General features: G+C 42.7%; 8 protein-coding genes across 8 annotated transcripts in view; 1 reads left to right on the top strand and 7 right to left on the bottom strand.

Moving 5' to 3' along the window:
- Positions 1-6,106: 6,106 nt before the first annotated feature.
- Osi11 (Osiris 11) lies at positions 6,107-7,300 on the top strand. The gene has a single exon (XM_017082634.4). It carries the CDS (start codon positions 6,218-6,220, stop codon positions 7,124-7,126), a length of 909 nt encoding a protein of 302 aa, XP_016938123.1. The 5' UTR covers positions 6,107-6,217; the 3' UTR covers positions 7,127-7,300.
- A 328-nt stretch (positions 7,301-7,628) lies between these two features.
- On the bottom strand, positions 7,629-8,819 carry Osi10b (DUF1676 domain-containing protein Osi10b). Its single transcript, XM_017082631.3, has 3 exons — positions 8,367-8,819; positions 7,981-8,132; positions 7,629-7,916 (listed from the first exon to the last, which is right to left on the bottom strand). Exons 1-3 carry the CDS (start codon positions 8,782-8,784, stop codon positions 7,629-7,631), a joined length of 858 nt encoding a protein of 285 aa, XP_016938120.3. The 5' UTR covers positions 8,785-8,819.
- A 667-nt stretch (positions 8,820-9,486) lies between these two features.
- Positions 9,487-10,990, bottom strand: Osi10a (Osiris 10a). Its single transcript, XM_036818929.3, has 2 exons — positions 10,520-10,990; positions 9,487-10,131 (listed from the first exon to the last, which is right to left on the bottom strand). The coding sequence occupies exons 1-2, from the start codon at positions 10,977-10,979 to the stop codon at positions 9,509-9,511; spliced, it is 1,083 nt and encodes a 360-aa protein (XP_036674824.2). The 5' UTR covers positions 10,980-10,990; the 3' UTR covers positions 9,487-9,508.
- Positions 10,991-13,849: 2,859 nt separating this feature from the next.
- On the bottom strand, positions 13,850-15,781 carry Osi9 (DUF1676 domain-containing protein Osi9). Its single transcript, XM_017082635.4, has 3 exons — positions 15,465-15,781; positions 15,140-15,395; positions 13,850-14,615 (listed from the first exon to the last, which is right to left on the bottom strand). The coding sequence occupies exons 1-3, from the start codon at positions 15,597-15,599 to the stop codon at positions 14,305-14,307; spliced, it is 702 nt and encodes a 233-aa protein (XP_016938124.1). The 5' UTR covers positions 15,600-15,781; the 3' UTR covers positions 13,850-14,304.
- A 3,898-nt stretch (positions 15,782-19,679) lies between these two features.
- Osi8 (Osiris 8) lies at positions 19,680-21,190 on the bottom strand. The gene is made up of 2 exons (XM_017082640.4): positions 20,599-21,190; positions 19,680-20,270 (listed from the first exon to the last, which is right to left on the bottom strand). The coding sequence occupies exons 1-2, from the start codon at positions 21,064-21,066 to the stop codon at positions 19,914-19,916; spliced, it is 825 nt and encodes a 274-aa protein (XP_016938129.3). The 5' UTR covers positions 21,067-21,190; the 3' UTR covers positions 19,680-19,913.
- A 4,033-nt stretch (positions 21,191-25,223) lies between these two features.
- Positions 25,224-27,923, bottom strand: Osi7 (Osiris 7). The gene has a single exon (XM_036818931.3). It carries the CDS (start codon positions 27,702-27,704, stop codon positions 26,838-26,840), a length of 867 nt encoding a protein of 288 aa, XP_036674826.1. The 5' UTR covers positions 27,705-27,923; the 3' UTR covers positions 25,224-26,837.
- Positions 27,924-41,819: 13,896 nt separating this feature from the next.
- Positions 41,820-44,015, bottom strand: Osi6 (DUF1676 domain-containing protein Osi6). The gene is made up of 2 exons (XM_017082587.4): positions 43,760-44,015; positions 41,820-43,140 (listed from the first exon to the last, which is right to left on the bottom strand). Exons 1-2 carry the CDS (start codon positions 43,976-43,978, stop codon positions 42,421-42,423), a joined length of 939 nt encoding a protein of 312 aa, XP_016938076.3. The 5' UTR covers positions 43,979-44,015; the 3' UTR covers positions 41,820-42,420.
- Positions 44,016-51,080: 7,065 nt separating this feature from the next.
- Positions 51,081-52,787, bottom strand: part of Osi5 (Osiris 5) — a 3,232-nt gene continuing 1,525 nt past the window's right edge. Inside the window, exons 2-3 of the mRNA XM_017082638.4 lie at positions 52,515-52,787; positions 51,081-51,736 (exon numbers count right to left, since the gene is read on the bottom strand). The exon at positions 52,515-52,787 is cut by the window's right edge and continues 206 nt beyond it. Of these exons, the coding sequence (XP_016938127.3) occupies positions 51,441-51,736; positions 52,515-52,787 (569 nt within the window). The 3' untranslated portion in view covers positions 51,081-51,440. The remainder of the gene's footprint in view (positions 51,737-52,514) is intronic.

The raw sequence follows: 52,787 nt of genomic DNA, 5'->3' as shown, positions 1-52,787 counted from the left end.
GATACAAGCGGCGGGCATACATATATCTCGATCTCACCCGACATGTTTACATGCACCGCCAAACTGTGCGGTGAACTCTGGTGTAAAGGTTGCTGGAAAACCCCAGCCAAGGCCCGAGCCTGAGCCATCCGTTCCTTGGCCAGCATTTTCACCGTCCCAGCTTCCGAGGCTTTCACTTTTTTGGCCGTTGTCACGTTCGCCTGCCTCTCAATTTATCATCATCCATGGGCCACGGTCATTCAGGCCATTGAACCGAAACTGGAAAAATGTTTCTGAGACAAAAGGTACGGAATACCGAATGCCGAGGCAAGGGTTTAAGCCTGGTCATTTGTTAGGCGACCGCAGAGGAGAGGCAAGCAAAAATATAAAACACAAAACGCATTCGGCCATCCCTTTTTGACCCACCCCAAGCCAATATTCAAATGGTGATTTATTTGCGCAAATTCCTCAAGTGAGATTTGCACCGAGGATTAAGTATCCGCCCCGGGCGCCGTTTGTCTGAGGCCAGAAATTATAATAATGCGCACAATGAAATGGAATTTTGTTTTGGCCAACCACCGACTGACATGGCTCAAAGTCGTTGCCTGTGGCCCGGTTTCCGTCGACGGCAATGAAAATGACACTGCCGGGGCAGTAAATTCAGCTAAAATGTGGCCAAACTAAACGAAAATGCGCAAGTGCTTAATGTGATGCGGCTGCTTTTGGGGATGTCTGGAAAATCACTTGGCTCGCCAGGCACAGCACTTTCTTCACCGACCACGTCAGAGTGGTTATTGTGGCCTGTTACCTGTTGCCAGGTTGATTGATGAGCAGATGCCGACTTCTCCAGCGGCAGATCGACGTTTGCCTCGATGGCCGGCCATCTTGATTGGCATTTAACATTGCTGTGAACTTTGCTTTGCCATTCATATGGGACTCCTCGGTCGGCCTCGAATTTCACCGCAAGTATGCACTGCCGAATTCCCGAAACGCTGCACAGTATTCTCGAGGTGTAGCCATAATTGAGTGCCACGCGGCATATCAAATTACGCGGGAGATGTATTTATAAACCTCCGGATTCAGGGCCACATGTAAGCATTCATGAGTGTAGCAGGATGTAATTGATAGGAGGGTGGGAGCTATTTATAAACTAGCAATTTGGGGACAGCACTGGACAAATTACCAGTAAATTCGTTTAAAATTTAAATTTGTTATGCGGTGCTGGGCGGAAGATAAAATTACAAGGCGGATGTATTTAATAGCTGACAGATTCAGGAACAAAGTGGGGGTCCTTGATTGATAGGGAAGAGCTATTTATAAGCTAGCAACCTTGGAGTCACACTGGAAAAATGTTATCTTGGATATGAAAAATATGGAAATTATAAAAAGTCATATAAAGTAGAGTTTGGGTAAAAGTATAGCTTATGAATTCAGTTCGTATTTTGCAATTTCAAGTGATTAGATACAATTGCTTTTTATAAAATCTCTATTAGTCTAAGATAAAATATTACCATGAATTTATAAGAAAAACTTACGGTCAACCAAAGTTCCCTTAAAAATATTCAAATCCTATTGCCCAGAACAGGATACATTTTTTTCGGTACCCAAAACATGCTATACCATGACAGCCCACGCCTAGGCATTTTGGGGTTTAATTTGACAGGCTAACAAATGCAAAGCGGCGTTTTCCAAAACAAAAATAAATGCGGCACGTCAAGTCAGTTCCTTGTCAATGGCCGCCGGGCGAATGAAATTGAAATTCGCCACAGAACATTTTTTGCCGCCTGCTAAACAGATTTGGCCGCGAAATATTAGACATAAAATTGAATTGACTCCAAGTTCTCTCCCGCTGGGGGCAAGTGAAAATGGCTTTGTGTAGGGCTAAAACAAACAAACAGACGTATAATTTGAGGAAAGAGCTCGGGACAAGCGTATAATAAATTCATCAAGACAGCAGGCAGGCAGTCGGTCCGATCGGATCCGATAGTCACGGTCCGGCTTTCCACGCTGCGGTGCAGTTCATCAGTTGTCGAGGGGTCAGAGTGAAACGTAATTGGCCCGCGGCACTTAATTTGATTGAGGAGAGGAGGTGGGGGCCAGAGTGGGAGTGGGAGTTTCTGCTGCCCTCCAGCCGGCACAACCTGTGCCCACATCTCCGACTTGGTCGGTTTTCTTGGCGGGGGCGAACTTCGATGTCAACACAGAGTACAGAGTGAAAGTGAAAAACTCGCCGGCGCAGGAAAAACCAAGGCAGGCCGCAGAGCTTTTCTTTTATGCAATTGTTCGGTGGCGAAAAGGTTCCCAGCCAAATGGCCACAGAATTGTGTATTCTGCCTTATTGAGTTTGAGTCGAACGCGGAGACAAAGGCCAAATAAATCGCCCGGCTTGGGGAAAAGTTTCGTGACGATCTTGGCCAAGTTCGTTGCTAGAGTTGTTCGTCTCTGCACGGAGAGAAAAGTCCTTGTTTAGTCTAGTTAAAAATGGTGTAGTTTTCGAACACCCGTTGCTTTGTTTTGACATGTTTTGATATTTCATTCCAAAGGTTTAAGGATTTCAATGAATCATAAGAGATCATCATTTTAAAGCCTTAAAAATATTGGGACTATGCTTATTTACGGTCTTAAATAAAGTAAGCATATTGCATAGCTTTGGCAAATATATTGATGAACCACTGAAAAAATTAAAATAAACCCTTAGAAATATTAATAACAGTTTTATATTATCAGCAAAAACACCTCTTAACTATGTTAAAAACAGTGACGATCGCACCTTTAACATAAAAAAGGTCTGATATCAACTTTTGTGACGAAATATAATTTTAAATTGAGTATATGAATAAGTTACCTAAAATTTACTCAATCAGCCAACTTTATTAAAGTGCTTAAGCTTTTTACCCACACGGCCTTTTTAATTGTATCTATTGTATCGTACCGAACTAAGAACTATGAAAAATTTCCATATTTCGTTAAGGAATATGACAAATTTAAAAAGTCGATTTATTTTGCAGCATCGGTTTCCCTAGATGAAATGAAAAATAACTCACTTCCACCGTAATTCTCCTAAACCAATCGAATAACTAAAGGTCTTAGAATCTTAAATTAAGGAAAATTACACAACCTTTCGACCTCTGTAGTACTTGTTTCGATCGGACTATCGTAGCAGGTTTTTAATATTCCGGCTATATACAGTGGTATCCACGCGCACACTTCCGGTGCGATTCGTCACTACGTGGGCTGTCGTCTACGGTGAAAGCCTTAAAAAAAGAGGGTAAAATACTTATTTACCGGCTTAAATTTAGCAAAATATGTGTGTATGTCTTAAGAAAATGATTATTAAATTTATAAATTTGTAGCGTATAGCATCGATAAATAAAAACTTCAAACACTGGGAAAAATCCAAGTCCAATCATAAATGGTACATTTTTTATATCTATATCCAACCCAAGTCTTACCCAATTTTTTGTCTAGGTTGCTACGATTTTTTGTTATCGTTTGCAAGAACTTGCTCTTGATATTAGAACCATTTTTCTCGGTGTAGGCACCGCAATTGGCTTCGATCACTAAGCGTTCGGTTGTTTGCTCGCTGTTAACACAAAATGCCAATTACTGCAAATTGTGGGCTGCTGCAGTTGGCCCGGTGATTTTGGCCTATTAGCAGTGGATAGTCGAAAGTCGGATTGCGTGTGAGCCAAACGTGAATTATCATAAATTATCGCCGGCGGATTATGCAGCGGCAAGTGCTTTTGCATTTTTGAATTCCCATTCGCAGAATGCGGTGTTTGTCCTCCGGCTGGCTATGTAGAACGAGCCGAAACTTATGCAGAGGTATGCACTTTCCCGCTAGAAAAGAAAAACACTTTTCGTGTCCGACTATCCGCGGCGTGTTCCGTAGCGATAAAATTGCAAATCCCATCATTAGATGTTCGTCAGCGAGGCTTTTTTAATTAATATTTCATAAATGAGAAGCGCCGAGCATAAATTATGCATAAGCCACCGTGGAGGTGTTGCCCCGCTTGTTGTTTCAGGTGCTACACTTGGCGAAATGTAGGTGCCACACTTTCTCCTTTCTCCGGGCAGCCCGAAAGTATGCATTAATTTGGCTGAGTTACCTGGAAGAAAAGCTACCTTTTTCTCAATGAAATACAATTAAACTTTAAGCTGGCATTCTGCTTGCGTTCATGTTTATACAATCAGCCTAGTCCATAATCCCTCCTCATATGTAATTGCAAAAATTGACTACGTGTCAAGCAAATAGGATTAAACTCTTAACACACAAGGCGGTAAATAAACAAAGCGTATTTTTATGGGCATGTAAATTGATATAAAAATCGAATTAAGCCTTTTTTCGCGTTTGGACCAAAAATCGAAGACAACGGTATAAAATCCTTTATGACTAACTTGGCTTGCTAAATTGGATTACAATTGTGGTGTTCAGAGCCCAAGAGGCTTAATCACTATTTCATGTCAATATAACTAGTATTAACTCAGGTCAAGTTTGAAGAAATAAACCCTTCTACACAATTTTAAATAATTTTGTTTAAGATAAAAATTGTAGTTTATAAGATTTTTGAAACTTAAACACAATGTTAAACATTTATATTATTTTACTTCTGCAAAGCTTTTTATAGTTTCTCAGCTTTATATCTATCGGTATAAAAAATCAAAAAGTATTCTTTAAAATACAGTTCTACATTCCATATTATTTGGAAGGAACGGAAAAATAAGGGAATACTCTGCTACGAAACTCCGAAATGAATGTTTTTTTAATCGGACAGCTAGATATATAAATTAACATTCATTTTTGATCATATTATCTCTTATTCTAAGGTGTAGCATTTTTTTTAGATTTTAGAATGTTTAATTTAATATTATAAAAATTTGACGATTGTATCATTCAGTTCTCATAGGAACTAATGGTAGTTTCTGTAATAAATCTATACTTTGAATAGCATGATATCTGAAAGGTAATATAGACAAAAGCTTGCCAGATGTAGCTTTATAACTTGGTTAAAATTTAATGATTATTATACTATAACTGTAAAATGTTAATACAAGCTTATGAATATGTATTAAAACAAATTCGACTCGTTGGGAAATTATACCATTCAACATCCTTCACGACACGCTAATTTCATGCTTTCTTCCCGCAATTCGCAAGTCAGGGTACGGTGTGCCTAATGCAGCTCGTACCAGGATAATTCGTGGCTGCCACTTTCATTAACTTTCCTGCTGCCGGCGACACATCTGGCTGGGATTCTATAATTTTCCAGCCAATCAGCATTCATTTCGGTTTCGATGCGCTTGCCTAATAAATATGTATGCCCAAATCTTTGCGTGTGCAATCGAAAGCCCAGGCTGGGAGAAGATCTCGGATCTCGCCTCGGTTTCACAGCTTACCGATGAAAGTGGGCGTCGAAGGTGGTGCAAAAAATCATTAAGGCGGGCCACCGATACAAAGACTGGAATAATTGCCGAGATCTGCTAATTACGGCAATGAGCAATGAAATTGGCCTCCTACAGCCAGCCTGCCGGTTGCACTAAATCTGCAGCGAAGCTTTGCTTTAGTGCCTGGCTTAGAGCCAGTTTCCAGCTGCCAACTGCACTCATCATGCATACTACGCTCTGAATAGCCACGAGCTATTGTTGCACTTAGAAAAATGTACCGGAAACGTGAAATTTGGGTGATCATAGTGCAAAAAAGTTCCTTCAGAAAATTGACCTTTTTATTAAAATATCCTAAGTTCCTACGGATTTACTTACAAATGTAATGAAAGCACAGGTAGATGTGTACTATTTTAACAACCTTTGGTCCCTTGGCTTAATTCTTCTCAATGTATTTAAATTAGAACTTAAGATTTTTTATTTAAATTTATTTAAATTTTGGTATGTTTATTTTAGTTTATTTTAAAATATTAATAAGCTTACATGTTAGAAAAAAATGTGTAAAGTTTAGGCAACTCTTTCAGAAAGTTTCGAATTTTTTTAAGCCATTTACCAGTATTACAAGTCTTAGGAGCTACTACTTTTCACACCTTTTTTCCAGTGCACTGGTGCTTGGAAGAAAAGCAAAACCAGCGGCAACGGCTGCCTGGCTAATTGTGGCAAGGTGAAGTGTATAAATTCGGCGGACAAACTGGCGCACAAGATCAGTTGGCCAAGAGATTTCCCAGCAGCTGCAGCTGGACGGCATTGAGAGAACAACGAGAGTGATATCACAAGGATTGGGGATACGCACAGAATGGATTCGCGTCTGGGTCTGCTCATCGCCCTGCTGCTGGCGGCCTTTCAGGCCTGGGCCCTGGAAGCCTCGGCGCACTCGAATTCGAGCTCCACGGAGAGCGGCATTCTGCGGACAGTGCGTCATGTCTACGGGCAGTGTGCGGATAGCGAGGACATCTTCTGGTGCTGCAAGATCCAGGGGGTTCGCCTCCTGGGCCGCGCCCTGAAGGTCCAACAGCTGGGGATCGTGGATGGCGTGAGCTTGGTGCGGCGGGAGTCCTTTAGCCAGGATACGCGTAGTGGGCGCTCCAGCCTGGCCGAGAGCCAGCTAAGCAATCGCGACCTGGAGCACATGTCTGGGAAGAGTCTAGACGCCCTGCTGCTGGAGCGGTTCCTCAACTTTGTCCACAGCCACCAGCTGCAGGTGAACCTGCCTCGTTTGCTGAGGTTCGGCGAGCGAAATGGCCAGGACTGGCTGCAGCACCTGCTCGGCTACTTTCTGCCAGCCAGCGAAAGTGAGGGTCGCAAGAAGAAGGATGACAAGAAGTATCTGGGACCCTTCATCGCCGCCGTTCTGCTGAAGACAGCCATTCTGAAAATGGCCTACCACTCGATCGCCATTGTGGCGGGAAAGGCGCTGATTGTGGGCAAGATAGCCCTGATCATTAGTGCAATAATTGGCCTGAAGAAACTCGTCGGTCACGACGGCGGCGAGAAGACCACCTACGAGATCGTCAAGCACCCGCAGGTGCAGCAGAGCCACACCTACTCCTCCAGCCACCAGGGCGAGTACGACACGGGCGGCCACGACGGAGGATCCTACCACCGCAGCATCGACGACGAGATGATGATGCAGGACAAGGCCTACCAGGCCTGGATGCCCCACGTGGGTGCCTCTGCCACGCCCGCCGCCAAGGGGTCCCGATAAGGCTATCGGGGAGGTCCTTCCGGGGTCGGAAGCTCTACAACCAAAGATCCCAAGAACCCCGCTTAGTCCAATCTATTTGAATTTGTATTTACACTCGACAGCCCTCCAGTTTAAGTTTAGTTATCGTAGTTATTATGTTACCAAAATGCGAGCATTAAAAAGAATAGAATTTCAGGTGCAATTGGTTTTTGTGGTCGGTTTTGGGGTCTGCGAGCAGAAAATATGTTTCTAGTTTTAGAAGGAAGCGCTTCTGACTCCATGAAGTATAAAATATATACTGTTGCATTCAATTTAAAAAAAAATTGATGCACTCCCGCGGACTGAACTTTTACGCAACCTTTTCTTCGAGGACTTTTTTAACCCGGTTCGCAATTTATTCGTAAACCAGACGGTTTTAACAAAGCAACAAAGTGACTCTTTTGAGATTGCAACTATATTTGGTATTCTTTATCATGAGATATATCATATCATATTTACAGAACTAGCAGCTTTACCTTAATATCTAAAGGAAACCCCTCGTGGGTTTGGTGGCCTCCGGGCGTGGCTGTTGTGGGTCAGTCACCGCCTGATGCAGGCGGCGCTTCAGTGGCTCCATTTGATAGGCCTGGTAGAACTCCATCTGGTGCTCCACTGGAGGTTCTTCGACCTGCTCCAGCTGCGAGGATGCGTAGTCGTGGGTGGGCATGCTGCGGTGCCATCCGCTCTCGTGACTGGAGTGAACCACCACGTGCTCCGTCCCTCCGCCGCCACCACTACCACTGTGTCCAGTCGAACCCTTTTTTAGACTGCCCTGCGGAGAGAAGCGTAGCGCCAACAATTTGGACGGAACTGTTCTAGAGACAGATTCTACTCACCAGCAAGGATATGACCAAGGCGATCTTGGCCATGATGAAGGCCGAGCCGGCGATGAGGATGACCTTGCCTAGGAACATTTGGGCCAGGGTGGCCAACATGATCATGCCGCCCATCATGGCCATGTGCTTGTCTTTGTCCTTCTTTTTGCGACCTGTTTTTTTGGAGCAGTTTTTATTTTTATTTTTATACTTGTCTTTCTTCTTCTTTTTTTTCTTAGATTTTTTCTTTTTTTTAGACTTTTTCTTAGGTTTTTTCTTTTTAGACTTCTTCTTTTTCTTCTGCTTATCCTTATCTTTATCTTTATCGTAGGTGGTTGCATGCACTTCGAAACTACTAAATCCTCCTATAAACTTATCCACTTTATCATCTACGTTCCAATAAGTACCTTGATCGAAGCCCAGTTCGCTCCCGAAATCATCTATGGCATTGGAAATGGTCAACTGCCGTGGTAGCTGAAGTCGAAGAGCTCTTCCCCGGAACAACTCCATTAGCTTTCCGGGTATGCCAGTATCCATGCGCCTCCTCTCCTGCTCGGTATATCCAGTCTGAGGCTCAATGCTCAGGTACTCGCTGATCTGCCAGGTGCTGTTATCCCTGGTGGCTCCATCCAGCAATCGCTCGCTTTCGGAACCCAGACACTCCCAAACCTCCAAGCCGCCCAGGCATTGGGCTATAATCCTGCCCAGACTTCGGGGACTCCATTGGGAGGAGGGCGTTTCGTCAGCAGTTTCATTTCCTTTATGACTTAAAGCCAGGACCGAATTGCCCAGCATTACGCACTGTAGCAAAAGCACACGCCACATATTCCCTTACTGCGTATAATGAAACCTCTTTAAGCGCTTCTTGAACCACAAATAACCCAAAAAGTGGTTCTGCCCTGTTATTTATAGTGCCTTGATCTTTTTTGGGGGTAGCAATTAACGCGCTTGTCAAAGCACGACACTGCTCTCTTGATAGGAATCAAATAGAAATGTTTTAAGAAGTTTGCTCGCTGAACCCTGACCCAACGAAAACTGAAACCGAATTATTCGGTTAAGTTAACTTTCATTTTTGGAAAGCACCCACTATGTTTGGCTAATTACAGCTTATGTGCACGCTGAGAAATTTATCAAAAAACGTAATGTTGCAAAAAAACATACATACAACCTTTTTAATTAAATTTAAGGTCAATTAACAGCTGTTATTTTTGAACCTAATTTATTTTAAATTCTACCAACAAAACAATAGCTATAAGAAAATGGTTAGATACAAATTAAAAGTTCATAATGTTGCAATGCATATATATATACATATTTATTTTTTTATTTATAAATATTTAGTTTCTTGTACTAGGAAATTAAAGTAATTTGTTCTAGTATTGACTTTTGCTTTGTGTATCAAATTAATGGGATATAGTCTTATATGGAAAAAGAAAAAGTATCTTATTCTTATTCACTAAAGTATTTAAGCTAATATTAAATACCCGTTATAACGAATTTTGTACATTTTTATACAAAAAGAGGGTTTTCTTTGAGTGTAAAATATGCTCTACAGCGATCTCACGTCCACCGCCTGCCAGCCCGCCATTCCATGGGGATCCTGAAAGTTTCTCATCAGAAGTTCGCCATCCTGCTCCACACTGGCTGCCAATAGTTTGTTACTTGGCCTGCGCTGGTTCTCAAAGTCGTAGAAACGGTCTGGGGTGGTTGGTTTAGGGTTGGTTGGTGGGGCAGCGACAGGCGTTTCTGCCCCTCGAGGTTGCTCGAACCTCACCTTCCGCTCAGTGCGACGATATGGTGACGTCTCGTGCACATCGTACTGGTGGTGGAGCTCATCTTGGCCCTGGCCAAATACAGTAGTTTTTCCAGGAAAATGGCCAATTGGTCGGTGTCCTTGAAAGCCGCCGAAACCGAAGTTCGAGCCGCCAAAGCTGCCGAAGTTAGCGCCTCCAAAACCACCGCCCAAACCTCCAAGGCCACCCAATCCACCCAGCGAACCCATGATTCCACCCAATCCCAAAAAGCTGCTCACGTAAATCGCCAACTTGACCAGAAACAATGATTTCTTAAGCAGTAGACATATGCCGGCAAAAAGCAGGGGAACCAGAGCTACTAGATTGAACTTCAGGCCTAAAAGAAAAGGCAGTAAATACTGCTTGGCCAACACGCGACCTAAAAATATACCAAATATTATTAAAAAGTTATTAAAATTAAATATATTATGCAAAATTAATGTTAATGTTCTTAATTTACCGTCTTGTATTTTTTTATTCTGTATCGTTGATGTATGACATTTTTAGTCGATGCAATGCAAAACTTTAAGTGTTAACCATTGAACCCATTTCGGAAAAATTTGGTTCAATGATGAAATATTTCAAAATCCGATATTTTAATAATAAATCTTTCAACGTAAAATAATAACATAATATCTTGATAATTAAGCCACAAATTTTGAATTCAAACTGTGCTTAGAGTACTTTATTTTAACAAATTTCGGTTATTTTCTGTTCGTGTGTTTTTTCCCTGAGTGGCTAAAAATATAAGTATACTAAGAACCTACCGGTTGAGGGATCCTCGTATCCAAATTGTCGCTCTCCCTGTCCCGCTCCGTCAAGGACGAACTCCGCCACACTGTTCGCATCCGCAGTGGGTCCAATTTTGAACATAAGACCCGGATACAACCCATCCATGTGCCATTCGAGACTTCGTTGGCCCATGACGGCGCCCGCGTTCTCTAGAATGCCGCGAAAGTCCACGGGATCTGTGTCGAGCACATTTGCCAGAGATCTGACTGCGGGCGATTCACTTTTCACAGTCACAAAATCTTCCACGAATCTGATGTTGTCGCTCTCATCCAGTCTCTGGATGAAGTTCAGGGCAGACCGTCCCAGACATTCACTTAGCTTCGGTTTCTGAGATCCACGAACACACTGCTTGAACTCCGAACTCATTGCGGAAAAGTCACTGCCAACAACTTGGTGGAAACTGACCAGGAGCAACACAATATCCAGTGGCGACATGTTGGTCAGGTGTTTGGATCTTAACTGAGCCCGCTGGCCAACTGACCCCTGGGTTTTATATCCCCCACATCTTGTTATACAATAATCAACTGGTCTTTTGGCCAAATCTGCTCCCATTCAGTAAACGCGCTGCCTTTTTGCACATGGCCCAATAACGGAAATTGTTTTACATCAACGCCAAGTGGCGGCTCATCGTCTTCGTCTGCTTCTTATTTAAGCCGGCATGGTCATGGTCAGTGCACACGACCCAAAGCAAAAGCTGCGTCGACTGGTGGCCAATTTTTCGCACATCTCGGTTATTATGCAAGGGTTATTGTTATCCCACTGAAATTATGAAATACTCGAAGGCGCCACCGCTCGGACCCTCTGGAAAATCTACAATTACCATTACTAATGCCAGTCCATTAAATAAACGGAGGCGCTTAGAGAATTACCAGAAATGTTCCATCGTTTACACAGAAAAACTCGACAATTGCCGCAAGTCAATTAAGAAAACAAACAAGCGGAAAAGGTGTAATCAGAGGTACTTTTTTGTGGAATATCGGAGTTTATTATTCAGCATGATTGAGTCATATTTCAGGGAAGGGAAAGAAATACCCCTTAAATATAATTATTTTGTGTTTGAAACGAAGTTACTTTAAAAAAAAAACTAGACTAACTTGATGCATTGGTCAATGAAAATTCTAAATTGGACAAATGTTGATGCTATGACTAGTGCCATGACTTTCCTAGGACTTGACAGCTTATAGTAGCAGATAAAAACCAAACAAATTGTGCCTTTATTGCTATCCCATTTCAAGAAATCATCCTCATAAATAATTGTAATACCAGAATGTAAAAAATATTGGAGAATTCTCTTTATTTAAGATTCTTTTAAAGCGGGATTTTCATAAGAGAAGTTGTATAAAATACAATCCCAAAGACATGCATAACGGTTTTAGACTGGGTTAATTTTTAATAATGCCGAGTTGTGTAATGATTAAAACATTAGGGTAACAACTTTTACTCCGAAGACCCAAATACTATGGAAAATTGAATATGTGTTAAAGTAGCTTGTGGACAATTTTGGTCATGTGTGAGTGCTATTTCTTACCCTTACTTACCTTTTCAAAACTGTTTTTATTGCAGATGTGTCATTTTTAAATTGAATGCATTGTTTGCACAGAAAAAAGGGTTCGCGTTCCATAAATTTAAGTTTAACAAGAAAGAACGCTATAGTCGAGTACTTCGTCTATCATATACCCGTTACTCACCACCCACTTACCTATATCTGGAAACCCAATTCTCTATCTTTGATAGTTACCGAGGTATCCGCGTTCATATCTACGATTATTTAAAGTTTGTGGGTTAATCGATGATATTGATGATAACAATACGCTTCAGTAAACATTTTTATTCTAGCATTAAAGCTGTGAAAGCCACAGTTTTGAGCAACTGGCTGGCTTTAGAGTGGGCGTGGCACACTGACGAAACAAACTTGCGCTGCGCAGAAATCTCTAGAATCAGCATGCCCAATTCCTGTATTGTAGCTATTATAGTTTCCGAGATCACAGCGTTCATACGGACAGACAGATTTGAAGATCACGAATATATATATATTTCATGTGGTTGGAAACGCTTCTGTCTACCTGTTACTTACTTTCCGTTGAATCTAGTATACCCCTTTACTTTACGAGTATACCAATATAGATAAGTAAATTATCCGAATAAAAATTATAATTAAAATTTTTTAAGAATTGAAGCTTTAATAAACAGATTATACAACAAAACCAATTTAGTTACCACCATATGCTAGGCTTAAGAGTATAAAAAGTTAGTTAAAAAAAACTTAGCATACTCTTAGGCCGAGTCGCTAAAAGTTAAGCGTCTGTTTTGGTGATGCCAGCACGTCAGGAGATTTGACTAAAATAGCAACGACATAAAGGTATCTTCGTGGTCTCCGCGGGTGGGGAAGTTTTAAAATCCCCACAAGAAACCGTCTGAATTCTAAACATCCCAGGACCTTGGTGACTCCTCGAATTCCCCAATTCCACTGACAAAACTGAGCAGACTAGCGACCAAAGAAAGTCAGGTAAATCAGTCTCCTACCAAATCATCCCTTCCACCCAGATAAGTTTCGAGGAATTTTAGGTCGTGGCTTTTCGGTTTAATCTCTGCGGTTGTCGCCGAAAACTTTTGTAATTTCGTAAAAGTTGTGTGTCGTTTTATTGGAGGGGGCGCGCATTGGCTGACAGTTAATAAATTTCCAATTGCAAGGCGCAGCGACAAAAAGAAATTGTATTAATAAACACTTTCACCGCCAATACTTGAAATTCACGGCCAGTTGCCTGCAGTTGTTTACAAATAGTTAGCAGCGAAAAAGAGACATAGAGGCCGCGGCCGTCCAGACCTTTTGGCCATTTTGAGCTTTGGGTTGAGTCGGCTTTGGCCATTTATATGCCGAATGGCCATGGCCATAAATTGCAGTGGCGGGGCGTGCTCCCGTCTGGAACTGGAATCCACGCTCCCATCCACACACCCAATTTGTTTGGGGCGTACGTGTTGCACTGCGAATGCAAAAGGCAAAAAGCAGGTCGCAACTTTCATTAGATTTTCCCGAGATGTGGAGATGTGAGCCAGTTTCTGGAGCGACATCGGATATATGTGAATGACTGTATGACTGTACGACTGACCGGGCTGAGCTGAGCTGAGGAGGCTCTCGGAGGCTTCACGCCTGGCTGGCCCAAGTGAAATCCGGCGAGCTTGCTCCGTGATTTTGTGTGTCGCCCATGCAACTGATATCGCTGGCCCAGTTCGCCTTAGCCGGTGAAAGAGTGAAAGCATTTCGCTGCGTATGAGTGATATATCCCATTGAAAGACCAAGACACAAGTTCGAGTTAAATGCGGCATTTCTTTTATTGATTTGTGTTTGTTGGGGGCGTGGCCAGGGGGCCTTTCCTGCGCCTAGCAGTTCAGAGTTAAGCAGTTCAGTTTAACAGTTTAGTTTAGAATCGAGTTGAGTTAAGCGTAGAGTTTAAACAGTAAAGCTCTGAGTATTAATACGAGAGTTGCAGTTATTTTAAGATTAGACATTAGATTATAAACGGCGCCAGGTGTCCCCTTGGCGGCAGCCCCTGGCTGCTTACTTCCTAGACCTACTATATTTGCTGCGGGTTCTGGGTTTCTCTTGGTTTCCCTTCTATTTCTCTTGATGGCGCCTTAAGGGTGTAAGCCTGGCATGAACTATGCTATACAAATAAATTAAATAAATAGAATAAATTAAACGGCCCTCCGAGTATTGCACTGATCAGTTGCCTCAGCATTCAGAATATTTGGCATCCGTAGCTCATTGCTTATACGCCGCGTAGGCCAGCTGCTGGGCCTGGGAGTCGTCGGCCGGCAGCGAGCGGCCGTAGCTGTGCTCGTGCTCGTAGTGCGGGTGCGCCACCACCTCGTAGTTCTCCTTCTTGGACTCCAGCAGCTTCTTCAGCCCGATGATGCCGGACAGCAGCAGGGCGATCTTGCCGATGACCAGGGCCTTGAAGGAGATCAGGGCCAGGAAGCCGATGGCCAGGGGCAGCAGGGCGGCCATCTTCAGCTTGAACAGCATCAGCAGGGGCATCAGGTACTTCTTCTTCTCCTTCTTCTTGCCGCGGGCTGGAAAAGGGATTTCAAATTCGGGCCTTGAGATTTGCATTACTTTCGCTGGGGCAGCGCTTGCCGCTCATTAGCAACTGGAGCACAGATAATTAGCCAGCGAACAGGATCGACCGCTTTCTATGTGGCTGCGTTTAGAAATTGGAAATCGGAAATTGCAGCCGCTGCGCACAAAAAGAAAGTAAGCCTCGCTAACTGGCTGACTAAAGTGCAATTAATAGCCGACTATCTGGATAACCAGCTGCCAATGCACCGCTATGTGCATGGCTACATGGCTAGATAGCCACATGGCTGCCTGGCTACCTGGCTGCCTGGCCATGTGGCTGCCTCACAGGATGACCTCGATATGGCGGCGACCTAACAGTGAAAACAGGATTTGCGGCGGAGCCATCTGCCCGAACTGGTCGCCTGCATTACTAACCCAAATTGGCAGAGAGCCGGCCCGACCAGAACGGTAATTTATGTGGGATCTGATGGGCACCAGCCAGCTAGACAGACAGATAGATGGGCAAACAGATACTCACATTCCTCGAGGGCGCGCTGCATGTCCTGGATGGAGTCCTTGGGCACCTTGAACTGCAGGGTGTGGGTGCCGAAGAAGCGGGCCACCCGCTCCACCAGCAGGGAGTCCACCTCGGCCTCGCGGGCCTCCACCTCCTCGGGCAGCTGCATCTCGTTGAGGGACCGGCCCACCGGGATCTCGTCGGTCTTCACCAGGGCAATGCCCTCGGTCAGCCGCACATCGCCGTTCTCGGTGTCGAAGTAGTGCAGGGCGCGCTCCTTTTGGGGTTTGATTGGGGATTAGGATCGGGTTTTCGATTGGGGGACTGGGCCCTCCGGCTTCGTTACCTTCATGCACAGGACCATCGAGCGCTCGCCGCAGTCCTTGACCATCTTGAGGGCGCTGGTCAGCAGGCTGTCCGCTTCCGAGGCAGCCGCCGCCGTGGAGGCGATCAGAGCAAACAGGCACACAAACTTGAACATGGCTGTAAATTGGGTATTTCCTTGTATGTTATTTCTCACAAACACTTGACACTGGCTCGCAGCTTTGATATCCTGCCACTTCCTGGCAACTTTGTGTGTCTTCACTTGATTGAGTGCACTGCGCTCGATTGGCGTGTTCGATCTGTCGGTCAGAAGGCAACCGGTAAACTGTGGCTAGAAGACGCACGCGGATCGAGTTTTATTCCCGGCCAGCAGAGCGGCGGCAGCGTTGGCCAGCAGCGACGACAGCGTTGTCGTTGTCGCGTTAGCGCTCTGCAGTGGTCCGAACCCACCTGAGACCCCTCTGAGCCCCCTTGGGGCCCCTCAGGTGCGCACACAGTAGCCGAGCTTAGAATTTAAATAAACAGCCCGACGACTACGAACCTGGCCAGGTTGCAGCCGAAGTCCGAGGCGAAGTGGCTGAGCCATCCCAGGCGCAGCAGAGACACCTGGACAGGTGCGCCGCAGTGGCCGCAGTCGCCGCTCAGCCCGTCGGATTGGCAATTGTTGTTTGTCAACACACTTCGGCGGCAGTTAGCTGTTTGCCTGCCACTGGGAGCAGGCCAATAGGTGGATCAGCAAGCTCTTAAATATTGAATTTACATCGATTAGGTCCGTTTAAGTGCAGGCAGGCCTTTGGGCCAGAAAGTGATAGGATTACCTCTCACCTCTGACCAAGTGATGGATACGACCACATTAAATCCTTTATGTTTAAAGCCTACCACAAGCCATAATTAACACAGCATTAACAGAGCATTTACTGGGTTTAGCCCCTAAGCTTTAAATTGAGGGAAACTTGCGCATAGTGCATTGATGTTAAATGAAGTGTTTAATAAATCAAAATCCTCTGATGAAGTGTATTAAAATATATAAATGCTTAGAGCTTAACATTCGTTTTGTAATTATAAGACAATAAAACAAATTCACTCAAAATTAAAAATATATAAGTATAAATATTTAATATATTTAATTATAGATCAACATTAATATTCAATTTATGTTTCATTTTCCTTTGGATTAACTAAGCATTTGTGTTTTTACTAACCGTATAAACGTTGGTACTTTAATGGAATCCTTCTTCCCTACTTATCACATCCAACTTTGAGCTATTTGCAATTTGCGCTACACAGAGTTGAACTATAACAGCTTAGCCCTAATTAAATTCTAAACTTTGAGTTCAACTTACATCATGGTCATGCGATTATGTTCTCAGCAAGGCCGAGTAAAGTTAATGAGCTGCAAAGTGGTTAAGGTATTTATGGCACCTTTGAGGCGCCACCTGATGATGGCACACTTTCCGCGCTGGGTGAATCTCGGGTGGTCAGCAGAAAGTGTTGCAGCGGTTTCATTTCAAACTGCAGCTAGCCACACAATGTTGGCGGGGGTGGGCGGTGGGCGGTTAATCAAGAGCGCCATTTAAGATGGCCACCGATGCCGATGGTCGAAAGCAACCGCCACTCGAATTGGAGTAAAATAGAAAATTAACTAGTTTGCTGGCACTGCGGCGGCATGGTGGAAGAAATTTCACTTTAATTTTGCTTTTTATTTATGTGTTTGTTTGTGCCTCCAGCGGGCATCTCGCATAATGTATCTGCAGTTTTGTATGCCAATCCGATCGCCGGTCGGACGGACAGTTGCACAGAGACTCTCGCACGAGAGTTTCATTGGCATTATGTCGCTTTAATTTGCAGCACTCGAAAATTGCCACACGTCGTATCTACTTCTCGTCTCATCGCTCCATCGTCCATCGTTTGCCGGTAATTTACGCATTAGACGAGTGCCCCGAAAGAAAGCTACGCCGCAGATTTGCATGCTGCCCAGAGCAACAAGCCCACTGGAAGTGAAATAAAATAAAACACAGTCTCGCATCTAGATGCAAAGCCACTCGACATTTCGCAGACTATCATCCAAGGCGGCAGCATGGGCCCAAATTCCGTTGATGGAATATGTAAATGCCCTGCACGTGCACATAGATGGATGTGGATGTGGATGTGACAGCCCCTGTCACGATTTGTCATGGTGTGTGTCCTCTAATGCCCTTTCAGCGAATGCCCTTTTTAAAAAAGCAAGACCGACTTAGAAGTCAAAATATATTATTCGAAAATGCTATACCTAAAAACGAACACCTATAATATAAATAAAAACGTTTAAGAAAGAAAATATATATTATTTTCTTTAATTTAAATTATAAAATATATAATTTAGTAATTTAATTTGAAGTAATAGATAATTAATGTCTTTGGTATTGATGCCTTGAACTTAAGTTTCTTAAATAACTGTAAGTCACATTGGAATATATAGGAAAGTCGTATTTATTAAATATTTGAAGATAAAACTTTTCAAATACTTAATCTTCTTTTATATTTTAAATATACATTGATAATACATTTTTATTTAACATTCCTTTAATAACTTTAAAAATTTACCATTTGTGTATTTTCAATATTTACCGAACACAATATTTTTGTTGAAAAGTATAAACGCTTCTAATATAAGCCTTTGTCCAGTATTCCATAGTGTGAGTTATTTTCATATTTATCAATTTTTCATTAAAGCCAACGTACTTATTACACATTTATCGAAAATTTAATTAAGATTTGTGATGGATAAGAATTTTTTCACTTTGAAAAGCTCCCGAAAAAACAGATCACCACAATGTCTCAGGAAGAGTATTATTTAGTCCACAATGAAAGTCTCATAAAGCCCCACTCCAAATATATGTTAGCATTGTGCGTGCGCAATGAAAGTGAAAAAGTAATTTCATCGCTAACATTTTATACAATTTAAACTAAGGCACTTCAAACATTGTGTGACGCAATATTGAAATAATATGATATTTTTAGTTAGGGTTTTAAAAATATAGAGTATACCCTTTGTTATAGCAACATTTTTTAAGCACTCTAAAGTGGGAGTTATAATTGGATTTTAACTTGTTGGTAAGGCTAGTTGGCCAGCTTTTACGAGCCGAGTATTTGCCATAAATCCGTGCACTTAACTTCAACTGAGTGTGCTCAATTAATTCGCATGCCATCTCCTGATGCCCCCCATTTCTCCCACCAACGGCCATTTCGCCGGCTGACCCAAATCGGCATGCGAAATATTCGCTCTAGAGATAAAGCCAACCTTAAAGCATCGCACATTCGAGGCAAACAATCCCCGATTTCGGCCCCACCCTCTCGGCCTCGCCCCAACCCTTCAAAAGGCATCTTCAAAATTGACACCTCTTCAAAGTTTCACTTTCATTCCGCTTGGCTGCCATGGAATTCCGGGTAAAGGCAGCTCAGCTCAGCTCCGGCCTTAGTTTGCAGCTCCGGCGCTGTTTACATGGTGCGCTCGGGTAATTTTCAATTAATGAAAGTCCCGGGCAGATGACGTCAGTAGTGCCCCAGCAAAGGGCACCCACATCTAAATGGCCGAGGGGCCTGGGAATGTCGTGGGCCAGGTTCAATGTTCTGCTCTGAGCAGCTCATTAATATTTCGTGTAGTGGCCCAAAAGTGAAATTGTCGCATACCAAAGAAGGCAGCACAACAATGGACAGGGAGGAAAAACAGCAGAGCAGAGAAGCTAGGAAAGTTGCATATTTTATCCATTCAGAAAATGCAAGCCATCACAAAACTGCACGTGCATTCGAGGTCGAATTCTCCATGAAATTCAAAAGGGGATTAAATTAAGGAATCCGGAGATGAAAATTGTACGCATGCAAAATTTCACAACACTTCCCTTTTCTGGAATTGAGCAAAAAAATCATTTGCTTGTCAACTTTGATTAACATAATTATTCCATTTGTACTTGTTATGGAATACATGTATGCATTTGATTTATATGTAAACCAGTACCTGCACTCGAACAATTCAATTTAGGTACTTTTCAATTTAAGATCCAAGAACTCACTATTATTTCTACCGCAGCTGTAGGTACCTAAAATATGTATGCGTCTGTAATTGAGTTTGGTAGAAAGCGAAGCAGCTTCGGCTGCCATTTTTGGCACGCACGTAAGCCCGTTTCAATGAAACTTTAATTGTTATCATAAATTCATGTTCAGGGAGCGGCAGCGACACCAAAAACAAGTCATCTAGATGTGATTTTCGGGTAGCAGAATTTACTATATTTAATTAACGCTTACTTAAACCTAACACACACATTTAGTTCGTTAAATTAATGATCGATTAGGCGAATTAAACTAGACATTAGTCAGACAGTTCGTGCGGCGCTCGATTCTTTGGTTCACTCTCCACAAATATCCCCCGAGAATCCTCCATCCCGAGCTTCTCCTTATCCTTCTCCATCTCCGTTTTCCAAATGCAAATGCGAGCTCACAGGCTCTTGGCGCTGCTCGCCGAATCCTTGGCCGCCGGCTTCCAGCCGCTGTAGGCGGTGTCCAGTTCCCGGCCCCAGCCGGAGTGGCCGCCCGAGGAGACGACCACCTCGTGGGAGGACTCCTTGCCACCGCCGCCTCCGCTCAGCAGCTTCTTGATGCCGATGATCGAGGCCAGGACCAGGGCCAGCTTGGACACGATCAGCGCCTTGCCCGCCAGCATGGCCAGTGCTCCGTAGGCCAAGGGCACGATGGTCCCGCCCAGCAGCAGGGGGATCATGATCATGGCGCCGCTGCCCTTCTTCTCCTTCTTCTTGCGACCCTCCACCGAATTTGCCTCGGAGTCAAATTTAACCTAGAAATGGAGAAAAAGGATATTATGAATAAATATTATTTATTTGCTTTTATGGATGGTATTTCTAGAAACCCTTTAATAAATTTATACTAGTAACTATTTAGTTTTAAGAAGATAAGTGGCTGTATTGCAATTTTAAATTATACTGTTGTTTAATTGCCTGGAACCCCTTTTTTACTCATAAACATTTTGTAATATTTAACTCTGCTTAGATGTATTGTATGCAATTGCATTCACACAATTCAGAATAAGGTTAATATAAATTTTACTTTTAAATACTTTTAGTTTTCTTAGAAGTGCTCCCCCCTTTGCTCCTTTTTTCACTCACCTGCAGAGTATGATCCTGTAGAAAGTTGCCCACCCGCTTGAGGATCATGTTGTTAAGGACCTGCTCCTTGGCGTCCACGCTCCTCGGCAAGACGGCTTCAATGTCCTGTTCGTTGATGGGAGCCCTTTTCGCCTCCTCACTTTCGCCGCCAGAACTCACAAACTGAATGCCCTCCATGAGCGACAGGGTTTTGGCCGATCGGAAGGCCTTTTCCAAGCCGGTTAGCAGCTTGACCTTCAGGCAAACGGACATGTTGTCGCCCGTGCACTGCTGGTAGATGCGGTAAACAATCGACATGTCCTTCCAGAAGCCCGTAGAACCCGTTCCGGGGTTGTTGGCTGGGACCTGGGGCTTGGGGACCGAACTGAGGCTGTTCAGGTTCTGATGCTGGTAGCTGGCACTGCGGGCACTCGAGAGCCAGCAGAAGACGATCATCAGGGCCGCCACATGCCACACGTACTTGATCATGACTGTGCTGGGTGTTGCTATTCGAAGCTGGACGAGAACGGGATCCTTGGCCGGTCCTTGAGCTGAGGCACAAACTGGGGAGAAGACGCCGGGCGCTGCTCTTTGGATGCTCAACTGAGTGCTGGCCGGTGGATCTTATGCATTTTATACCTGTGGCGGATAAATCGCATGTCGGCCGGCTGCCTGAAATTGAAAAACACAAAAACACAAAACACACTCTTTGTCTTAGTCTAAATATCACGGCAATTAGCCAGATGTTGTTGGCCAGTGGGGCTGCGCTTTCGTGATTTCGCTGCGAAAGCCTCCGAAATGCAGTTTCGTTTGCAATTATATTCCCGCTTTTTAGCCCGTTCTAAGCTATTGAGCTCGTGCGTGACTGCCGCTGCCATTGCCATTCTTCACTGTCTTTGCATTCGAATTACTAGACCGTAAACACAGGCATTTTCGGTTTTTCAAAGCCTTTTGGGGCAAGTTCACTGTCGTCACCCAATTTGGCCGAAACTTTTCTTTTTTCTCATGCACTCTGACAAATGGACATTTGTGTTGCCTACTTTTTGGTGCTGCTGAGAAAAAGTGCTATTTCTGCAACGAAAGAGTTAAGACACGAACTTGATCGCACTTAACGAAAGTAGAGAAAAGCTCTGACTCAATCATATCTACTTTGGTGAAATGGGCAATAGATGGCGTTTATCATAATTGAAATGTTAATAAGTTGGCGAAGAGGTGTGAAAACAGAAACTATTAACTGGTAGCATTCAAATATTTATCAAGTGGGAAATGTTGTAAGCAGGTGCTAAAGAGATAAGAAAATGTACGCAATGTTTCAAGATTCATCTTTTCGGTTTAGTTATTTTTGACCATAAGGAGGAAGGAAACTCTAGATACAAATAAGTATTTCTTGTTGTCATTAAAAAAATGATTTTAAAAGAACATATTACAATTGTAATTTTATCAAAAAATATAAATTGTGAGTATATAATAGGTAGAGGTTCATATGCTTTATAATGGTTTAGTATTTAATGGTTACATTACAATCAAATTAAAAGCAATTGGGTATGTAATTGTATTATTAAAATAGTTTCTTTATGTGCTTTTATATGAAAACTTCTCGGTGTTGTTAAAATTCACAACTGGTTCCAGCACCGCGTGAATCAAGACACACAAGTTAAAGCCTACACAGAGAAAATTCTAACGTTCTCATCTGAGTTGAAAAAAGAACGACATTTTTAAATTGAAAATGTTTTTATTTTGCTCGAATCAAATTGAATTGGCGGTATTTGCATAAAATATCTCAACAAATAAACTATTAGTCCAGTCAGTAGTATGTACTTATCATAAAGTTGTTAAATAATATTACATTTCTATCCTCATCATTTTGTTCTAGTATTGAGAACATTGATATCAAAATGTACTTACACGGTTTTTAAGAACGAATGTTCTGAATTCAAGAACAATGTATTTGCATATTTCTCTCTGCTTAAGAAAAACGAAAGATAATTTCTGTCAGTCCGCACATACTTACCCACTATCTGAAAGTCAGGTGCACCCAGCCTTATAGTCGATGTAGGATGAATTCACATTTGCAATTGGTATTTAAACAGCTAAATAAGGAAATATGGCTTACTCGTTTTACTTACATTTTCTATAAACAGTGTATAAACCATTTTGAATTGGCTGCGTATATTCAACCATTTGTTCGTTTAAAAACAAAACGTGTTTTAACGCATTAAGTAATAGAAACAATTTAAGTACGTGTATCTACTTCATTGGTCAATTAGACCAATGCATTTTTTTGTGTGTAGGGTCTTTACAAAATCAGTTCATTTTCATACGGCGTATCCCCGCGGGAACATTGCCATGGCAATACGATAAACTAAAAGCCCTTCATTTCGACCCCAGATTTGGACAGCTCCAGTACACAAAGTGCCTCAGCCGCTTACCGCTCGACAGCGACAAAAGCAATTAAGCGGTCTTCAATGCAAATTGACCTGCTAATCAAAGTCCTCACGCAATGTGCGGCATAACCGCTGAGGCGATGCAACGGCCGTTCGATAATTGCGAGCGATTGTTGCTAACTGCATAGCGTAATTTAAATTGACCACAAGCGACGATGGCCAGCAGAAGCGGCGGCCAATCAGGCGTGCCGGGAAAACGCTCGAGTGGCCAAAACTGTTTCACGGCTTTGCGGGCTCGTGGCCAATTAACTTTCAATTAATCAAAAGCAATGAAAACTCTGTTGATTTAATGCATGGTGAGCAAAGCTGCGCCAACAATTGGTGTAATCATAAATTCAGATGCGTGCTTTGTCTGTCGAGTGTCGAGTGTGGGAAAAACGTGCTGGAGCGGAAAATGATGGCAGCGGCAGCAATGCCGAGCGCCTAATAATATTATTAGCCAGGCAGGCAATCTGGCTCTTCATTTCGTTTATTTTCATTTTTGCTGATTTTTGTCTTCGGGTCCCCGGTTGTCTTTCTGCTGGATTGCTGGAAAGCGCAGTGCTGCAAGGCCGACAATCAAATTTGGCTTCGGGACCGCCCCTGGTTGTTGTCTACGTTCTGGTGACCTGCTTTCCGAGTCGAAGTTGGCCCAAACTCGTTTTCATTTAGCTGAGCATTCTGCACACATTCTGCGCTGCGACGACGCCCTTGCAGGCATCCCATCCACTTGGCTTTAACCCCCCACTGCCCCCGTTCGGTTGACAGTGAAATTGCTTTCAAATTGGGCATTCTGCACGATTCGAAGTCCTCCCCTCAGCCTTGTGCCCCCGCCATTAACTCTTCTTATGAATTATTGCAAATTTTGTGGTTTCTTATCTGGTTTTTCAGAATGTGAAATTGCAGCTGGTGGTGCAGCGTGGTGCTGATGCTGCACCAGTTTGGCTGCCACCGAGGCGGCGTTTCTCTAGCGGCACAACCGTTGCTCGCTCCAAATCACCCAGTGGGGCTTTCGTTTTGGTTAGCCGATTTGCATATACTACCATGTTTAGCAGCAGTAAACGAAATTTATCAGAATCGAAATGGGAGCCGAAGAACGTTAACAATTTTGTATAGCGATTGTGCATATTGTGGGACATGGCGGCCGACTAAAGTGTTGTGTATAATATTTAGAAGCTAATGGATACTATAAATAATTATTGTCTTAGATTTTAAATAAACCTTTTAGTAAGTGGTGTAGTTTTTCAATAAAATAAAATCTCAGAAAGTTAATAAAGTAAATTGCCATACAATTTAGCAGTAGGTATTGTATAAATACCTCACTAAAAATTGTTTTTTAACTTAATAATCACAACCAATTTATTTCCCTATGTATATATCCTCCTTCTGTGTCAAATGCGTACCTGACTATTAAAAGTATTTTCTACTTACCATTATAAATCTCTCTGGCAAGTACCACTCTCGCCCTGAAAATTAAAACGAAAACACCCCAAAGCCATAAAGCATGCCTAATCCCGTGTAAATCCTCCAAATGGCTGTTCCTTACATCTCGCCTGACATTTGGTGGCACCAAGCGGTCTCTTTGAGATAATTTCCAGCCGAGCGTAGCCCAAAATTTTCGTAATTTCCATTTGATTAAGTGAGCGGCGTTGGCCACAAACCAAAAAAGAAGACTGACAGTGGTCAGTCAATGTTTGCTCAAGCCTGGCAGCTGTTCAAATGAGTTGTTAACATTAGTGCGCATTAACCTGTCTTTTGTTTTCGCCGGGCATTCGCTGGGCAGCGGCAACTTGGCCACATTTAGAGCGGCTTGGAAAACGCTTTTTGGTCTTGGCCATGTGCCACGATTTCAGAGGCTTTCCACTGGGGTCTGGGCTGCTGTTTCGGTTTCCTAACTGTTTACTTTCACTGTCGGTGGCTCGAGTTGCTCTGGCTGTGGCCGTTTCTGTTTCTGTGGCCGTCAGAAGCCAGCGGGGCTTATTGGATTTTCGTTAACCTGTCTTGGTCAGACCCCGGTCATAATTATTTACACCTATTAACGGGCAATCTCTGAAATTCGCTGGGGCAACTGGGTCGCAAATCAATTTCACTTGAAATGAAAGCATTTCGGCCCAAGATGGACTTGTCAACGGCCAGTTTTCGTCTTCGATTGGGAATTATGCATAAAGCTTTCGGTTTTGTCGTTTCGCTTTCACCCCGTGGTATGCCATAAATTACAGAGACTTGTCTTGATTTTCATTGATTTTTTATTTATTAATCTTCCTTGCTGGTGTTTTTTCAACTTTTTTTGTGTTATGTTTTTCATCATTTTTTGTTTAATGACATGCATGTGTGACAGAGAGAGGGGGTATTGTAGTCTATGGAATTTACATTCTTTTGTGAGTGAGTTTGTGATCTGTGTGAGTTGCCCACTTCTGCAGCTTCACGCTTCTTCTTCGTCTTCATCGTCATCTTACTACTGTTGCCGGAGTTATAAGGTTGTGAAAGCGCCGTACGACTTTGCTTAAAATATTTAAATTAAAGTAGACGCCGTACTGGCGACTCGAAACTTGCGGCCGCTGGCTAGAGGGCCCTCCAAATGTCATAAACAAGGTATTTTTAAGTTGATAATTAAAAATCTGTTTAGGTCCACAGGGCAGGTGAGCCCGACACCAATCGGGCCGACAAGCGCTTCGAGTCGCTCGGATGCATAAAGTACGCTTAAGGAGTTAAGATATTGAAAAAAAATATGTTTAACATTACGGGGAATTACTGGGTGTGTGAGCAGTAGTGGGCTTTGTTTTTTGGGAAAGTAGAGCGCTAGAAAGTGACAGATGCAGAGGCAGCAGAGGACGGCGGAAAGAGATGGCAGATAGGAGAAATGAGAAAGTTGAAGAGTCGAAGTGGAAGTCGAGTGTCGAGTGAGGAAATAGTGGCTCCGAGGTAGAGCCGGAAAATGAGTTCAGTTTGGTGTGGCGATGTGTGTTCGGAGACCTATGGCAAGTGATGGCATGCGAATGACCAAAACTATGACTCAGTTGAAGGCGAGAAAATGAAGGATAGTCGTGGATAGAGTAGGACAGTTTTTCAGAAGTTATAGCATAGATCGAGATAGAGGTAGAGATAGAGATAGAGAAAGACGTAGAGTTAGAGCTAGAGGAGTTAAAGCTAATAGTAGGCATGCTTGTTGCTGGTGTTGTATTGTAAGACTAGAATTGCATGTGAAGAACATAGTTGAACAGGCAGAGTATAGAGTACAGGTATAGATTGTAGAGTTAGGATTTGTACGTTGCTTCGATTGCATGGCAATCGGCAGAGTTTTGGTATAGGCAGTATGCAGTTTAAGATGGAAGCACAGATAGAAAGATAGAAATAGATGGAGATGTAGATGTAGATGTAGTTGTAGCTATAGATATAGATATAGACTGACAGATGAGAGTGCATTACGAATAGATGCAGTCGGGTGATCGAGGTGCTGATGGTTCGGGGAAGTGCTGTGCGAGCTTAGACTTAAGGCTGAGTATTTGCAACTTGTGGGGTAACTCTCGCTGGCCGCTCTTTTTACAAACTTAACTTTAGCTTCATCAGTTTTAACAACTAACATATATGGTTCTGATTCTGTTTTGTTCTGGTTTCTGTCCGGTTTAACATTATCTTGCGTGTGTGTGATTCATTCTTTTTCGTTTTCATTGCTTGGAGAAATAAATAAAATAAATTAAATTAATAAATTAATTAAAACGAACGATAAATAATGTGTGTTCCTCATCGAGAGTCTCGTGTGTGTTCGCGATTCTGATTCTGATTCTTCTTCTTGAGTGATTTTGATTTGTGGTGTGCTTGCGCTGGTGATCCTGTGACTTAGGCCTGGACGGGCTTCTGGGCACCATAGGCCAGGTCCTGGGCGTCGATGGAGCGTCCCCAGCCGCCGTGACCGCTGCTGCCGTAGGAGGCCGAGGAGGCTCCGGCATCGGCGCTGTAGCCACTGCCGTACGAGTCGTGGCTCGCCGAGTGGCTGCTGCTGTGGTGTGGGTGGGCCACCACCTCGTAGGTCACGTGCTTCTCCTGCGACAGCAGCTTCTTCAGCCCGATCACGGCGGACAGCACCAGGGCGATCTTACCAATGAGCAGGGCCTTGCCGGCGATCAGGGCGATGGCGCCCAGGAGCAGGGGCAGCAGGGCGGCGGCCTTCAGGGCGACCAGGGCGAGGATGGGTCCCAGGATCTTGGCGGCCTTCTTCTTCTTGCCACGGCTCTCCTCGGGGGCGTTGGGGTCGTTGGAGCCGAACAGCGATTCGGAGGCGTCCTCGAGGGCGCGGCCCGTGGAGCTAACGGCCTGCACGATGTCGGCGCCCTTCAGCTCCACCTTGATGGTGTGCGAGTTGAGGAAGCTGCTGATGCGGTTCAGGGCCAGGGACTCGAACGACTCGTCGCCGGAGATGGAGCGGGCGGCCTCCTGCTGCGGGGCGTCCGGCGAGCGGACCACGGTCACGCCCTCGGTCAGGGCGAACTGGTCGCGGGCGCCGAGGACCTTGTCCACGAAGCTGAACAGCTTGTACTTGACGCACGAGACGGAGTCCTTGCGCAGGCAGTCGCTGTAGATGCTATCCATAATGTCGTTCTCGCCGCCGATGGCGTTGCGGGCGTGGCCGCGCGTCTCCTCGGCGGGAAGGGCGGCGCTCAGGGCGACCAGACACAAGACACCGAAAGTAACTTTATGGCTTGCCATTTTGCGTTTTGAATTGGTTGGTTTTTGAGTTGTTCTTGCACGGTTTTCGAATTGGGTTCTTTTGGATAGTCCTTTGTGGGTCCACACTACACTTTCACGTAGTTCGGCGGCGAACGCACTTTCTCTTGAATGGAAAACTGTATTTTTGTGTGTTTTTCGGTCTTGGCTGACTGCTGCTGCCGTATAGCTGCTCAGACGGTTAAGGATTGAATGATACAATTTTCCACCGCACACGACAATTTATATACGGCGGCAGTGGCAGCGACTTCGGCATCGGCATGCTCATCTGCTGCGAAAGCATTTCTCCGCCCCACCCGCCCCCTGGCCACCGGCGGCGGTTCCCCCAAACTAGTCGTGCAAGTTTCTCGCTTAAGTCTTTCGTTTGGCCAGCCAACGGTAATGCGCAGTCGACGCCGGCGCCGACGGCGGCAGCGCTGCAGCGGCCCGAGCAGCGGCAGCTGGAAAAGCATTGTTACTGTAATTTGTAAGCTGTCGCTGCCGCTGCGCTGCTTTCGCCCGAAGTTCATGTAACATTGTCAACAGTCGCAGCCTCCTGCCGCTGGGAAACCAGCGAATAAACACAGCCACTGCCGCGGCCAGCTACTTTTACCCGCCGGGAGAGCGGGCCAAAAGTGCCGAAAATCGTAGTCGTAATCTTAATTGTCCGGGCTTTAATTGAAAATGAGTTTTTGTAAAAGTAAGTAAAAGCATTTCCCTTTCAAGCTCAGTCGAGCGTCTGGAGCGAGCCGCTCAGGTGAACAGAACGGTAAATTTGCATGTTCAAAAGACTGGCATTCCAGAAACGTTATATTTAACTTCGTATCTAGGTCTTAGCAAAAGTTATCACAAAGTCACATTTTCACAACAGCTGGCATATTACAGTTATTAAATTACCAACAGGATTTAAATCAACGTTTGAATTTGAGCTCCGACTAACATCTATTTTCCAAATAGTTTACATATATTTTTTATTGAGCAGTTTTTTACAACAACTTCATACAAGTATTTCCCTGTCATTTTGATTTCCGAAATACAATTTGAGATTTTAGAGCGGTTCTGTTAAGCATAGCATGAGTAAATTAAATTTTAAAAATAAGAAACGGTTAACAATATTTCGGTTTGGTACATATTTTTCCAAACTTTTTTTCTTAATATAAATTTTAATCAAATTTTGAACATATTAGATGTTGATACAACGAATGCTATTTTAATACAAGGCTTAGAAGGATAAAATGAATGACTTAATATTGATGATCTAAATTATTTGCTTATTATTTTTATGAAAATGAAGCATTTTATAACCAGTGCACTTTTGCATTCAGAATAAATTGCTAGGCCATGAAATTTATCTTTTGGAATTCGTCTCTTGGAATCGAGATGTCTTGATCATGGTCAAGATATGATTCTTGTGACCACTGAAAAGCGACATGTAAAAATAAAGATGACAATGAGAAATTGATTTCGGCTTGTTTTTCTCTATGTGTGGTCATTAGATATTTCGAAAAAACCGATCACGTTCTGAGGGCAGGGAATCTATGCCACAACCAAGTCAGCGACCAGAAAGCAGTGACAGTGCCAATAATAATAATCATAACCCCATTCAGAAAAGGGAAAGTCGCGGATACATCTGCGAGAAATGTGTGGTATGCGGTGGTCTGCCCTTCTTCACGATGGATGTGCAAATTTTATGCGTTGTCAAATAGATGCGGCCAAAACAAACAGCTGCCATGGCCAACTGGCAAAGCACACCACTGGCGTCCAGCAGGCTGAGTTATCGACTTGCAAACACCAGTAGCGCGACCCACAGCTGTCCCCAACTAACTAAGTTACTGGCCAAAGTGACTAACTAACTGGCTGGGACAGGTAAAAGTACGCAAATAGACAGTGACCAGGAGCCCAGGCAAATGAAAGTCATCATCTCATCCCCGGGCGAGAGAGTTTTAAAATGCGAAGTGCGAGTGGATCCACAGATTCATGGATCGCATCGAATCTCGGCAAATGACCGCGAGCAGGATGCGAGTGCCGCGCAGCGGACCCCACGAAAGTGTTGAAAATAGTTAATTAAAGTGTTATGAATGTGTGAAAATGCAATGAAAATGGGCTTATGAATTGGGCCCCAGCAGCGGCGGCCGAGCGGTGTGAAAACGCTTTTCCAGATCAGCCAAAGCTCAGCTCAGACAGTCTTTTCCCAGTGAAAGCGAATTTCGTATGCATCTGTTGGCAGGGAACCGCCACGCATTGCGTGAATCTCCGACTGAAGTTCACAGAAAGAAAATATTCCAAAATGATAAGTCCACTAAAGAAATCTTTAACGAAACTTGCATAATTTACAATAGTAAAAAAATTCTTTTTAAAATGATCTTCGTGTTTTTCCTAGAATTGAATAGAAACAAGAATTAAAATTCGGCTTTCGGCTTTGATTGACGGCCCTGCACATACAAAATGCCTTTAAGTCCCATAGCACTCGGGTAAAAAATTTATGAAAATTCGGTTTTTCAAAAGTATGCAACAAAAACGTTGTTCTAAAAGGATCCCACAACCAAGTTTAAATAGTAATTCCAAAATATAAACTACTGTTTTTAAAAGTATAAAATTATTTATTTATTTTACATAGCTATCCATAAAATAGCACACCATTAAATTTTCTTTGTGTGTATTAATTAAGTCTTTAAACACAAACAGTTTTACAACTGAAAAGTTAAAAACAGCATTGTGTTGAATAAACAAAACTATAGGTACCTGAATATTAATCAAAAATCAAGTAAGTTTTTGTTATTTTAATTTCCTAAGACTTATAAATTTAACATTTTTATACTCCTTACTTGTAGGAAATAAGGGTATACTAGATTCGTCGTAATGTATGTAACAGGTAGAATGAAGAGTTTTCGACTCTAAAAGGAACACATATTCTTATATATATTCTTATCTATAAGAGCTAGAATGTTGGGACTTGGCATGCAGATTCTTGGGCTTCTTGCGCAGCGCAAGTTTATTTCAGCACAGTGCCACGCCCACAAACGACCATAACACTGAATCCCGTCTGGCGTCCTCGTTTTCTTATATTTTGTATAAATTCAAATGAGGTTTTGTTCTTAATACCAAATAGCCGTTACATGCCAAAAATTATTGAAGTCGACCTAGTCATTAAATAGTTATGACCAAATAATAATCAATGTTTTGCAAATTCTATTGAGATTTCACACCACATGCAGCAAATAAGCTGTTTTTAGTAATACGTCACCAAGCCGCTAGGGGCGTTATAGGCTAGGTTACGCTACAAGCTAGGTGGCGCTATGGGCTAGGTGTGTTATTGAAAAAATGCAGATTTGCTGCAAGCATATCTCCATCGCTCTCGCACTCCCTTTAGCTGAGTAACGGGTACCTTTTAGTCGAGGCCATCGACTATAACGTTTTCTCTGGCTTATAATTAAAATCCTCTTCTACCAGTGCATTTAGGGATGCAAATGTGCTCAGGCGCCGAATGTTGAATTATTTGACATTTAATTAAATTTTTATATTCGCTGCTTTGGGAGTTGCTGCATGCTGAAATCATGAGAAACGACACTTTCACTGCATTTCACCCCGCAGACCTCGAATCCGAGTCCCGCCCATATGAATGGCCTCCCAGGCTGAAACCAAGAGTGCATCGCATCGGGATTGGATAAGGCCTGTGAACCGCTTGTTGTTCTATTGTTGTGGCGGCCCAAATCAACAGGTTGCCTTTGCTTTTGTCTGGTAAAAATGAAGAGTAAAATCCATAACAGCCCAACGGGTTTCAGCTGCAGACCTTAAACGCCGAAATCTGTGGCTGTGAAACGAGTTGCAGAGCGTGAATATATAATACTATATATATATAAATGTGTGTACTTATATTTTATTTATATCGCAGTTGCCATTGTGGCTGACACTGCAGCAGTACACAAAAAAAGAAAGTTCAGGTTAGATTTTCCTTTTCCATCATAGACAACAACATTCACTGCCGCGGCGCGTGCAGCGCTGCAGCTGGAAAATGCAAGACTACGGCCAACAAACTTACAACCCAACTCAAAAACTGCATGAATGAACGACTCAACGAACGGATGACGAAGTGAGTGCCGGACCTAGCACTCCCAATTGCCATTCCCATTGCCATGGCCATTACCATTACCATTACCGTCGAGTGGGTGTTGACATACACCGAGACAAAAAATGACAACAAACTCCCACCATGCCAATGATAATACTGATGGCACTGCAGTCAATCACGGAGTGAAACCGCAAAACAAACTGCAACTGCCACTTAATATCTTTATTTCTAACTTACAGAGCGGCAACAGAGAGTCAAGTGGGCGTCATTTCTTTGGCCCAGTTCAAAAAAAAACCTAAGGCCAAGAGATGAGAGGAGTTTTTAAGGCCCTAGACGTCGAAACCTAGTTACTCTTGCTAAGTAAAGCTGTAATATGATCGTTCTTGCAGAACAAGGATAACAACAAGAATTTTATCAGTGCAATTAAAAATACCCCAACATATAAAAATTATTTAGATTATGAGAAGTATTATTTATATCCATGTAAGGGTCAACATTAAATTATTCTGACGAAAAAATGTTTTTTTGAATATTGCTATTGTAAAACTGCTATTGTAAATACTGCTAATGTAACTTCATTAGTGCTACCATCATATTTAAAATACAATTTTTGAGAATATTTTTTGAGCTTCCAAATTAAGTCAAACATCTATTTACTATCATTTAATTTCATATTCCTGCTGCCCCATTCACATTTTTTTTCGGTTATAGAATACAATTAAATTTCTAAAAGTAAAATTTCTAATTTCTAATTCTTATTTTTTTATCTGCTTTAATGTGTACGGTTGAATGACTCATTTGCATTTGGCATATTTAAGCTTGTACTTAGCAAAGCAATTGACAACTTTTAGTTTTAACGCAAACACAGTTAACAAACTCTATAAACATGAGTCGGATTTCCAACTGCGGGTAGCGTTCAAATACAGTGGTAATTGACTTTCTTTTAGCTGTTTATTGCCGTGTAAATGTGAGAATTTTCCCGGCCGGGGTTTACGACATAGTCGTAATGCCCAATCTTGCATCGAGAGATGCAGGCCCACTCTTACTCACTTATGACTGCTTTAATGGACCACTGTCAGCGGGAATTGTGGGGAGTTGGCTGGTCTGCCTTGTCATGGGAACAGTGGACTCGGACTTAGCCCCCGAGGCGCAGGGAAAGGTCAGATCAGACGGACAGACACAAATTAGCGGTCTGTGCTGTAATCATTTAGCTGAAAAACCTGCCACGCCCATTAGCATAACCGCCGAGCCAGCCCACCTGGCAACCGCCGCTGGAGGTACAAATTATAAATGCACGAATCGGACTCGGAATCGGCCGCATCGCTTTCACTTTCCGTGGAGCGCTAATATGCATCTAGCGAGCCCAAAATCGAAAAACACAACCAAAAATAAAACATTTATGGATATGGCTCACACTCGAAATTATCTAATTCAGCCAGCATAATCAAAACGGTAAGGCTAATTCCATGGCGCGATGACGCTGTCGATGGCATCCATTGCGAAATCGGAGCACGGATGTCTCGGAGACATTTACAGACCGAAACTTCGGGTATATTGACTAGATTGGGAAACTGGCCTGGTGATAAGGAAAGTGGTCTTTGATGATATTAAAGAATTGCATCTTTTATTTTTTAAATATGTTCTCTGCAACTATCCTTCCTTTTAAAGTGTTTTAATAAATATTTTCATCACATTATAGATAGACTAAGTAAAGTCATTTTAATTTAATTGGTAGTTACTTATTTTGAATAATGATCATCAACTTAAATTTAATTTTGTTAAATCAGATTTTGCTTTGAATACTTTACTACAATCCTTTTTTGAAAGACGAAAGTGTATCAGAAATACGCAGTTAGCGGCTCGTGATGATTCCATGTCTTGTTTATCACAGCATTTACTTAATAATTTATTAGCGTTTGTTTATCTTTTCATTTTTATGTAATTTCTTCGCCGTTAAATGCCGCTTTTATTGAATTATTGATGCCAAAGTGTAAGCAAATGATGTCACAATGTGGTACAAGGAAAGCAGGAGTCACCGGTGGCGTTAAAAATTATATAACGTGTGAAAAACTTTTATGGCCCTCGAGTGCAGTTGTGCGCTGAAATTGGTTCGAAAAAAGCACACACGCCGTGGCTTTCTTTTGAAAGAGAAAGGGTTTCTTCTCCTGGCCTGAGAAACTTGCCGAAATTGCATTTTTTACTGCCCGATCTGTGGCAGCGCACGTGTGTCCGTCCCCGAGCCCTTTCGCTTTTTCCTCGAGGATACATTTTGTGCTTTAAACTTGCTTCTTTCGGTGCCACCAAACTTCCAGCTTCCGCAACTTTCACGCAATTGCTGCCGCAGCAAAAAAAGCAGTAACGCCCTTGTTGCTGGAGGTTGGATTTTGGCTGCTGGATGTTGGATGCTGTGCCCCACTTTGCGGCATAAATAATGCAACGATTTCGTGGCCCCAGGGGCAACCTTTGCGATCGGAGCGACCGACCGATCGTATGATGCGATCATTGCATTCTTTAAAGTGAAACTTCTGCGACCAGCGCGTATGATCATTGCGCTGATGATCATTCTTGTACCGCTTTGTTTCTTCTACCACTCTTCTTTATTTTTTATTTTTTATGGCTGCTCAAAACGACGCTGTTAATTAAATTAAGGCAAATAAAAAGGCGCATAACCAACTGGTTCGCAATGAATGCGGAGGAAATGCTGGCAAGTGAATAAAGAAGACAATGTGTGTGCGCTGGCATTGGGAAACTTTCTTCTTTTGCTTTCAATGGTATTTCGGTCAGAAACTACTGCCAAGAGGAACGATGATGACGATAATGACACACTGAGGCTGAAGCTGAAGTTGAAGCCAAATCAAAGGCCCTTCGGGTCGGCTTCGAACCGATTGATAAAACTGTATTTCCGGTTGACCTGCTACCACAATGGCAAAAAAGTGGCGCCCAACGGAGTGGATCAAAGTGGCGCCCAACGCACTGAACCAAACTGGAGTGCCAGTGGCTGGCCAAGTGCGATATGGCCAATTAAAATCGATAATTAAGGCCTATTGCTCTTGAAAGCCCACACAGAAACACATATTCGCCAGATGAAAGTACTGGGCAACTATTTTGAGCTCTCAGCTCTGAGTCAAGTGTCAATGTCCAGTCCACTTGATGGCTTTTCGTCACGACTGTGGCGCAGCTTATGCGATGACGATATTAATAATGAAATGTGCATGCTTTTTGGCAGGAGCAACAACAACTTCAGCAACCTGAACAACAGCCGCTCGAAAACAACTTGAGTGAAAGTTTTTTGCTACGGCCCCAAACTCACTCTCCGTACGAGTATTTATGTCCATGGCCACAAGTGCGAATGCGAATTGAACCTGCACCCCTCCGAAATACTCGAAAAATCCCATTAGAGCTGGTCAGCTGCTGGTCCAACGTCCAAAACTACACATTGTCCGCGTTTGCTTGCCATTTTGCCAGTGCTGTTTCCATTGTTATTGCTTATTGTTACGGCCATTGTCTCGTTGTCCCCGGTGTAATTAGTGCGCCGAAAGAAATTCGTTCGCAAGATCCCCGGATCCGAGGGGTTGACACGGGCCACTTAACGGATTATGATTCGTGCCCCCGGCTGACACTGGAAAATTTCACACCTGACCTAAGCCAATACTTTCTGCCGCACCATTAATCATAATGTGTCCAGTGCGGCGGATGTGGTAAAAGCCGCCCCACTCTCCCCTGCACCTGCTGCATCCAATCGACGCTCTATCAATGTCACACATTCGCTGTACTGCGGTCATTGTCCATTAAGAAGAGTGTGCCTGAAATTCAAATGACAGCGGTTGACATTCAGACAGGGAAACTGAGTGAACGCGGGACTATGCGGCGTATGCGTAATGGCATTTGCTTGCTTTGTAAACAGTGTTTGGCGGCCCAAATGAAGTGGGTAATTGCAGTTACCGAAATGTGCCAAACGTAAATGTAATTTGAAATTTAAAGTGCGTGCTCATCAATTGCTTCCACTTGTTAGCTTCAGTAAACGTTTAACCCATTTCAATGTAAACAATTATCAATATTGATTTCAAATTTTCCCTTATTAATTATACATTTTATTAGTGGACTTCATACAATATTTCGTTGTACCCGGCAGATGTCGCTGATAAAAATTAAGCGAGGCGTGGGACAATGGGAAATCGTATATGTTTACCGGCGTTTCTTTTTTAATACAACTTATCTATAATCCCGTAAGCTGACAATTAAAGATGGTTTATTAAATGCGACAATCATGCAAAATGAGTTTAATTTTTTCCAGCCAAAGGTAGCTTGTTTCGAGAAATTTTAAATAATAAGTTTTTTATGGGAAATACTTTAAACGTTTAAAACATTGCAGAAACTACAATAAATTGTATGTATCTCGGTAACTTTAAACCCAAGGAGACCCCATCCGAGAGACACACTTTCTGACTTATGAGATACAAAATTGGCCTAAGGGCTTCTGAGCCATTTCCTTTTCGCAACTTCTCCTACCGGCTGGCAGTCGTGGCCGGGCCAAAGAGCAATAACTTTGCCGGCCAAAAGCTTCCATATTTATGTGTGAGTAACTGTACACTCTTGAGAAAGTGAAACTTTTTTCTTGTGACTTTTTTAATCTTTCCGATTTATAATGCGCCTCACCCAAGGCGCTCGCAGCTGCCCAATCGAATTCGATGCTCGTCATCGATATGTCGATGTAACTGAGTGAGTCCCCGCTTTGTCTGCCGGCGGCTTGAGTTTATCGCAAGGCATAAATCGAGCCAAAAACGGATACGGGCAGCACTAAAAAAACAACACAAAAGAGCGAAAAAAACAAGCAAAGTCGAGCAAGCCGAGCCCAAAGTCACCGGCACTTTCTTCGACTCGTTTAAATGCAGGGAAAGAAAAAAATAATATTCACCAAATTTTTATATTTAAAATTTAACATATTTATTTTTCTAATTTAATTTCATAACTAAGTCGTAGTTTTACTAAAAAAAAACAATATTGAATTTATTTAAAGTGACATTCAATTATAAATTGAATACTTTTTTAAACTTATTGGTGGTTGCATACACTGCTAGAACCACTGGCAATCTCCTATAACTATAATGTAAGTGAATAAATATTTCAATTATGATAAACTTTATTTTTATTTTTATTTGGAACAAAGTAATAAAAGTGGCCTATATCTTATAATTTATTGTGAATGAGACTCAACACATAGCCAGCTTATATTTTACATTTTTCTTCGTGTGGCTGCAGCCTCAAAAATGTTAGAAATTGAAAATCGAATGAGTCGATCGGAGTGCAGCAACAGCAGCAGGCAACCGGTATCGAAATAAAAATAAACATAAAAATAGTTCGGTTCGGACTTTGAGCGCGTGGCAGCCACAGGCAACAGTCTGTCACAGCCACAGACTTGGCCGGAGCCGAATAAGACCAAAAAACCAACAGCACTCGGACTTTAATTAATTGTCAGAGGGTTGGGCTAGATATTTTTCTGAATGAATGGATGGCATGGGTCGGGATGGCTTCGACGAATGGGTCCCGCCTCCGTATCGATGGCAGCTCATCTGGGCTGGCCGAGAAATTAATTTGGGTCTCGAGTGGCCAAGTGGAGAAAGGTCTGACCTACATCAGGTGATTTCCAACCCTACAATAACTTCTAATTGAGATATTTAGTGTTGCTCCAAATCACAGGCTCACACACAATGTCGCGGCACGATCGGGGTTGGCCAATCAGCTTCAAAAAGTGGGCATAAAATTGACTTTTATGCCCGCTTTTCTAGCTGAAAGTCTAATCATTATGGGACAGAAGACAGCGGAGACAATAACAATAGAGCAGACAATCCGAAGAAAGATGATGAAGATCATGACGACCGAAAGCCATAAGAAAAATAATCGTAAAAGTGAGAGTTTCCACTTCATAATCAGTTTTAGCTGCGGCTTGCCATTTGGCTTTTCGGCATCGAATTGGCTCTTTCTCTCCCTTCTACAACATCCGAACATAAATATATTGGTTGGCCAAAAATCGCCGAATCACGGAATGCAAATACCCAGCCACGCCTGCATTGTGTAATAGCCAAAAGATCGCGGAACCGAAAACGAAAGCTCAGGGAAGAAATTGAAAAAGAAATGGGGGCGTGGCAGGGCAGCATTAATTGCTCAGGTTTCACTTTCAAGGCACTTCAATTCCGTTTCATTACGAAAATTTGTCATTATCGTAATTATGATCGAGCGGGAAGCATTTCACATTTCACTTTCGTTGTCAGCGTTTTGTTCTTTTGTTGGCCCAAACGAGCGGCTCTCCAATAAACGGGTTTGGTTCCCTCGTTCGCTGATATGTTGACAATAAAGCGGCGGGCCGACAACTTTCACACATCAGCCGCGGCATTGTGCGAAAAGTTGTAAATGCCACTTGAAAATGACACTTTTACTGCCTTTTGGCCCAGGCCCAGATTCGCCGTCCAATCTTCGGCGATTGTATTATTCAATGTCAGCCGGCTTGGCTTGGCCTGGCCGCACTGAATTATGAGCTCGGCCGAGCAACCCATTGCAACTGGCCAGTTGCAACACTTTCACACACCGCAGCTGGCCCACCTGCCCGAATATCGGCTGCAGTGAAATGGGAACCAAATCCGTAAAGTGTACATTGACCCAGACCGACGACCACCAGCCGCTGAACCCCCAAACACCCAAACCACCGAACTGTCGACCGCAAAACCGGAAAAGCTCTCGTACCCGGGCAGTTGGATTAGACCACATGGACCACCAACTGACGAGTGCCTAGCTGGTTTTCAGACCGTAAAAGGCTCTGTCAAAGGCACCTGTTAGTGGATTATAGAAAAAAGTGCAAAACACGCCCAGTATGCCCGCAGGTTTTCTGCGCTTCCACTATTTCAAATATTACCTGTCAAATTGTGTTTATCTTGCTTTTTCCCTCTGCCAAAAAGGGTAACAAAACATTTTTAATTAAGAAAAACATATAGTTGTGGCTGCCCTCATCTAACTATAAAATATGAAATGGCTTTGTTTCGTTTTTCAATTTGTGTGGTTTTCCCTTCGTGAAGTTCTATTATTTAAAACGTACGATCTGCGAAAATATATCGATATTCTCGATAAACACATTTTAGTGTTTCTTTCGGTTAGCCAAATATTGGTTCAAGACTTGGAAGAAAAGTCTTTTTCCGCACTTTCTTTACCAAGCTTTTAGTACAATTTGGAAAGGCTTTCGATCGCAGCTTTCTTGCCAAGTCTTCGGAGAAAGCTGAAGATCTAAGCCAAGATAATTTTAAGACTTTTAGTGAGCTTAAAAGAAAGACACGAATTTCCTGAAGAATACTTTGTAGTGTTTACCCTTAAGGAAGACTTTTCTCTTTCTGCTGGAAAATATGCTAAGAAAATAAAAAGGCACCAGATGACCTTCTGTTTTTAAAAATCGAGTTTTTCGTTTTGTAGCAAAAGTATACTGGATAAACTTAAGCATTTGTTATACAATGCTCATCCTCAAAGCTTTTAAAAAAATAGCAAAAGCCAGAAAACTCGTTCTCATTCAATTAAAAAGCCTATTTTAAAAGAGATGCGAATGCATCGGAATACCCGCCCCTAGATATTGCTATTGCTCATTTTTATACCCTTGCAGAGGGTACAATATTATGATTTCAGTCAAAAGTTTGCAACGCAGTAAAGGAGACGTTTCCGACCCCATAAAGTATATATATTCTTGATCAGCTTCACTAGTCGAGTCGCTCCATGTCCGTCCGTCCGTCTGTCCGACCGTTTTTACGCAATCTAGTCTCTCAGTTTTAAAGCTATCGGGCTGGAGCTTTTTCAAAAGTCTTATTTCTTTTGCAGGTTGTATATTAGTCGGAACCAGCCGGATCGGACAACTATATCTCATAGCTCCCAAAGAAATAATCGGAAAAACAAATTTAAAAAAAATTATATCTTTGGTGTTTTCTAACATATAACCTCCTACGCTTGAAAATAACGTTTCTTAATTAACTCTGAGTTTCGAATTTAATATTATTAAAATTGGACGACTATATCATATAGCTGCCATAGGAACGATCGGAAAATTGGTGGGAAAATAATATGAAGCAAATTATAGCTTTGGTGTTTTCTGACATGTTATTTTATACCATTGGGAATATAAGTTTTTGTATTTTTAAGAATTCCGAATTAAATTTAATATATATAACTGCAAGGGTATACAAAATTCGGCTTTGTCGAAGTAAACTTCCTTTCTTGTTTAAACCTTTTTTATATGGCTCACAATTTTTGACACTTTTTGTCTGATGAAACCTGAGCGTATTCATACAGCTTTTTAATTTGCAAAAATAACTATATTGGTTTCTATAAAAATGTAAATTAAAAGCACACACATTATTTTCTGTTCATCCTTACAAAAAAGATATTTTGAATAAAATCACGAAAAATTACTGCCATGTCAATAACAATTTAATTTGTTTTTGTTCGTTTGGTCATCTGTGTAATGTCATAAAAAGTTTCATTAGTTATTTTAGGTAATTTATGTCAAGTTAATTTCTACAAATTATAATTTAATATTTAAGTTTGATATGCTATCTTATGTTACTTTCACAAATGTTTTATGCATCTAATGTAACTAATTAAAAGGCTTTGTAGAAGCGAAATACTTGACCATATTGTACTTAAAAATAGGTCATTTCTATTTAAGTTTAATTTACTAAAAAGTAGTTCAAAATTGGTTTATAATAGACCAAATTTTGTGCTTGTCTCTCTACGGCAAAACAACCAGGGTCATTCCCAAACTTTTTATGCTTCTATACAAAATGAGTAAACACGCCTTTCTGAGAATTCAGTTGATTGATATGACAATGCCTGAAGGGTTGCTGGTTTCATTTTCCATACGGGCTCCCAAAGAAACTCCAGACACTTTCCCTTTTTCCCAGCAGCGGCCCATTTGTGACACGATTGTGCTCGGGAATGACTATGTTTTTGGTGTCTCGGGAATGTCTGTTTTCACTGTCGCCTCTGAAAGGGGGAATGACTTGGCGTGTTCCTACGAGTGCGTCTGGACAATGGCTATTGATTTAAAGCGTGACACCTTCAATGGAGAACTACTCGGAAATTTCACTTAGCAAACAACCCAAAAAGAAGAGTGAATAGAGCTCAAAGCGAGAACACGATTGTGGCTCGAAATAGAGCTTTAAACGGCGGCAGAGGCAGAACCTTGGATGCTAAACAAATCGAACAACAAAACGCCGAGCTGCCAAGCAGCCGAGCTGCCGGGCAACCGGCCCCAATGAGCATAGAAAAGTGCTCAAAAGCGACACATTAATTGCTGACGTATTCGGGCCCAAAGAAAGCCAAGAGGCAGTCAATGGGCACAGCATCCAACATCCAACTGCCGGCTTCCAAATCGACTGACTGGGCCCGGCGAACTGGGTCATATTCATAAGTAAAGCACCCATCAGCGGCTGTAAAGTGCCGTTTTGCCAACCGGCAACCGACAACCGACAACCAGCAGCCAACAACCAACAACCAACAACTGCAACTGATGTTCAGTTACTTAGGCTCAATTGAGTCGGGCCCATTTCGACGCCGTTTACAACTTTCTTTGGGCCAAAAGGTGCTAAGCGTCGCCCCACAATGGGCCTCTGGCAGGTGGAGAAATATTAAAATACAATACAGGGGGCCCCACCTTGAATGAGCCGAAGTGCGCGTAGCTAAATGTTTGTTTTATTTTTTAGCAAATTGCCTTTGTTCGTACCCTGGCGGACCAGACGGAAGAAAGTGCAGTTGAAATGGGGATTACCCAGAAGCGGGGAAGTGAAATAATTGGGTGAAATTTTAGAAAACACTTAAAGAGTTCGATTTTCGGGGCTGATAGCAGAAAGAATGGGGAGATGAGCAGAAGTGAAATGAAAGTTGCGCCAGCCAGATGCAAATTGCTTGCCCAGACAACGCGGCGTATGAGTGATGCGGTCGAGGGCTGTTGAGCCGAGTTGCGTATGCAAATCGAAAGGGAAATTGTGCAGAGATGAGAAAAGAGAGTCGTGTTTGTTAAGTATTTTTCATGTTTGAATTATTATTTGATTCTTTGATTTAGCAGCATTTGGTTGGGCTTTCCCGGGCGGTAAAGTGGGAAAGCCCAGATAGACAGACAGATGTAGATAGACAGATAGATAAAGAGTCAGATAGATAGAGAGATAGAGGTACAGGTACAGATAGAGGTAGTCGTAGCACAGAGATAGATGAAAATAGATGAGGGATAGTTACAGTTAGATGGGCGAGGCGACTGCCTTTGACTGATGGAGCGACTAGAGGCAATCATTTGCAGTCCATAAATCAAAGGTGCAGCCATGAAACTAAGATATAGTACAGAGTAGAGTGAGGAGTGTGGAAAGTAGTGAAGATTCCTTGGTGGAGGTTATTGGCGGTTGTGTTGATGAAAGGTGGTGTGTTTGGGTGTGTCTTGTTATTCAGTGATTGTTTTTTGTTTTGTCTAATGGAAGGCACTTTGTTCGTCTCGCACTCGTTCTCGTTCAGTAATAAATTAAAATAAATAATTTATAAGTAAATATAAATATAGGTCATCATTTTTAGCGATTGTTTCTCTCTCTCTCCTTGGCCTTCGTCCTTCGATTAAATTAGCTGATGGCCAAATGTTTACCGACGAGCCTGCTTGTAGCCCTGGTAGGCGATGGTCTGAGCCACAGGCGAGCTGTAGGCACCATGGGTGTCCCAGCCGGAGTTGCCGGCCGAGGACCATCCGCCGCTGGAGGAGCCACCGCCCGAGGACCATCCTCCGGTGCTGGCAGCCGACGATCCGCCGGAGTTCTTGCCGCCGAACAGACCGCCCAGACCGCCGAGCAGACCGCCGCCGCCTCCGGAGCCACCGATGCGTCCCAGTCCGCTGGAGGCACCAGCAGCCAGAGCCAGGAAGAAGGCGATCACGGACACAACCAGGGCCTTCTTGGCCAGGAACAGCAGACCGAAGATGGAGCCAACGCCCAGAACGGCGATCTTGGCACCGACTCCCAGCAGGATGGGCAGGAACTTCTTCAGCAGCTTCTTCTTGCGGGTACGGGACTCAACCACCAGCTCGCGGAGATCGGCCTTGATGTCATCGGGAATGGCGCGGGCCACGCTGCGAGCGGCGTTGGCGAAGTTGAAGTTCAGGGAGCGCTCGGCGAAGAAGCTCTTGGCGTTGTCCATGAAGTAGTTGCCCATCTCGGCGGTGCGGGCCTCAACGCTGGGAGCGGCCTCAACGGCCAGGGAGTTGTCCAGGGACTTGCCCTGACGTCCTTCGTTGGCCTTCACCAGGGACACGCCGCCGAAGAGCTCGATCTGGGGGTTATCGAAGACGGACTTGGCCTTGCGGAAGAGCTGTGGAGTAGGGAGTGGGGTTACCAATTAGAAGGGGTGAGAAAACTGATGAATCTAAGATATGATTGAGTGGCTGATTTATAGGGCTAATGAGTGGGATTTAATGGCTCACAAGTTAAATAGTAGATTGTGAATCTAAAAACAGTTTAAAAATTCTTTACTTTAAAAATAACTGATAAAATGTTAAGTAAGTGATCACAAAGGGTGATGAAAATCAATTGCCTTGTATTCTTTAAGGCTAAGAAAACTTATAAGTCAATTTTTTTAATGAGCAAGTTTAGAAATCACTTTTAAGCTCTTTAGGTTGAGTGGTAAAGCTGTGTTTCACATCTTCCTGTCACATATATTAATTGCATCTGGTAAACAGTGATTTTGTTTTCATATTTGACACTCATGTGAGTAAAATGCTTGTAGCTTGACAGGAAGTCATGAAGACACACTTTGGCACTTTCACTTTAGTAGTATCCTTCGATTCACAAGGGCTTTGCACTTGATCAGGGATCAATGGATTGATTGGTTTCACTTTCACTGGTTAGCCACTTTTGCAAATGTTCTTGATGGGGTTTGGTTTTATGTAATCGTAGGGGTGTGTAATCCTCGAGAGCTAGTTAATCCGTACCGTGAGCTGCAGGCACGAGATGGAGTCGGTTTCGAGGCACTTGGCAAAGGCGCCGGACTGCTCGTCGGCGGCCTTCACGGGATCGGCGGAGATGCCTGCTGCAAGGAGCAGGATGCAGGCGGTGGCTACGAAGAACTTCATGCTGGCGGCTGGGTTGGTGGATTGGTGATTTCTGCGACTGAATTCCTTGGGCACCACCGAAATCACTGGTGTGTTCATTCGAATGGAACAAGCTGCGGTTTGATAACTTTTCGCCGCTGTCAGGCTGTTTTTAAAGAGTTTCCAACGTAGCGGTCGCCTCGGCAGCGGCATAACGTAAAATTATGTAAAAAGCGCCAGTGCCCACACACACAGCTAGGGTCTCCGTCTCCGAAGAGCCCTGTTCCACACGTGTCTGCGCGCTCTTTCTGGCGCTCTGCGCAGGCAGCAGCCCTCTCTTTCTGGCCGCGGCCGGCTCTCCCTCTCTCCCACTCTTTCTCGGCAGCTTCCAAGCTTAGAAGACGCATTAGGCAAGCGCAGGCAGAGACTTTTGTCTGCTTCCGCATTAAAGAAAGTCGCTGCGCATGCGCATGCGAAGACGCGTCTTCTGTCTTCGGCCGACGTCGGCGCAGGCAGCAGGGCTGTTGGATGCGAGAGCGCGAGAAAGTTTCCAGCGGAGAGCAGATCCAAAGCCAAGGTTGTCTGTCTTCTCTCCCCCACACACACAGAGACTCCGGTGGAGAGCCCCCAGAAGACGCTTCTTCCCGCAGAGTCTTCTGCCCATCTCCTTGTATTAACACACGCAGACAAAGAGATATAGTTGCTTCTGGAGCCTCACAGATTACAACACATGAGGTGATAAACAGGTGCTGCGCAGCTTAACCCTCCACACAGCCCGCCCCTTAACCCCTGGGAGCCGCCTCCCCCCTCGAAGCCCAGACCCCCCTCATATGTATGTCATATATTCTTCTGGTTTTTTGTTAATTTTTTGAACGCTTTTGTTTTTCGGGCACTTTGCCGCAAGAAATGAAAGTTGTGTGTATGATATTTTCATACTACTGTTATTTCTGGCCCCTGGTCTGTATGTCATCTCCGTTTTAGAGCCCCCTCTCCATTCGGTATCACCGAAAATAGTTTTGTTTACCGCATGTGCGCGCCTTGAAATTACTTTTCATTTTGGTGAGTTTATTGTGGGTCTGTTTTTATTACGCAACATAAAGTGTGATTTATAAAGACAGTTATGTAACTAGGACAGGGACCGGAGAAAGGATAGCACAGGGTAGGATCTACGGCATGATAGGCACGTCCTGTTCGGGCCTTTCTTTCGGGCAGTTTGAGTACACGGGTGAAAACACCTCTGCGGGCATAATCATAAGAAACAACCTGACTCGGCAATTGTGACACATTAGTCAACAATTTGAGCTTAGCAAAAGTGCAAATAACAGCGCGCTTCAATTGCTCAAGTGAAATGAAAGAGAAATTACACGAAAAGCAAACAAAAACGGATGCGCGCAAGATGCGAGATACCCGCAGATGATGGACTAGTGCACTGAGAGAAAATATCTGTAAGTTTGAAAGTTATTGTTATTGCTTGACATAAAAAAACATTAAACTCAAAAAATGTAGTACAATTTTGTGTTCCATTTCGGAAATGTAAATATTACTATTTACAGACTTTTTTAAGTTTCGGAAATGTTTTCATACCCGTTAGATTCGTCGGAAAGTATGTAACAGGTAGAAGGAAGCGTTACCGACCCAATAAATATAAACATTCTTGGTACGGATCACTAGCCTTCATTAAAAAGTTGTAAACAAATAATGTGTGCCATCTCGGATACAGCCGATTTGCTGTATGCATATCTCCATCTCCCTCGCACTCCCCTTAGCTGATTAACGAGTTTCTTATATTATCTTAAAGCGTTCTTCCTTGTTTTAAAATACAATTTTGCTAATTAGATGCTAAGTATTCAGTTATTTTTGATAAGTCTTTATTTTTAATAAGTTATCAATGGGTCTGATTCTATCAAAATCGATCTACTATTGTTGGTCTTTTTTAAATGGTATTGTAACAATGAAGTGTTCAAATATGTATTTAATTTGCATTTCAATGATAATTAATAAAGTTAAAGCTAAGCTTTATTTGATTTCTTAAAGATTTAAAACTTGTGTAGTCAATTAGGTATAAGGTTGTACTTTGTAACACTAGGCATATCTCAAGTAAGCAAATAAATAAAATATGCATTTAATTACACAATTTTTCCGAACATTGATTATTAAAAAAATGGAAAATTGATGATCAAAATTACTTACACCTTATGTTATATCTTAAGACAGTCGAAACGCACAATAAAATTCACAATAAAATTTATCATACAATATATAATTTATTTTATAATCCTTTTTTTTCGCTTTAAAGAACCATTTTAACATAATATCCACGTGATAAACATAATAATCAGTATCACATCTGTAATTATTTTCCAACGGAAATTTACATGATAATATTGTAGCGAAATTAGGTGACAATTCAATGCTTTTCTTGCGGTGTGCTCCGTTGGGTGGTTGGTTTCTTGGAAAGATCCGAGCTCCCGTTTCAAGGTGAATGTCTGTGACTGCGACATCCGACACTATCATACGGATCTGCTGCGGTGCAGCTTACGAAACCCCTGAATCATCCGCATAATGGGTGCCAAATTGTCGATGGGCGATGGGGCGTATGTGTAATTTGCTACCACAATTAAATCAGCTTTCAGTTGGCCGTGTGACGTCAATCGATAAAGGCGTGCAGTGGTAAAAGTGTAAGGCATTTCGTAACGCAACATCAACGGCAAAATGGGTGCAGCCTCCCAGAGGAGAAAACCAAAACAAGCGATGCGATCTTTAAGCTGGAATTCCGCTTTGGGATTTCTTCGGCCCCATAAATCGGCATACATTCGGATGCAAATGGGTTCAGAGCTGCAAAAACATGCAAATTCGAATGCCGCTGCACATCCGTCTTAACGGCCGAACTTATGTCGGTTCACGCGCCGAGTGTGAACGCCTCCATTTGTCGGCTGGCATGTGCCAACGGCCAACATCCAACTTCCAAACTACCAACTGCCAAACGGCCAAGAGCCAATGGCCAATGGCCAAGAGCATGGCCAACAGGCTTGGCCATTCATGCGAAAAGCAGCCGTCCAAGTGTCCGATGTGTGTGCTTTTTATGAATGAATTTCGCTCGTAGTTGGATCTGGCAAGTAGTTGCTGTTGCTGTTGCTCATGTTGCTGCTGCTGCCCGATGTTGCTGCTGTGTTTGGGGTGTTGCTGTTATTGTTTATGGCTGTCACAGAGCAGGGTAAACAAATCGCAAGTGTCTCGAAACGCTCCGAAAAAAGAAAAACAATGCACAACTTGTGCTGCTGGCATATTACATCAGCAACTCACCCAATGGACGTAAACACTTTTGGCCATTAAAACTGTTTTCATTTTTCACCCCTTTTTTGTTTTCCCAAAAATAAAGGTTAGCTTAGTAACCAGAGGGGAGAGAAACAGAAATAGCAATCCTGTTGCCAAGCATAACAGCCAATTCAAATATCCTTTGTTCCCTTAAAATAGGGCAAATTTACCTTGCTTAGCATACAAAAGGAGTGGTTGTATAAGTGGGCTTTCGTTTGCGATATCATCTATCAAATATTTTTGGTAAACTTTGTAGTTGTGGATATACGGAAGCCAAAGGTCAGCTTAACAACTGTACGTAGCTAGGATGTGAAGCCAAATGCTTTTGGCCTTTTTATACGATTCTTTGCATCATTTCGTTTGGTTCCAAAAAGGATTTGTTACGTCGAATGAACATTTTAAATCCCTCTGACCTTTGAGCTTAAATTACATTAAAAATTCCTTTATTCTTAGCAGGGATTAATTTGCTACAACTGGTATCTAAATGTTTTACCTCAAATGATTTTGTCTATTACATTTTCAAAACAGTATCAAAGTTGTAATATTATTCTTTTGCTTCTTTTAAATAGCTTTTACTTTTTTAAAATTTTAATTTTTGTGTGCAGAAAATACTTAAGAACATTAACAATTATACTCTTAACATTTTAAGTAAATTAAATTATTTGTTTTCCGTTTTATATAAAAAACAATATTTAATAAATTAGTAACATTGTTAAAAAACACCGAATTCTATGATTAAGCATTTACATTTTATTTGTTTTTAATTTAAAATTAAAATTATGACAAAGCAGTTACATTTTATTTTTTACTAATTTAAAATTAAAACGCTTAAGTGAAATATTTATGTTATCCTGTTAAGTTTTATCTTCTTATTTATTTGCTTTATATCCCCGAACAGTTACTCGTAACCAAACAAATTTCCTCCGCAATACACTTGCATTTTCACCCGGTAAAATTATGTATTTGCCCACAAAAACCTTAATGTCTTATGAAAGTTGGTCACAAGCCTCCGAAAAGATGGTCAAATACCATCGCGTAGAAAATCTCAATAATTACACTACTTATTAGGCCAATGGCTGAGTGGGCTTCAATCAGCAGATCGAAGATCTCAGCGCTCGTCGACCGGCAGCGATGATTATTTTGGGCCCGCCGGAGATATCATCGTATTCTCACTTTCATTTTGCTTGACATCAATTTGGGCCTGAGACTCATTAGTGGAACGAGCGAACGATGGTGACCGTTGTGTCCCACACAGAGGCCATTTTACTGTATTATCTATCAGCGGAGAGGCCCTTTTTCTAGCCGCTTGAATTAAATTAAAGCCAAATGGCTTAGCCGTGAAAGTTTTTTTCCTTTTATTTTCTGCCCAATTTGCATAAGCACCGAAAGCATCGAGGGCGTGAATTACGGGGTTCTGGCGATCGCCGGCCTGATATCTCAACGGGGCACGGACTCTTGATGTACCGTGCCCAACCGACAGAAACAGAAACAGAAAACAGAAAAGTTTCGACCAATTGGTAGCACAATTTCACATTGTTTGCTGACATCTTTCTTCACCCGGCTCGTATTTTGCCAATCAATTGCCACTTTGTGGGTGTGTTTGCACTGGCGAGGCTAAAAAATTCCATGTTGACTTTACATTTAATTTCGTTGGACTTTTTCGCTTTTATTTTTCATCTTTTTGCCGCGGTCATGCAAAAAGAATTTCGTGTACGCCATGTAGGTATGTGTAGGTACGGGTTTTATTGAACGGCAACAAAAACCAGAATGGACAACAACAGAAGCATCCGTGGAGGCATCGCAGGGCAACATCAGGGGCAAAAATTTAATGAATAAATAACAAAAATGTTTCGGTGAAAGTCGTGGTCAGAAGTGAGCCATTTACACACAGCTCAGCACAGCAGCCATGGCAACAGATAAATATGTGTGTATAGGAATGGCAAATATTTGCACTCAAATTGCCGAATGGTGCCAAGGAATCAGGGAAAGTGAAAAGCGGTGATGCAACTTATTTCGCACAAGCCGGAAGGCTTCAAGGGGATTAAGGAGCCTCTTATTCATAAAGCCCCGCCGGTAAACATTAATTACCCCCTTCCGATTAGCATCGCTGCTGCATATTTTAATAAGTAAAAGTAAAGTTGGTCGCCGATCCAAGAAACACACACCCTAAAAATAAAGCAGACGGAGATTTCACAAAACCATAAAAATGTCAGGTTAATAGAACGCATTTTCCCTTTTACGGCCATTCGAATTAATGCGAAATTTGCATAATAATACCGGAAAGGGGATTATGTATACGGACTCCGGCGAGAAGCCCAGCAGTAACCGATACGGCCAGCATTTCAAGTAAAGAATTTGCGGTATTTGGGTTGAATATTAATTTACATGTGAAACGGACGATGCCGCGCAGCATCATTGAAAAGTGAAATTTTCGAGTCAGCGGCTGAAATGTAGGCTGCGTGACACTTTCAGTCAGTCATCCCAACTTGGCCATCGGGCTTGGCTCGGCCTGGTCATTTTCCCAGTTCCAAGCTCATCGAACGACGATTAATCAGCTAATTTCTTTATGAACTTTCATTTATGCACTGGACTTGTGGACCTGTGACTACGGACTGTACGGACTGGAGCTCCAGCATTCACACACGTCTTGGCAGCCATCTCATCACCATCATCATCGTGGTCGTCGTGCTCATAAACCCATAAAGCTGCTGCTTTTATTGTCAACTGGCAAACTGGCAAACGGGTAAAAATCAAAGCGCGCCGTTTAGAAAATCAATTCCGGAGCAACTGCTCGCTTATATAAAGCAGCAGATCATATACGAATTGTAAAACAACAAATTTGCCTTTATGAACTTATTTTATAATTTAATTACGGCCAACAGACGCGCTCGTAAAATGCCGTTGAAAAGGGAAAGTTAGCAGAGGAGCGATCCAACAAAAGAAGCAGCACCAGTAGACGGAGCAATTAGGCGGCGGTACAAGGTTCGCAGAGCCGGGGAAAGGGGCAAAGAAAGGTAGAGCAAGTTGCTCTTGGCCAAGTTGTGGTGGCCGTATCCCTGTCGGCCGCTTAACGGGTTTTGGCCGTTCAAGTGCCGCGGCTTTAATGGTATTGTGTAACAGAACGCGCATCTTGTTTCTTGTGTTTTTTCGGGGTCTCCCATGGCTGTAATTTGTTGCCACTCTGGCCCACGGCTCTTTAGGTGGTCGGAAAGAACCGTTGGCGCTGCCAAAATCCAGTGAAAGTTGGCCACGCATTATGCAAATTCAATCTGTGCGCCGGCCAGCTCCAGTGCGCCAGTGGTCGTGTACCAGATTCCACGGAAAACAAGAGTTCGGTTTCGGGGCTATCTGAAGCGCAGATCAGCAGAGAACCGATGAAGAGTATCCGATATCCGGTATCTGGCAGCTTCATCGATAACACTGCACGAAAGCGGGCTGACAAATGACGACACCGTAAACAAGAAGGAGGAAATCCGCTTTTTTAATCGGGCGAATTCGAACTGGAGATGCTCTTTCTCTGAGCTCATGATATATTTTATGTTATATACATATATATGTACATTTTGCTAAACTATTTTCTTTAAAATGTTCGGTCTATGTTTCCAAGATATAAGACTTGATTTTACTTTTCCACTCATTCTGAATTTTTTCCAAATCTATGTTGGTTAAATGTTTTTCAATAATTAATCAATTTATGCAAAATCAATTCTGAATAAAATTGGTAAAATTAAAAATTTTTGCTTTAAAAAGAAAGCAACAAGTCTTAGCTATGTTTATATTTTCAATTAGATCAATTACTTTGAATTCTTTGGACTCTACCCCTTCTGAACTATATTTTACCCGATCCCAAAATAGAAAATCAAATAACACTATTAATAATTCTTGAAGACACCACCTTTTCGCCAAAAAGAGGTAACTTGGGGGCTTTAGGGTATAGCCACAAACACAACCGTTATGGCCATGTGTAGGTTGCCTTCTGCCGCTGCGGATGCTGATGGCTACACAATGCGAGCTCGTCTCAAATAAACTTTCACCGATTTCATAAACCAAAGAGCAGCATCCAAGGCAGCAGCAGCAACATCAGCAGCAGCAACACCAACAGCAACACAACTGCTCGGAGCGGCAGCAACGTCTCGAGTGGCACTGCACTCGATTCGATTGCAGTCGGGATAAAAACAACTGGGGTCTGTTGCATGATGGATAAATTATTAAATTACTTAAGTGCTACACAAGAACTAACAAAGTGCACGTCAACAGCGGAGGTCCTTCAGTTCCAGCCCCTGTAGGCCAAGGGTTGTTGACCCGTCGACCGGCGCCTTCGCTTGTGGTGATGTCCGTGTCCCTCGCCGGTCACATAGGAAATGCTGTGACTCGTCTCCCCGCCTTGCTGAGCGGCTGTCTTCAGGCCCAGCATTCCGGCCATCATCAGGGCCACCAGGGAGACGCCCAACGCCTTCATGGCCAGAGCCGCTATTCCGCCCAAGCCCATCACGGCCATCATTTTGCCAAACATCAGAGCCATGGCCAACAACATGCCCTGGCCCTTATCCTTTTTGCGGGCCTCTGAAACAATCAAAAAACATTTATGACCATGTGACTTCTGCCTATGCAGCTGTTTTTGCGGGATTAGGTTTTTTGGCAGAGTACCCTTGATGTTATGCCAATTTGTCATTGAAATGGCAAATGGAGTTTTGATACAGCAGCAATGCGACAGATATTACAAATCAAAAGTGAATTCTAAGTAGACCTTTAATAATTGCCTTTTGGTTTGTAAAAAGGCTTTTTAAATCAAAAATATCACAAAAAGTTGTCTAGTCTATGCTAAAATAGTTTTAGAGGCAATCAAAAACACATTTGCCATGAAACTTCCAAAGAACTGCATGTCAATGCAAATAGACTTGTAATTATAGACTTTTTGCTGCACATTATTGCAAATATAAATATGAACTTTTTTCGTAAATATAAATAATAATATTATATTTTTCAGTTCAGATAACTTCTATGTAATCGAAGAATTTAAAACAAAATCAATTAATTTTAACATCTTTTTCTGGAAAAAGTTGATAGACTTTTTCCTTTCTTCTTATTTATGGACGAAATTTTCCTATTTTTAATCAATTTAGTGCACAGTACTTGACAAAAAAAGATATATGATCATTAGACGTCGGATTTGATGAGAAATCGTTTTCGAAAAAGTACACTTTCCATATATGATTGTTTAAATAATGTTTTCATAAAACCAAATATTTAGTTTTGAGAATCAGGTTAAAAAATCGATTCCACACAAATAATGAAAATTTGAACTCAAACATGCATGTATTTGTGTAACATTTGAACTCACCTGAAACTTGCGCCTCATCCTCGAGGAGATCGGCAAGCTTTACATTAATCTCGTGGGTGCGCAGATAGAAGGACAGACTATCCAGAAGGCTCTGGTCCTGATCCTGGTCCACATTATTGAGTGAGTTGTTCTGAAGAGGCACTATCTCGAGGCCCCTAACTACCACCAGGGGTCTTTCGCTGCGATTTAAGTTCCGCAGGACATTTCGCAGAGCCCGTTCCCCGCGACAATACAACGTGGCACTCGCATCCTGGTCGCAGTTTTCCGAGCGGA

Source organism: Drosophila suzukii, chromosome 3 (assembly GCF_043229965.1).
Source record: "Drosophila suzukii chromosome 3, CBGP_Dsuzu_IsoJpt1.0, whole genome shotgun sequence".
In the NCBI taxonomy this organism is placed as follows: domain Eukaryota; kingdom Metazoa; phylum Arthropoda; class Insecta; order Diptera; family Drosophilidae; genus Drosophila; species Drosophila suzukii.
This window is presented reverse-complemented; position numbering and strand designations above follow the sequence as displayed.

What these genes read in the sequence shown, in the direction of transcription:
- Osi11 (XM_017082634.4), top strand. Translation starts at nt 6,218, where the DNA reads ATGGATTCGCGTCTGGGTCTGCTCATCGCCCTGCTGCTGGCGGCCTTT.
- Osi6 (XM_017082587.4), bottom strand. Translation starts at nt 43,978, where the DNA reads ATGAACACACCAGTGATTTCGGTGGTGCCCAAGGAATTCAGTCGCAGA. An exon ending in TCTCGTGCCTGCAGCTCACG is followed by an intron (nt 43,141 to 43,759) that starts GTACGGATTAAC and finishes CCTACTCCACAG; the next exon opens with CTCTTCCGCAAGGCCAAGTC.
- Osi9 (XM_017082635.4), bottom strand. Translation starts at nt 15,599, where the DNA reads ATGTTCAAGTTTGTGTGCCTGTTTGCTCTGATCGCCTCCACGGCGGCG. An exon ending in CGATGGTCCTGTGCATGAAG is followed by an intron (nt 15,396 to 15,464) that starts GTAACGAAGCCG and finishes AAACCCCAAAAG; the next exon opens with GAGCGCGCCCTGCACTACTT. An exon ending in GCAGCGCGCCCTCGAGGAAT is followed by an intron (nt 14,616 to 15,139) that starts GTGAGTATCTGT and finishes TCCCTTTTCCAG; the next exon opens with CCCGCGGCAAGAAGAAGGAG.
- Osi10b (XM_017082631.3), bottom strand. Translation starts at nt 8,784, where the DNA reads ATGTGGCGTGTGCTTTTGCTACAGTGCGTAATGCTGGGCAATTCGGTC. An exon ending in CGAACTGGGCTTCGATCAAG is followed by an intron (nt 8,133 to 8,366) that starts GTACTTATTGGA and finishes CCAAAAAAACAG; the next exon opens with GTCGCAAAAAGAAGGACAAA. An exon ending in CCTTGGTCATATCCTTGCTG is followed by an intron (nt 7,917 to 7,980) that starts GTGAGTAGAATC and finishes TTCTCTCCGCAG; the next exon opens with GGCAGTCTAAAAAAGGGTTC.
- Osi8 (XM_017082640.4), bottom strand. Translation starts at nt 21,066, where the DNA reads ATGATCAAGTACGTGTGGCATGTGGCGGCCCTGATGATCGTCTTCTGC. An exon ending in TACAGGATCATACTCTGCAG is followed by an intron (nt 20,271 to 20,598) that starts GTGAGTGAAAAA and finishes CTCCATTTCTAG; the next exon opens with GTTAAATTTGACTCCGAGGC.
- Osi7 (XM_036818931.3), bottom strand. Translation starts at nt 27,704, where the DNA reads ATGGCAAGCCATAAAGTTACTTTCGGTGTCTTGTGTCTGGTCGCCCTG.
- Osi10a (XM_036818929.3), bottom strand. Translation starts at nt 10,979, where the DNA reads ATGTCGCCACTGGATATTGTGTTGCTCCTGGTCAGTTTCCACCAAGTT. An exon ending in ATACGAGGATCCCTCAACCG is followed by an intron (nt 10,132 to 10,519) that starts GTAGGTTCTTAG and finishes GTATATTTTTAG; the next exon opens with GTCGCGTGTTGGCCAAGCAG.